The 72089-nt window shown below is 33.0% G+C and overlaps 3 protein-coding genes across 3 annotated transcripts; 1 reads left to right on the forward strand and 2 right to left on the reverse strand.

Annotated features, from left to right (window-relative positions):
- Positions 1 to 6813: 6813 nt before the first annotated feature.
- On the forward strand, positions 6814 to 32756 carry LOC132742945 (uncharacterized). The gene is made up of 13 exons (XM_060731439.1): positions 6814 to 6975; positions 10410 to 11028; positions 11510 to 11697; positions 12572 to 12764; positions 13637 to 13715; positions 17816 to 17845; positions 19401 to 19492; positions 20898 to 21021; positions 22546 to 22668; positions 26876 to 27006; positions 27625 to 27701; positions 31770 to 31897; positions 32617 to 32756. Exons 2-13 carry the CDS (start codon positions 10411 to 10413, stop codon positions 32754 to 32756), a joined length of 1923 nt encoding a protein of 640 aa, XP_060587422.1. The 5' UTR covers positions 6814 to 6975; position 10410.
- A 5088-nt stretch (positions 32757 to 37844) lies between these two features.
- LOC132742946 (uncharacterized) lies at positions 37845 to 45214 on the reverse strand. The gene is made up of 4 exons (XM_060731440.1): positions 45043 to 45214; positions 44531 to 44713; positions 38851 to 40448; positions 37845 to 38803 (listed from the first exon to the last, which is right to left on the reverse strand). Exons 3-4 carry the CDS (start codon positions 40445 to 40447, stop codon positions 37845 to 37847), a joined length of 2556 nt encoding a protein of 851 aa, XP_060587423.1. The 5' UTR covers position 40448; positions 44531 to 44713; positions 45043 to 45214.
- A 5300-nt stretch (positions 45215 to 50514) lies between these two features.
- On the reverse strand, positions 50515 to 61753 carry LOC132742947 (A disintegrin and metalloproteinase with thrombospondin motifs 1-like). Its single transcript, XM_060731441.1, has 10 exons — positions 61709 to 61753; positions 59230 to 59292; positions 58544 to 58604; positions 58203 to 58373; positions 57862 to 58057; positions 55790 to 55862; positions 54765 to 55020; positions 54309 to 54421; positions 52358 to 52484; positions 50515 to 52055 (listed from the first exon to the last, which is right to left on the reverse strand). Exons 1-10 carry the CDS (start codon positions 61751 to 61753, stop codon positions 51847 to 51849), a joined length of 1314 nt encoding a protein of 437 aa, XP_060587424.1. The 3' UTR covers positions 50515 to 51846.
- Between the last annotated feature and the right edge of the window lie 10336 nt (positions 61754 to 72089).

The following is a 72089-nucleotide window of genomic DNA, read 5'->3' on the forward strand; positions in this document are numbered from 1 at the left end:
CTATATATGCTACTTGCTTTGAGAATGTTGTTTGCGTTTGAATATCTTTAATTATGTATTGTTCCTTTTTAAATAGATGAAAACGGAACTCCAAACATCAATATCTAAACTGTTGCAGGCTCGGTTTGGCTGTGCTTGTTCCTGATCGATATTGGTAAATACAAGACAACGCCCATGATCCCCAATCGCCCAAGAAGCGAATTAAGCATAATTCAACATTCAAACACGAATTGGAAAAATTCGAATTCATAAATATCTGCATATGTTTTCATACGTGCCATTCCATAAAAAGTGGCGTAAGGTTGGGTCCCTTTATAAAAGAATGCCTGTGTCCTTAACGAGAAAATATTCAGCAAGACTATATAAAATGGAATTATATATTTTTTTGCTGTTTTTGTTGTTGTCGTTTCATAAGATCCTTTATACTGTAATTAAGGATGTAAAATGCCGTTAAGAACATGTTATATATGTACAGCCAATGTTTATTTACATTATGATTAAACGTTTAAATTAAATATTAATGCATTCATTTTTTATTGAATAAAAAACTGGTTTAGACTTTATCGAAAATAAATTTCTAATTACCTCCCTTTATGTACAAGTAATGTTAAAATCGGTGATATGTTTAGAAATAATGATTTTTGAAACTTACAACATTGATAAATCTTCATTTGAGCATCAGATTTATGATATAACACCATAAAAATATTTGCGTTACAGGATATTTTAAATGTGTTGTATTTTTTTTTAGATTTATTCGTGGCAGTTAAATTGTTTCTATTAATGTGTACTCTTTAAATTTAATTCCTAATATACCGACATTATCAGTGCTTTGATCTATTTATTCGTATAGCAAGTGGCTCCACGTACCGTTACATGGTATATCTTAAATCCTTACCGACAGTATGATGTAAAGATAATTTATATATTTGTCTTAAATTTAAGTGCTTATTTGTAGCTAATTATTTTTACGACATATTTTAAATTACAATGTATTTCTTTAAATATGCTCAATGTGTGATTTAATGTGCTCTGTAAATTAAATGCGACATAGAACATTACTCTTTACAATTTATTTCCATTGTATTTTTTCTGTGACCTAATTAATCTTCTAATCACTCTTTTATCACATACAAACTACCTTTTTCGATTTAAAAGTACTTGTTTTGAGATAGGTTAATTGTGCAAACTTCATAAGACAAATGTCGTATATTCTTTCAATGCCGTTTTGCATATTTAAAATATACTTACATTTCGCCTTAGTCCATTGATTAAACCGAAGATAAAGGCAAACATGTCAAATCGCGAAAAAATCACGGACATTGCACCACTAAATCGGCTTATTGAAGTCCTATGCAATTGTCCCCCTTTTGTACACAGACAACAAATCATACTCCTCACAGTGATTTGATTGGTATGCATAAATAGCAAACTACTACATGTAAGTAGCGACCCCAATTTGCTCAGGTAATCAAATCACTGTATGGAGTTTGTCACTATAATTGTTAAACAGTATGATAGTTACTGTTCTGTTTTAGAAAAGCAATCCGAACATATGACGATTTTTCATAATCACCTCTGACTTAATACGAATGAAAAAAAGCTATTTCATAAACAAAAACTGACGGTTCAATATTTTTAAAATGATAACCGAAAGTATATTCTACATCCATAGATAATAAAATCTGGTTGAAAAATATGTGTGACAATCAGAATCAATTTAAAAATGCCCAATGACGTTTATTTATAACAAAATAATAGGTATACACTTTTACTTTCGGTTTCTACAAGCATAAACATATATATAGATAATGTTACTCACACTGTATGCTTTTAATAAGATTTATATAATTTAGGTGGAATTTTACACTATATAATGAAATAGACTTGACTAGTCATTAAACAACTCCCTGTATTCACTTTTTATTTAACTACATGTTTAACTTTTTAAGCGAAGGTTAGATCCAATCTGGTTTTTCATTCTACATATGTTGTGTTCGAGGTCCTTATTCGAAGTTAAAGACCGAGGTAACACGATTGCTGTCTTAGTGTGATATTTTCGTTTCAAACATTAACTGGGATATAAACAGAGAGATTTTGGTTTTGTAAGTGCATGTATATATGACACAGGGTAAACACCTAGCTTAGGCGTGGCCACGAGTATAACAATAAGAGTTGGTGTCCAAGAGTGCTATAAGTTTGATCTTATATACAAAAGTTGTTGAAAAGTAACTCGGGTAATGTTGAGCACATAGTATGTGCATATATAGAAACAAGCATATTTTACTTACTACTGCATGCATTTCTAACAATATTTCCACTTATTTGGATAGAAATTCTTTTCATTCTCGTCCAAATATAGGACGGCTACACTGGAAATTATATTTTGATGATTTATCTGTAACAGTTAAATTATCACGATACAATTTCACTGTCTATTGAAAAGCAAGTAATAGATAGCGGATATCGTCACTTGAGAGCAGTAACAATAGGAGTTAACCAATTTTTGCACTATATAGTGACGATAAGTGCTTGTTTTGAGTGAATATACTACTAATATACTTGATTATTAATTAATTTATGATTTTTTTTTCACGAGCGCGTACTGCTGGTATATTCTGACTTTGATAATCTGTAATTATGACGGTTTATAATCACTTGATAATAAAAAGCATATATTCTTATAATTTCAATGAGAAATAAAATATCATTTTATGGCAGCCAAACTGTGTTTGAATGCGGATGAAAAATATATCTAGATGAATTACACACCCGCGAAACTAAAATGTACTTAATAATGGGAAACGTGTAAATTTATACAATAATTTACACACAGTATTTAGATTTTGCCGAAACTTTTTCATCCAATAGATGGTTTAGATGCGCTAAAAAACATGTATTTCACGTAAAATCTCCTCAAGCTATTAAAGCATAAAAACAATGAAGGCTTTTTCGTTAACAGCATAAACAGTTAGGGAACTCACAAATCCAAGTGAAGCATGACTTTAGGATTAAATCAAAGGGCTGCAAGCTCTGTGGTATTTTCTGATCTGCACTCTATATCTGCTGTATTATTTCTTGTATAAGTTTATTTATGTACTATAATTCTTCTTGCAGGGCAGCAGAGCATATCTCAAAAAGTATTTGAGGGATTAACTTGAAACTTCATACGTGGATAAACCTCATTGAGGAGGGGTGCAATGCACAAGAATGATAACTCTACCCTGCATAATTTTTTAGTTATTGCCCTTTGTTATTTTTCAAAATTAATTTTTGTCCAGAGCATAACTCAAAAAGCCTTTGAGATATCAACATGAAACTTCATAGGTGCATAGATCTCACTCAGGAGGTGTGCAGTGCACAATAATGATAACTCTACCTTTCATAATTTTTGAGTTATTGCCCTTTGTTATTTTTCATACTTAATTTTTCACCTAAGTGGAGCATAACTCAAAAAGTGTTTGAGATGTCAGCATGAAATGTCATAGGTGGAAAGATCTTATTGAAGAGGAATGCTTTGGGCAAGAATGGTAACTCTTCGCAATATAAGTTTTGAGTTATTGTCCTTTGTTCTTTTTCATACTATTTTGTCCGGAGCTTATCTCAAAAAGTATTTGAGGTATCAACTTGAAACTTCATGGGTGGATGGATCTCATTGAGGAGGAGTGCAGTGCACAAGAATGATAACTCTACCCTGCATAATTTTTGAGTTATTGTCCTTTGTTAATTTTCATACTTAATTTTTCACCTGAGTGGAGCATAACTCAAAAGTGTTTTGAGATGTCAACATTAAATGTCATAGATCTTATTAAGGAGGAATGCTGTGCACAAGAATAATAACTCTTTCCTGTAAAATATTTGAGTTATTGCCCTTTTTTTCTTTTTCATACTATTTTGTCCAGAGCTTATCTCAAAAAGTATTTGAGGTATCAACTTGAAACTTCATAGGTTGATAGATTTTACTGAGGAGAGGTGCAGCACACAAGAATGATAACCTTCCCTGCATTGTTTTTCAGTTATTGCCCTTTGTTATTTTCAGCCATCAGTATTCATATAGGTTTCAAATCTGTAATCACTTCAGCCATCAGTTTTCAAAAGGCCTCTTAAAATTGATTTATCTGCTCTACTACATATACATTCTTCCAATGAGCAAACCCATTCGGCGGGGGATGTCCATGTTGACATGGCTCTTGTTCAGGGTTGTAGCAGGGGTCTAGAGGCAGGGTGGGGTTAGTGTCCAAACACTGATACTGTCACCTGTGTTAATTTCGAGGTATTTTGTTCACGATTAACCTGTTGTTTAACATTGATGTAAATAATTTAGCAAAAGTCTTCTCGCCAAGACAGTCCGACATGTATATATTCCACTACTCGACAGTCAGATTTATTTGTGAAATACGCTCTGATCGACATCGCTAAAAATAGCATTTTCATTGATTAAAATCATATTCATCCGCGTAATTTGTGAGTGTGCATTTATTGACAATTATATAACCCAAAGCTACTTTTAAACCTTGAATGCGTTGTAATTTGTTGGATACTTTTAACAAAATTAAAAATATTTCTTTCTTTTAAATCGCTAGTTTTAAGCTGTTTTAAGAACTACTTGTTGTTAGGTTTGTCGTGAAACCGCTGTGTCAGAGATTGAATGTTAGCTTTGTATTTCCTAATCCTCAATCAGAAAATACAAAATCTATACTGCACATTTATAAAAACCTGTAAATTAATCTATGAACTTTTGCATAAAGTTCTATAATTTACCGTTAAACTTATGCAACCGAATGATGAATAGTCACCGTCACTTACATTTTTGTATTGTAAATTTTTGATTGAATATGAATGTTTAATTATAATTTTCCCATATATATATGATAAAGAGTCTGTAATGTATTGTAATATGACATCAAAAAATGTCACACGACACATGTCTGTATGTTATATTATACAATATGGACTAATAAGTATATCGACCAAATTTCGCAAGAAATATATCTCTCAAGTCTATCCTGGGACATACGATAATTAACGTCGTTATCTTCTAATTCAAATCTTGTTGAACGCGAATGGGTTACATTCCTTAAAATACATATCCCGGAACAACCAATATTCAATCAGTTAAGTTGTTTTTAGCCAATAATAAATGGAAGGTGAAATTATGCCTTAAATTCATATTAGATATTAATGCATCTATCAACATTTATTCATTTTATGGTTGGTACATTTTCAATATGTCTTAATCTTTCTTAGAAAAACAATAAAAACGATATGACCCACTCAGGTCACTCCCAGTGATATTTTAACCTAAATTCAAACAGCAGGGTAATCACCACTAAAGAATTTGTTCAAGATAAATCAGGGCTACTAAAAATTGTAGAAAATTTCACAACAGTCTATTCAATGATTTTTAACAGTTTTTACAGGATTTTAAAAAACTTACACTAAATGTTATAACATATGTACAGTATGACTACTGTTAATGTGTATAAAAAGGGCAGTTTAAGGTAGTTTAAGGTGTCACTTCTATGTGCCAGCCCGCATAGCTCAATCGGTTAGAGCGCGAGACTTGTAATCTCGACATTGTGGGTTCGATTCCCGGGCTGGCCAACTAAAATTACTAATCAGTCTTTCGGATGAGACTTTAAATCGAGGTCCCGTGTATGGGTGCTTAAACACTTGGCACGCTAAAGAACCAGGAGAAGCTTCTGGAATTGGGGCATCTTTCTGTATCTATAATTGCACTATCTTCCAAACAATAAAATGACTAATACTCTTCTGGAAGACTCGCCCATATGGGCAACCGGTGGCGAGTATAAATAAACGCAAATACACACACACAGTCACTTCTCAGTACGCTATTTGGTGTGCAAAATGATAAATGCATCCAATTATTACAGCCATTGTACCTTCCCCACTTTTTAATATTACCAAATATGGAAACTTGTCTAGATCTGCCAAATGGTGTCGCTTACAAAGATTAATTTTACAATCATCACCTGAAAAAAACTTTATTACAATTTAAAATTTTATCAATAAGGACCCCTACGTAAAGTCTGATTAATATTTAGAGGTACATCATATAAATAAATGTTTCAAATACACCAAAGGCTGAGGTAAATGGTAAAACTCTGTAGCCAATACTTCATAAAAAAAATAAACTTGATTGGAACAATTTTTACCACTATTTTAAACAAGTGGCTATTTTGATAAAGTTAAAGTTGGGCAATTTACATTGTTTCACTTAAAATAAACAATTTCTTATTGTTTTACTGATAACATCTGACAATTAATCAAGTATGGCATTCCTGCAAGTGTTTAAGTTAATACAACAAGTGACTTTATTTACTTTAGTCAGACATGACATCAGCGCCACAGAATTAAGAATGTGTTTGAATTTAGGTTGTGATTGAAAATTGGTTGTTTCGGGATAGAATGAATTGTGTCCTTTGCTGGGTCAACATCTAGATTCTATGTCGGTTTGAACTTTCATATTTTTTTAAAGCAAAAAAATATGTATACAGTACTGTACTGGTACTGTAAGTAAGACGTTGCTTTGGCTGTTTGGTAATTGTCATAATAATTTGGGCTAACGTGTATACAGTACTGTACAGTATATACAGTACATCCCTGGTTACAATATGCTAAGCGTTGTATCATCTCCGCGAAAAAGCAGTTTATTTTATACTGTTCGTTTAAATATGTCATTTCAGTTTACAGTATGTTCACTAGAAACAAAGAAGATAATTCTCGTATACGTAGAAAAAAAACAATCAAGCTTATCCATTTTTGTTACGTAGAAAAAAAACAATCAAGCTTATCCATTTTTGTTTACATCGGTCACCGGTTCATTTTGTTTAAATATTGAAAGCTTTTTGTTTAGCTATTTGATTGTTTATAAGAGTCCAGTCTATAGTATACTTCAGGGTAGCATTTGAATTACAGTTGAAATTGCTACTTCATCTGTTTATGATAGGAAAGGTATATTTGTTAAATCAATAATTTTTACAAGTTCAGCTTATTAAAATTCATTCTCAAATTTTGTAAATTAAGAAAATTTTGTGTATGTTCAACTGTTCAAAACGTGTCCGCTTTATGCTTATTTGTGATTATGTTGACACCATCTATAATCATAAATTTGCAGAAGTGTCATTAGTTTTGACGCCCATAAGCTGTTTAACTAGTGCATTTTTTATATTTAACTTGATCATTAAATAAAATACAATCAGGGCCAAAACACCATTTTTGGGGAAGGGGCCTCAGCCTTTTTCTTGGGGAAAATATGCATGATTTTTGCATACTTTGGGAAAAGGGGTCTCAAATTTAACACAAAATTTTAACATGTTATTCAAAATAGGAAAGCAAAAAGCACTGGGAAATACTAATAAGGCAGTAATTCAACACCATCATTTAATTTTGTCCAAAATTCTATGGGAAATTTCAAAAGACTGGGGAATTTTAAGGACCAAAGTGGGGAAAAAAGAGGCTATTTTGGTTGGGGAAGCAGCCTATATTCGGCCTCTACAAAGAAGGGTTTTTTGGCCCTGACAATATAAAGTTACTATGACATGTTGTTTATCACTGCAAACCTTTTTTATGTTTGTTAAAAGTTCAAAATCACTTAAGTTTTGTACTTAAGTAAACAGACCGTGGAGGCATCGATTGTTGTTTACAGTCATATGAAATGACGCCTTTTCATTGGGTTGTTATTTTTAAAGGATATTTCACTGTAATGCAATATGTACAGCATAAGAAGTTTTTAAATGAGCAAACCTGTAATGTAACAACATTGTTCAAACTTAAAATCATATTTTATTTCATATAAAACTATCCATTATTTAGGAATGCCATACACCCTGGCAGTGGTCTTAATAGGTGCACCTGGAATGTATTTACCAATAATCTTGATGAATAGCATCTGTTTTTGGCTTTAACAGAGCTGAAAAATATATCTAAAATGAAAGATGTTGTAAAGATATGTGTATGTTGATTTAAAAAATGTTTTTTTTCTTTCTTTTATAAACTTTATATACAATAATTAACCCATTATGAATTTTACTCAGTATCAATTAAAAACCAATTAATGTTTTCAAACAATATAAGCTGTACACCTTATGCTACAGTGAATATTAAGGACACCTGCAAAGTTTTGGTCACATGACACTCATTAAGACATTTTAAAATGGAGGATAGAACAGAAAAGGGCAGGTCAAGATTTTTCAAAGGCTGTATTTGCAAAATTATGGCTTGCATAAGCATCGATTGATTTTGCATTAGTAAAAAGATGAAAAAATGAAGTAAATATAATAAAGGTGAAGTATTTTCAGTGAAATGTCTCTGTCTTTCCACATGTTTTAGTTATACGTTGCAGTGCAGTCAGCAAATTATGACGTCATACGAGGTTGTTTTCACCAATTGTTAGGTCAAAACAAAAATGGCATCAAAATAGATGAGCGTCAAAACACATGACCGGACAATATATCATGTCAAAAATCAAAAATTGAAACACCCAAGCTTTTATCTGTATTAAATCACGCCATGTCATATCTGTCCGGACACATGGTACTGTAGTGTAGATAATTTAGGTAATTATGATACCCTCCTTGACGAGCCCCAGATATAAGTGTCAATATAATCAGAAATAAACAAACTAGCTTGTTAGTTTGGAGAAGAACCTAGCTGTACTGTCTCAAATTTTCAGGTCTCTAGGTTTGAAATTATGAAATCTGTATTAAAAAAATGGTCAAAAAGTGTCCGCTTCATGGTCCCCGACCAGTATCAGTCACCCTTCAATGAGCAATAAATGCATATTTCTTCTATAATTAAGTAATAAAATTTATCTCTACAGTACTTATATAAACAGCAATATATTAATATCTATTTCAAAAACATTAATTGGACGTCAAGAGTGCTATGAGTTTTTTTGTTGATAAAAAGTGACTGAATGATCGACAATTACTGAACAAAGAAAAAAAACCAAATCAGACATTTTTAGGGTCTGTCAGTGTTTGATGGTTTTCAGGCAATTGGAACTTCCTGGGCTATTATCTATGATAACTTTGGAGTTGATATGGGTTGAAAGTAGTTCTACCACAATGTTCCAGATGTAAATAGAAACAGAGAGTGGAATATTAGATAATGTCAAAGGAATTAATATATTTGACCAATCAGATCCAAATGAAGATAAAGTCTATTTCTGTATAATTTCAATTGAAAATATGTCTGACAACCATTTTTGAAATAAATATGCCCACTGATGTACAATAATAAACAAATCTGACCTAATGTGTCAACAGATTGGCATTTTGTACTTTAAGTTTCTACAACCATAATAATAAATATATAAATAATGAACTGTTTGCTTCTGTACCTATGAATTCACCTTTTTTAGGTGGACTTTTACTTGATTACTTGTCAACAACCAGCATGCCCATTCACACAACACAGTGCGTAAATCACCCACAAAATTCTATATGCACGCATAAAAATTGTAAGCAGGGGGTACATGCACGCAAAGTAAAATTGTCAGAAAGAATGTTTGGGATAGCCTAACATGCAGATCAATTAAATGTTGTTGCCATCTACCAATTGTTAGGAGCAGCCTTAACTCGGTCTCAATTGCGTGTCTGCTTTCAAAAAGTCATTTCAGTCTGATTTGTAAATATTTTAGCCACGTCTTGATGACACAGTCATGTACTGTCTTAAGAAAAAATGTTTTAGATATTTACAACTGCCAAAAAGTATTTTTAGTTCACAAATGATCAATAGAAAGTTAGTCACTTAAACTTTTGAACAATTAACTTCAATTGTGAACTTTACAAATGTTATATGAAATAAAAATATAAACAATTGACCTTTTGAAATAAATGTACATAATTTAGGATACACAAAATTTTGGTTATTGATAATAACCGCATGGACTTAACAAAAGATCAGTGATTGTAATGGCTGTTTCATTGCTACCTTAAGGAGTTTGTGTCTGTGTTAGTGGGTAGTAATACTAAGTGAAACAACTCTTCATTAATATCATGTTGACTCAAATGTTCTTGCAAACAAAAACATGTTTAATCTTCTGTATACCCCCAGATTTTGATATGTATCCCCCAATTTAAAATGACAGGGGTACAATGTCATGTACCTTTACATTTGAAATTGAGTGGGCATACTTAACAACTCCCAGCATTAAATTACTATTTGTTTACATGTTTACTTTTTTCGCATAGGTTAGACAGAAATACCGTATCCACTCTGTGTATTCATACTATTGTGTTTGGGATCCTTATTCCGAGAATGACAGAAAGGGCCGAAAAGTTGTGATTGGGTTGTCTGGTTTTGTTGGTCCCCAGTCAGTATTATATGTGTGAATATGTGACTTAAAAGTTGACTTAAAGTTAACAATTTCATTTTCTGTACAGCATGGATGGTACAGTAGAGTTAAGTACAGAGTTTGACAATCTAGATGACACTGGAACAGCCGACCATGATGATATAGATTTTGATCTAAGCACACCTAGAGACCAACCGGCATTTAGTGATATTGAACTTCCCAAAGACATTCAGCCATCCGGTAACCAGAGAGGCAGAATACCAAGTATTGTCATTACCGAACCAAGCTGTGCAAATTTAGTGAGCCTTGGGGAATCTAATAAAGATGTTAATGATGATGAAATTAAATCTAAGGCAAATGTTGACGAATCTGAAGCAAAATCTGGAGAGGAATCTTCAGACATAGTTAAAGAGCAGCCTGATAATCTTTTTGATGATTCTAATGGTAAAAATGAAAACGAACCTGAAAAGTCAGCTTCAGATATCAACAAAAGTCAGGATGAGGAAAGAAATGAGCATCATGAAGATGTTAAACAAGTTGAGGTAACAGATAAATATGAGATAGATGTTACTGGTGACAAAACAGAAGATCTAAACATGTTAAGTGGTGACACAGATGGTTTTAAGCAAGAGAAAAATGTTTCTCAAATGATAGATCAACTGCACAGAACAGGAGCTGATAAGCAAGAAGATGAGGTGGAAAAGGAGGTAAAAAATCTATTTTCATGTAATAGGATCTTATCAGTGAGATATATTCAATATCAAAAAATTATCACACTTGATCTATTGGAATAGAGGTACAGACTATATGATTTAATGATTACCACTTACATTTTTGTACATTATGCCTTTTATGTTTATTCCTTAATTGACAAAAAAAATTAATAAATCATTATTTATGTATATTGCTTTTGTATTAACTCTGTGTTGAAAAAATACAGAAATATAGTAAATTGCAATAACTAATATTTTCATTTAGCACTTTTCTTATAGTAGCATATGAATTTACAACTTGATTCATAACAGGGCAATAATGTCAACCTTCAAACGCAATTCATTCATAAAAGGTATGCCAGAATCAGATGCCATTTAAAACACATGACTTGTATTACAAAGGGGGTGTAAGACATGTTTTATGGCACAAATGTAAACAGTGTATAAGTTACATAGATATAAGTTTTTTTCACAGGTTGATGTGACAGTTAGTCTTGATAATATAATGATGAATGATAAGACTGAAGATGATTCTGACTCTGAGTTTGATTTTGATCTCCCAACTCCAGCCATTAATTCATCTACAGTAAAACCTGTGCAACAGGAATCTACTGTCAAACCTGTACAAACTGGACCACAGGTCAACAAAGGCCAGCCTGAAATGTGAGTGATGAAAATATATTAATGTTTTCCATTTATGTACTTAAATACTACTTATAAGATAACTTTTCTATTTTAGCTGAGCTATTCAAAGAATACAGAGAGCTATTGTACTCACCCAGGTGTCAGTGTCTTTGAGTGCAATGCTCTCTCCAAAACTACTTAAAGGAATGGATTGAAACTTTACACACTTATTTAAGAGCATAAGAGGAGGTCACTGTTCAAGATCCATAACTAAAACATGGATTTTAACAGAATTATGGCCCAATTTGAATTTAGAATATTCTACATTAGCTAACGCTCTTGTTTTACTATCAAGCACTGAGAAAAGTCAGTCAAGTAGTCCTACTGACAGTTCATATTGGTAATATAGTAATAGTCTCAGTATTTTATTTCATGCTCATTTGCTAGGACCATAAGTAGGTATTTGAGATGACAATTTCCAACTAAACTTCATAGATGGATACAATTTAATAGGAGTTGTTCATAAGGAAAGAACAGTATCTCTTCTTCTCACAATTTTTTTAATTAATGCCCTTTATCATTTTTTCATGCTCACTTTCCCTCAAGGTTATAACTCAAAATGTTTTATTGTTTAAGAGCTATCAGTTTGAAACTTCAGAATAGCCCTCATAAACTCGGTTTTGTACTACATGTATTAAGGTTATTGCCCTTTGATATGTATTTTAATGATAAATTATGCAGTAACTTTTCCCCTGCAGGGATTTGACTGTAATTGACTGCTTCTTGTTTTCAGTGTAGTTACAAAAGATAGAGGTTTTTTTACATGGTTACTTAAAGTTTACTGCTGTTCTTACATATAAATATAGCATCGTAAATGAATCCATTATGCATTTATTTGCTGTTTTCATTTCAGGACCATAACTACAGCAACATCACATGATCTCATTACTGGTTCCCCATTACCACAACAAAGTAACATAAGCTCACAGAAGCCGGACCATAACACTGGTTCCCATTCCCCACAGGCTAGCAGTAGTGGAATACAGAAACCAGTAGCCGTTATCAAACCTACATCACAACCAGCACAGGCTCCCTATGTTGTACCGGTATATTTACATTATTTCTTTATTCTTAATATGCTGTAAAAGTGTAATAACATTGGTAGAACGTCATAATACTGATAATAATCATAATAATATATATGCAAAAACTAAAATTGATGGATTAACATAAGGGAATGTTTCCTATATATAAGGACACACACAACTCTTTGTGTTGTGCTAGCTTTTTTACCGACAAGGTTTGTGTGCCTTAAAACGTTACAAAAGTTTACAATGTAGTTGGATTTGTTAAATTTTGATTTGTTTCTCATTCAAACCACAAGGCACATAATTTTCTCCGCTTGAGATGTTTATTTCTTGTAAATTAGAGTCTGCTCACTTAGGTCAATGGGGAGAGCACCTGGTTTGTAATCCAGGGATTGCTGGTTTGATCCTAGGGCGTGTCATAATTTCTCGTGACAATTGATCTCGGACACGAGTTTAATGGTCATTTGTCTCTCACCACTGATTTAGAAATAACATGGTATATATATATATATTAGTAGATGGTTACTTTCCTATAATTACTGGTTAGTTATCAGGAGAACTTAGTCACCATCAAGACATGGCCAAAAAAATCAGCATAAAATCAGAAAAGATAAACAAACATTTTGTATGTAAGCCATTTAGTTAGGTTACCAAGCTAGTTGATGAGCTTCTTAGTCTAAATCAGTAACCAGTTTGTGCCCTATAATTATAATACATGGAGAGGCACTTCAGTCATTTCTGTACAAGTATGGCAGACTGATGATGATGATGATGTAATTAGTTTTATACTTTAATTGAAATGGTAACATATACAAGGGTTTTTCCTATACATTGTACATGTATTATCTTTTTATTGAAATAAGATATATTTTGGTTTGTTTTATTGTCAGCCTCCCCCAGATGAGGGCACACAGCACATGTTAGAGTCAGCACAAGCAGAATGGGACAACGTTACCACTGTACAAGCAGGTATACCTTACTTAAGTTGATTATCAACAGCTTCCACTTGTGTTATATTTTAGTCTAGAGAATGGTAGAGCAGCGGGTGTCCACAAAGCAATGCACCTGTCTATGGTTTTCATTATTGAAATTAGATTTACATGTAAGTTTCTGAGGTGGAGGCAGGAAATAATTTGTACTGTACTTAGGCAGATTAAATTTAAGCTCACAGCATCAAATTTATGTTGTTGGTATTGTTTTTGTTTGAAATTCATTGTGTTGACACATTTATAATGTGGTTAAATTTTTTCATCACATGTGCAATGGAAATTTAGAATTTTATGTTAATCTTTGACCTGCAAGAAAGATCAATTGTTGATTAATTAATAGCTGGTAAATATTACAATTTTCAAATAATGATTAATTAAAGAAGGTAGCATTTTTTTTTAATTGGGAAATCAATAATACAAAGATTAAGAAAATAATAACATTATTGTATTCATATTTTTAACTATGGTATATTTAATCACATATTTATCAATTATACTAAACGAATAGAGGATATTCAAGTTTCTTCTATGAATACAGGATCTATTTTCATTGAGAAAATAAATATTTCACGAGTGGCATATGATAATTTTCATAACACAAGATGAAAATAAATCCTGTATTAATAGAAAAAACTTGAATTTTCTGTTTATAATATACTTTTTAGCTCACCTGACCACGAAGTGGTCAAGGTGAGGGTATTGTGATGGGGCTATGTCCGGCGTGCCTCGTCGTGCGTCGTCAACAATTGGGTTGTTAACAGTCTAGCAGTCACAGTTTTGATTGGATCATCATCAAACTTTGTCAGAATGTTTGTCTCAATGAAATACAGATCGAGTTCGAAGATGGGTTATCTCGGGTCAAAAACTAGGTCACAGGAGCTAAAAATAGAAAAAGCTTGTTAACACTCTAGAGGCTGCAGTTTTCATCCAAATATTCTGGAAATTTGTCAGGAAGGTTGTTTTAATGATATCTAGGTCAAGTTCGAAGATGGGTCATCTCCGATCAAAAACTAGGTCACAGGAGCTAAAAATAGAAAAAGCTTGTTAACACTCTAACAATTGGGTTGTTAACAGTCTAGCAGTCACAGTTTTGATTGGATCATCATCAAACTTTGTCAGAATGTTTGTCTCAATGGAATACAGATCGAGTTCGAAGATGGGTTATCTCAGGTCAAAAACTAGGTCACAGGAGCTAAAAATAGAAAAAGCTTGTGAACACTCTAGAGGCTGCAGTTTTCATCCAAATATTCTGGAAATTTGTCAGGAAGGTTGTTTTAATGATATGTAGGTCAAGTTCGAAGATGGGTCATCTCCGGTCAAAAACTAGGTCACAGGAGCTAAATATAGAAAAAGCTTGTTAACACTCTAGTGGCTGCAGTTTTCATCCAAATATTCTGGAAATTTGTCAGGAAGGTTGTTTCAATGATATCTAGGTCAAGTTCGAAGATGGGTCATCTCCGATCAAAAACGAGGTCACAGGAGGTAAAAATAGAAAAAGGTTGTTAACACATAAGGGGCTGCAGTTTTCATCCAAATATTCTAGAAATTTGTCAGGAAGGTTGTTTAGATGATATCTAAGTTAAGTTCGAAGATGGGTCATCTCCGGTCAAAAACTAGGTCACAGGAGCTAAAAATAGAAAAAGCTTGTTAACACTCTAGAGGCTGCAGTTTTCATCTAAATATTCTGGAAATTTGTCAAGAAGGTTGTTTTGATGATATCTAAGTCAAGTTTGAAGATGGGTCATCTCAGGTCAGAAACTAGGTCACAGGAGCTAAAAATAGAAAAAGCTTGTAAACACTCTAGTGGCTGCAGTATTGATTCAAATATTCTGGAAATTTGTCAGGAAGGTTGTTTTGATGATTTCTGGGTCAAGTTCGAAGATGGGTCATCTCAGGTCAAAAACTAGGTCACAGGAGCTAAAAAAAGAAAAAGCTTGTTTACACTCTAGTGGCTGCAGTTTTGATTCAAATATTCTGGAAATTTGTCAGGAAGGTTGTTTTGATGATTTCTGGGTCAAGTGCTAAGATTGGTCATGTCCGGTCAAAAACTAGGTCACAGGAGCTAAAAATAGAAAAATGTTTTTAACACTCTAGTGGCTGCAGTTTTGATCCAAATTTCCTGGAAATTGGTCAGAAAGGTTGTTTTGATGATTTCTAGGTCAAGTTTGAATATGGGTCGTGTCCGGTCAAAAATTAGGTCACATTGCCCAAATATGGAAAAATCTTCATAACACACTAGAGGTCACATGTTTGACTGAGTTGTCATCAAACTTGGCCATGATGCTTGTTTAAGAAATTGATTGGAGTTTGGCAAGACACCAGTGAAAATACAGAAAATAAGTTTCACTGCAGTGAAAAATAAATTTTTACAGTGAAAGTACAGAAAATAAAAATTCGTATTTATTTCATCAATATTTCTGAATATTTTATTTATAACTTTATTATAACTTTATATGTAATATATGATAATGTATGTATGAAACTGATCTCTTTTGAATCTCTATGGTGATGGTATCTAATCCACTTACAATACTCCTCATTTTAAAACTAGTTTGTGACTTATAGCTGAGTGTTTGTATCTTATATACTTTCTTCAACATCTTAGACCCTCAACTTAGCTCAGTAGGGAGAGCATCAAATTTGTAATTCAGGGCATGCTAAATTTTTAATCCTAGGGGGAGGTGTAATTTCTCTGTGACAATTTATCTCAGACATCGTGTCTAATGGTCATTTGTCTCTCATCACTGATTCAGAAATCATGTGGAATAAGTAACAGGTTACATGTGGAATAAGTAACAGGTTACATGTGGAATAAGTAACATGTTACATGTGGAATAAGTAACAGGTTACATGTGGAATAAGTAACAGGTTACATGTGGAATAAGTAACAGGTTACATGTGGAATAAGTAACAGGTCACATGTGGAATAAGTAACAGGTCACATGTGGAATAAGTAACAGGTCACATGTGGAATAAGTAACAGGTCACATGTGGAATAAGTAACAGGTTACATGTGGAATAAGGAACAGGTTACATGTGGAATAAGGAACAGGTCACATGTGGAATAAGTAACAGGTCACATGTGGAATAAATAACAAGTCACTTGTGGTTACTACAGTTAGTTATCTAGGCAAGTAATTTAGTTGGATTGATGTCAAAGATATGATCAAAAGTATGTGTTAATATTAACGTAAAACTAGAAAAAACCCAACAAGCTAAAACATGGTACTGAAGCTGTTAGGGTAGAGAAATGGTTATTGATGTACAGTCAGTCCCAATGACCATACAGGGATTTATTTAAAGTGGCCTTCAGCTTTTATTTTCTGTTGGAAAAACAATTCTGTGTTGTTTCAAAATAAGTATTTTAGTAATTTTATCTTGGAAAAGTGCAACATATTACTGTTAAGCCTTTTTAAAACAGCCTTCCGAAATGTAGTTATAACACGTCAGTAATGTTTGTTTCTAAAAATAGAAGATAGGGAAAAGAATGTCGACTTTACTAATTTAAATATAGAGAGCAGATCATTAGATTAGATTGCATGGTTATATATTTTTGTTGGCAAATTTCATTTTCTGTCTTAATTCTTTTGATTTAAAAATTATTTTAAACAATTTCTCTAAAAAAAACATATTTAACCTTTAAAAAAACTGAAGGTGGCTTTAAACTTGTTGTACAGAATGTGAATCTGTGTAGGGAGAACATTAATTGCATTTACAACCAACTAATGTATGCAATTTAAGTACAAATTTATACCGATTAAACAAATAATTGTGTGTTTGCAGAAACAATCCAAAAGGCGACCAATCAAACAATTGTTAAATGAAACCAAAAATTAATAATAGTAATAATCGTCAATTACAAATAGAGGAAATATAAAAAACTTTTCAAAAAAATGTTGCTTTTTTTAAACAACACAATAGCTAAATCAATGTTTTGTTTTAGTCACTATTGAATGCACACTCTGGTAGTTAGGTTTGACAATGGTATTGTTTTACATTTATTTGATCATCTTGGAGTAATACATGTATCAGTATGTGGTTAAATGCTGCACAGTGTTTTATTTTTGTATATTTTCACAGGGTATAAGGAAACAGATGTCACTGTTAAAGGTACTTTCACATTTTGTTTTTGTAACATTTTTTATGTGTGTTTTTTTTATGTGTGTGTTTTTTTTTGTTTTTTTTTTAGTGAATTGACTTTCATAGGACAAAATCAACTGTTGTAATGATGTTATGGATGGTTATGTACATGCTGTGCTATGCATGGTTAATACATACATCACCTAGGAACCCACATCTCACATCTTTGTTTTACTAATGATTGTTTTTCTTGATAATCTTTGTGCCAGATTTTCAAATATTAACAAATGGTGAACCTTTAATCCTAAGTTATATTGTTAATTATCATTGAATCATTGAAAAATTATATAATTACAGGCCTTATCTCCTTTTTGTCTCTAAATACTTACCTTATTTTATACTAAAAAAATGTTTTATATTTTCTACCTAAAACTATTTAATCTTGTTAATATAACACTATGTTTAACTTTGCTATACAAAGTATGGAATGGCTACCTTACTCATTTGGTACCTAGTTGGCCCTATGACAGGCACTCAACTGAGGTTTTTGAAATGATGGGACTGGAAATAATTTTCCAAGATTAATCATGTTCCATTTGATGTATAAATAAACTGCATGCAAAATTTCAAATCATGCACTGACTCGGTTTTTCCAGAATGATTATTCTGATTGTGAAAAATTACCCCTAATTTGCTAGAGTGTTGCAATGATTATCTCTCAAATAGGGCTAAGAGAAGCACAAAAAATATGATTTTCAAAATATTTTTGAGAAAAATTGCTAACTTTCATGAAAATTTTGAACATGTAAATATATATTGTGAAATGAACAGAACAAGTAATTTACACATTGCAAACTGAGCACTTACAATCCAAGCAAAACATCGTAATATACCAAAATGAGGTCAAAGTATGCAGAAATTAGCCCTTACTGTGTTACTTGATCATGCAGTAGAAATATGGCGATACATACGGCAAAATGGTAATTAATGGCTCATATGGTAAATTATTACTTCAATTTCAAATATTATTACTTTCCTTAAAATATGAGTACATTTTTCAAGTTTAATATTCTTGAAATAATTTGGCTCATCTGGAGGCATGCAGCTTTAATTATCTTTTACATATCTTTCTGTTTCAAGTGCCCCATGCAGCTATATACAAATTTCAAATTTTATGTCTTTACGATTTTGGACCTTGGTGGAGTTTCTTTATAAAAAACTTGTTTGTTTTACTTATAATCTTAAAGAACAATCAAGTGTGGTGTTCAGCTAGCAGATCTGATATCATTATTGATTTATGATTTACCTAAAATAAGAATAATAATTTTATTATTTATTAACTCTTTTTCTCTCATGACTGTAGAATAGTCAATTAATTATTATTCTTGTAACATCAGTCTATACACAATTACATGTATATATAATTAACATTACTTCGTTACAATTTACCCCATTTATACTGTGTCTTTTCTAAATGATCTTGTAACTATAATACTTAATCTCTAACTTATATAATGCTTTATAAGGTAATAAATGTAATCACTATGTCTTTTTTGTTGATATCTTAATTGATGACATATTATAGGGGTTGAGCCTACAGTGGTCCAAACTGTAAAACCTATGACAAGCCAGGAGCTGCTGCAAATAATCAAGCGGGAGGATTTCTCTCAAGTCAGGGTATGTTTGATTTATTAAAAAGTTAAATGTAAATCAAAGGTTAAACCTTACTCTGCCTTAACTCAAATGGATTTAGCCCTTAGCCTCTGGGGCAACACGTTCTAAATATATACATGTGACCAGTGCATACTTAAAGATTGTTTAGCCCTCATAGATCATAGTCTGCTCTTTTAATGCTAATCAGCCAGTACATAATTTGACCTTGTGAATAACTTTTGAAAATTTTAAGGAAAAAGATTCTATAGCTGGACACTAGGGTTACAATCTTGCTGCCATTCCCAAACTCATTCACATTCATAAATTTGGGGAAATCAAACTGATCAAGTTAATAGTTTTTTTGTTTTTGTTTTTTTTAATGCGTTTATTTAAGGTCGCCGCCGGAAAGCCCATATGGGCGACCGTACACTCAAGTCGGGTCATCCTAGAGCGTCCCGCTGAGATTTTTCGTCGATTTTTTTCCAGCTTTATTGGTGGAGGAAGACCCCAGGTGCCCCTCCGGGCATAATTTCAGGCACGAGCGGGCACCTGGGTAGAACCACCGACCTTCCGTAAGCCAGCTGGATGGCTTCCTCACATGAAAGATTTCGACCCGAGTGAGGATCGAACCTACAGTGGTGAGGGACCTGTGATCTCAAGTCAGCGACTTTAACCACTCGGCCACGGAGGCCCCCTAATAGTTTTGTAGCCTTTGATGTCAGTTTTATCCCACTGTTACTGTTTATTTGCTCCCTCGTATAAATCAGATAGCCCAGTGTTCCGATGCTCTTTCCCTTTTGCATCATAGGAAGAAATAAAAACACACATTCCCTGTTGTCACAATATTAAACCCTAGAAAAAAATAACCAAGGAATGAGCATTTTGTTTGTTTGTTTGATTTGGTTTTACGTCACACTGACACAGTATAGATGAACGAGCATCTTAATGTGATATTTCTATCGCTATCCCTTTCTCTGTAGTCACAATATTAAGTCAACCCCAGAAAAAATGTCTTACACTTGAAATTTATGGGAGTTTATTGTAATTTTGTAAAAGTGATCATAATGATTCTATATTTGGCAATGATTTTCTATGAATAATTAGTTTCTTTAAAGATATCTTCACAAAGCAATTTATTTTTAATTCGTATTTTATCTAAGGTTTTGTCTTAGCCCAGTTTCGAAACTGGTAACCGGGTTTTTTCACAAAGAATATTTTTTTGTGGGTTCTAAAATTTGTAGACTTATTATTTTTCCAAAGGTAAAATGTAAAAATATTGATGCAAAATAATTTTGCAGCAGATGAAGTGAAATTTTGTTGAATCTTAAATCAGTGAACTGACATATCCACAAGAACCACGAAAATTAGTACCCCACAAATAATAATGATTTTGCAGTAATTGTAATTATTTTATGTGTATATCATACAGGCTAGTATAAAACCAGTAGTAGAGAGACATGGATTATCTGCCTTTGTAAATTATCTGTTTGGACCTCCAAAGTTACATCCAAATCTTCTCGATGAGAGAGACAGAGTCTTTTGTCTTGCAGCTTGTAAGTTGATAGAAATATATTCTTGAAAATTAGCAAAAGTTTTATTTAAAGGGGAAGATAGAGGTGTTAATATGCTGTTAGATGTTTTCACCTTGGTGCAGTACATGTATTGGGTTAACTCTAACTTATTGTTTCAAAATAGGAGTTAACCCATTCCTGCATATAGGTGACTTGTCTATAGTATGAAGTTAATATTCAGTTATTTCGTCATTCATTAACCTCAGAAACTCGTTTGATATAACCATGTCTGCCCACTTAGTATAGGTTAAAGTTTATTAGTACTGATTAACAAAATTAAATTGGTCACGCTAAATTGGTCCGTGCGCCCTATTTAATTTTGTTAATATATACTAATGAATTTTAACCAGCTTAGTGTTTAAAACTATTTTTATAAACAGTTTATTTACTAGACTGATTAACAGTTTGCTGAATTACCAAAGTAAATGTGTTACGATTCATTTGAAATACTGCAGTCATATGTCAATGGACAAAAAATAATTTCAAACTCTAAGCTTAATAGAGGGAGAGAATTGGATATTGTTTAAATCAGGGTATAAACCAGAAAAACAAACAAGTTACATCACCATCCTAATATAAGGTCATTTTATGACTTTATATAGAAAATTTAATACTGTATTAATCAGTCAGGCATTTCAAATTTACTTTGGATAACAAATCTGTCAATATGATCAGTGGCACACATTTTTAAAAAGTAGGAAAATGAGACTAACTTGTGATGAAATTTAAACATCTTGTGTTACATTCGAAACATGCAGTTAAGACTAATAAAAATGTTAGAGCACCACAATATACAGGACAATTTGATTGAATGATTAAATGCTTAAAATCTAGCCTTTTTGTCCTCCAAAATGCACTTTTTAAAGCTGTCTACCAACTTATATACAAAAATATTATTTCCCTGCCTACCCGCCTACCGCATCACATTCACCATACTACAGTCTTCGAAATTAACATTTTGAAGTTACTGGCCATTCGGGCCAGTAACATTTGAGAAGTTACTGGCCCAAAACCAACCAAGCGTCTAGAGGTACTGCTCCAACACTGTAATGAGTTTAATCCAAAATTAACAAATTTTCTATTTGTTTTAAGATTTTTCATGAATTATGATGATTTTTGCATGCCTTCTTCATCATGGTGTCATTGAATTATGTCATCACAATATTTCAATTGAAAAAAAGTTCTATAGAATTTCTCATATTATGTAACAATGGGCAAATATTGATTGGTTTCCAGTATTTTATTTACAATTGATCAATTTTGGAGGAAGCTATCATACATTTAATAAGATATGTTATATGCTATCAATCGTTATTCCAATTCCGTTTGGCTACAGTGAAATTATCAAAATTAAATTTCTTGGTGAAATTATCAAATATAAAAATTCACTGTCTACTATAGAGGATGTAATAAAGTGTGATTATTAACAATATAATGTTTAAGTCTTCATACTTATATATTATATTACCACAGTAATGTATAAATGACAATTATTTTTGTTTACAGCACAGTTGAACAATGAAAACAGTGCTCATATGAGGACATTACAAACTATATACAGGTGTTTAACAGGGTCTAAGTTTGATTGTCCAAGGATTGGTGGTCACTGGGAGGAAATTGGTTTCCAAGGTAAATTGCTGGAGTTGTTGACTGTATTGTGAAATAAACCCTTACCATGTAAGTATTGAAATCAATTACCCTTTGCCACCGGTACAGAGCCGGGCCAGCCTGCACATCCGTGTAGTCTGACCTCTATCTACAATACTGGATGATTTTTTATCTAGATATGTCCAATAAATGATAATAGACAGTTCCATTAAAGTGATATTATGCCCTTCAAAGTGAAAAATGGTCAGTGAACAGGTAAAAATAACTCGAGATTTTGCGAGATTTTGCCATAGTTGTGTTCATTGTTTAGGAAATAGATATCAATTCTGAGTGCATTGTTGTAGAATAATGCACGGTTTGAGTTCAAATGCGTAGTAATATAATCACGAAGGCCGATAGGCCTGAGTGATTAATTACAAAGCATTTGAACGAAAAACGTGCATTATTATACAATAATGCACGAAGAATTAATATCTATTTCCATTCTAACACGTCAAGAAAAAATATAATTATTATTATAAAGTTGGACTTTATGCTTGGTGGTTAAATTTGTTTTCGCCTCAGAGTTTCCAATAGAAATGTTCTTTAAAGGCCGTTCCAGTGGGTTGAAAAAAACTGTCGTTAAATCTACCGTGTGTAGAAACATTTTGACAATAACGAATTTTGAAAACGTTGATAAAACTTTGTTTATTTATTTTATTTCAGTCTATAATTTTCCAAGCGAAATACAAATTATTAAAAGTGAAATAAATGTAAAACTTTACTCGTCTGCGACATTAAAATAGCGTACTTGATTTTGATTGTTTTGCACGTGCTGTTTGGCGCTACATTGTGACGTCACGTAAACAACACTTTAAACGTCTGTACAGCGTTAACGACTGAATTAAAGATATTGGTGTTCGGATTTATTTTCTTAGTTAGACCATTTTTAGCTCACCTGTCACAAAGTGACAGGGTGAGCTTTTGTGATCGCTTTTCGTCCCGCGTCCGTCCGTCCGTCGTCCGTCCGTAACCTTTTGCTTTAAATGACATCTCCTCATAAACCACTGAGCCAATTTCATCCAAACTTCACAGGAATGTTCCTTTGGTGGTCACCTTTAAAAATTGTTCAAAGAATTTAATTCCATTCAGAACTCTGGTTGCCATGGCAACCAAAAGAAAAATCTTTAAATATCTTCTTTTAAACAACCCTAAGAGCTAGAGCTTAGATATTTGGCATGAAACATCTTCTAATGAGTGTCTACCAAGTTTGTTCAAATAAAAGCCCTGGGGTCAAAATTGGCCCCGCCCCAGGGGGTCATTGATTTTCCCTATATGCATATAGTAAAAACTTAAAAAATCTTCTTTTAAAGAACCCAAAGAGCTAGAGCTAAGATATTTAGCATGAAACATCTTCTAATGAGTGTCTACCAAGTTTGTTCAAATAAAAACCCTGGGGTCAAAATTGGCCCCGCCCCAGGGGGTCATTGATTTTCCCTATATGCATATAGTAAAAACTTAAAAAATCTTCTTTTAAAGAACCCAAAGAGCTAGAGCTAAGATATTTAGCATGAAACATCTTCTAATGAGTGTCTACCAAGTTTGTTCAAATAAAAACCCTGGGGTCAAAATTGGCCCCGCCCCAGGGGGTCATTGATTTTCCCTATATGCATATAGTAAAAACTTAAAAAATCTTCTTTTAAAGAACCCAAAGAGCTAGAGCTAAGATATTTAGCATGAAACATGTTCTAATGGGTGTCTACCAAGTTTGTTCAAATAAAAGCCCTGGGGTCAAAATTGGCCCTGCCCCGGGGGGTCATTGATTTTCCCTATATGCATATAGTAAAAACTTAAAAAATCTTCTTTTAAAGAACCCAAAGAGCTAGAGCTAAGATATTTAGCATGAAACATCTTCTAGTGAGTGTCTACCAAGTTTGTTCAAATAAAAGCCCTGGGGTCAAAATTGGCCCTGCCCCGGGGGGTCATTGATTTTCCCTATATGCATATAGTAAAAACTTAAAAAATCTTCTTTTAAAGAACTGTAAGAGCTAGAGCTTAGATATTTGGCATGAAACATCTTCTAGTGAATGTCTACCAAGTTTGTTGAAATAAAAACCCTTGGGTCAAAATTGGCCCTGTACCAGGGGGTCATTGATTTTCCCTATATGCATATAGTAAAAACTTAAAAAAATCTTCTTTTAAAGAACCTTAGGAGCTAGAGCTAAGATATTTGGCATGAAACATCTTCTAGTGAATGTCTATCAAGTTTGTTGAAATAAAAGCCCTTGGGTCAAAATTGGCCCCGCCCCAGGGGGTCATTGATTTTCCCTATATGCATATAGTAAAAACTTAAAAAATCTTCTTTTAAAGAACCCAAAGAGCTAGAGCTAAGATATTTAGCATGAAACATGTTCTAATGGGTGTCTACCAAGTATGTTCAAATAAAAGCCCTGGGGTCAAAACTGGCCCGCCCCGGGGGTCATTGATTTTCCTTATATGTGTATAGCAAAAACCTAAAAATCTTCTTTGAAAAAACCCAAATAGCTAGAGTTTAGATATTAAGCATAAAACATCTTTAAGTAAATATCTACAAAGTTTGTTCAAATAAAAGCCCGGGGGTCAAAACTGGCACTGCCCCAGGGGTGTCATTGTTTTTAACTATATGTGTATAGTAAAAACTTAAAAAATCTTCTTTTAAAAAACCCAATGAGCTAGAACTTAGATGTTTAGCATGAAACATCTTCTTATGGGTATCTACCAAGTTTGTTCAAATAAACAAATAAAAGCCCTTGGGTAAAAATTGGCCTGGGGGGGGGGGGCTATATACAGGTGAGCGACCTAAGGGCCATCATGGCCCTCTTGTCTTTCATTCTAGATAGTTTTCACAACAAAATTCGACAAAAAATTGTTTTTATTTATCAGATTTTTCAAACAAAATGGCGCCCTCAATGTGAAAATACACAGGGAGATAATAAGAACGGCGAGTGCATTGTTGTAGAATAATGCACGCTTCGGGCCTTCTTTGTTTATATAGAAAAAATTCCGATAGTGTTAGAATTTATATTTAACAACAAAAAAATAATCAATAATCCATGTGACCTACTGATTTTTCTACAAATATTGTTCAGAATGTGTAATTTAAGCTCATTTCTTAAAATGAATGGGACAGACATTTTATAATTCAGGTAGTTCTTATGAAAATTATAAACATTTTTCTTTATCAATTATTGGTCAGTCAGCATTATTATTGTTAATTTTTTGAAATATATTACTACTTCAACTCAATTTGTCAGTGAAAAAATGAGCATGATATCACTTTAAAGATATACTATGCTCATCCTTGAGTAAAATATTTTTTATCACAGAAGTCTATTGAAATCTATGAAATTCTTACTGAATATGTCTAATTTGAATAAAAGAAAAAATAAACTCTGTATGGGAAGCTCAGCTTTCCCTATAACAGGTCAAGTAAAGTTGGTCTTTTCTTAATGACACTATATATTCATATTATATATATATACTGTGACCACCTATAGTGTGTATTCAAACCACTTGCCCCTCACCGCTGTGGGTTCAAATCCCGGCAGGGACTTGAGATTCATTCATGTGAGAAAGCTATCCAGCTTGCTTACAGAACGTTGTTGGTTCTTCTGAGGCACCCACTTGTACCTGAAATAATGCATGGAGGGGCACCTGAGGTCTTCCTCCACCAGTAAAGCTGGAATGTCGCAATATGACCTATACTGTGTCGATGTGATGTAAAATCCAATCAAACAAACAAACAAACCTATAGTGTGTAGAAAATTAAACATAACATATGTACTTTGTGTGAAGAAACCTGCTTATTTTATATTTACAAAGAGACTAAATTGTAGCAATTATCAATATTTTCTAATATCAAATTTGAGCAAAGTATACATGTATCTTTAATGGAAGCTGGACAAGTCAATTAAATGAATTCAGCAGACTTAACTTCTTAACATCTCAGTCACAGATTTTATGTATAAATGCTATTGGTTGGATTTACAAAGAAATAAAAAAATCTTTATATTTTTACTCATATTTTCTATAACAGTTCATACAGAATTTTTCATTCTTCAAAATTAAATATATACAAGTAGGTGCGTGCTTTATTTTTTTAAAGAAGTGAGGATACATGCTACTTTATTATTTCTATGTATGCTATTAAGCTATTTTTATCATACAATATGCCTCTATTTTGATGGTTTATTTTTCATTTAATTACTAGGTACTGATCCAGCAACAGATTTACGAGGCGCTGGAATTCTTGGTGTTGTAAATTTATTACACATATTAAAAGATGGTAAAGTACATCAACTTGCAAGTGATATTTACAGGCTGTCATTACATCCTACACAGGTAATTATAATCTCATAATTATTATTATGTAGTTATATTGAGAATGAAATAGGTTGTTTGTGACAAAACCTTGTACAACTCGTAACTATAGAGAATGACGTTACCTTAGGTTTTCAATTTGTGGGTCAACGGCCCCTTTGTTAAGGTTCTTTTTGTAACAAACATACCTTTCTTATAGCAAAAATAACTTTTATCTTATGAATCTTTGATTACAGCCTGTGTTATTTAATATCAAATGAAAAAATAAAAATACAGTGCTATATATTTACAATTTATTTCATTGTCACTTAGCATGTATATATATATATATACATGTATTTGCAATGTATTTATTCATGGAAGCATTCTATACATTAGACCGCCTCTGTGGTCGAGGGGTTAGAGTCGATGACTTCTAATCCACTTACCTCTCTGGCGTGGGTTCGATCCCCGGGAGATGCTTTGGAAGTTTAGCGCGAAGGAAGGTAGTCTAGTACTGGTGTAACTCACCAGGAACCATGGTTAGGAAACTACCCGCCTTTATGACTGAAATACTGTTGGTAAAAGGCTAAAAAAATGAAACAAACAAAATTCTATACATTAACATAACTACCAGAAAATCCCCGTTTCTTGTTTCAGAATTTTCCATTTTGTGTAATGGGTATAAATTTATCAAGGATAACACTTCAAGTTCTCAGAGAGGGTTTACTCAACAAGTAAGTGAATCTGAAAAGTCAATATTTGTATTTTTTAGGATGTATGCAATGCAAAAGGTTTGTAATGAAAAATTAAATCTGTGATGTTTTAAATCTTGCATTGGTTATTCTTAACATACCTTTTCTAATAAACACGCCTCCCCTTTTAATTATACTCCAGTGAATTATTAAACAAAAACAATAAAACTTTCTTTTTATTTTCATGATATAATGCCTGAAATAATGCACGGAAGGGCACCTGAGGTCTTCCTCCACCAGTAAGCTGGAACGTCGCGATATGACCTTATACTGTGTTGATGTGACATAAAACCCAAAACAAACAAACAAAAAACAACAATGTTTTTGACCTTTAATAAATGCCCCTTTTTGGAAAATGTTATGCCACTGGGGGCATTTATTAGAGAAAATATGGTATATTATACTTACCTCAATCAAGTAATAAAATTTTAATAGATTTCATATTTGTTGTTTTTTTTGTTTTGTTTTTTTGTGATGTAAATATCATGTGTATTTTATTTTACTTTCTGATCATCCTGACATTTGCAGATCTAGCCTGTCTTTTCTATAGAAGGAGTGTCAGAACTGTCATACACTCTTAAATAATTTGCTATTTCTAGCTCCTATTTAAAGGAAGATTAATTGAAATGTCATGTGCACAAAGACTTATTTAAATGAATTTCCTCTTGGTTTTTTGTTGTTTTTTTTTTCTTCACATCTTACTTAAAAAAAGACCTTGTTGAAATTTTAATGGTAAATGCTAGCCATATTGTCATATTTTCACCAAGTTTATGTTCACTCAGACATTAAACTGAATTTTTTTCCTGATGATATTTTACACTGTTAAAGTTTTGTTTTAGAGGTTGTTTATTTATTGATTTTATAAGCTCTGAAGACCAGTAACAGATTTTTCCTTTAAAGTATACATGTATTAATGTTTTATTGTTGTTATTTTTTTATTTGCTTTTTTAAAGATAAACTGCTTTTGGGAAGAGTTTTTACAATTTTTTTTTCAATTTTCTCAATATCAATTTACTCTAGGCATATTTGGTAGGCATTTTAAGATTTTAAATATGAAGGTATATTGATTGGTTACTATAGAAATGTCCTTAATGTAATATTTTCCAGTTTTCTTACCTTTACCCATAGTTATGGGTACTTTGGGAGACATATTGTGTTTGCCTTTGGCGTCTGTCCGTCCGCAGTACGCTTGTCCGGCCTTTACAGGTCAAACTACTGGTGGGATTTCAACCAAATTTTACAGGAGTGATCAGTACCATCCCTAGTTTTGCACATCACCGGCATGTTACGCTTCGCATCACAAAATGGCTGCATAGCTAAAAATAGAACAATCTTGTCCTGCCTTCACAGGTCAAATTTCTGATAGGATTTCAACTAAACTTTACAGGAGTGGTTAGTACCATCCCTAGTTGTGCACAATACTGGCACTTTCCACTTCGCTGCACAAAATGGCCACCAGAGCTAAAAATAGAAAAATCTTGTCCAGCCTTCACAGGTCAAATTACTAGTGGGATATAAACCAAACTTTACAGAAGTGATCAGTACCATCCCTAGTTGTGCACATTACCGGCATGTGCTGGACAAAATAGCCACCAGAGCTAAAAATAGAAAAATCTTTTCCAGCCTTCACAGGTCAAACTACTGGTGGGATTTCAACCAATATTTAATGAGTGATTATCAAGTACCAACCCTAGTTGTGCACATCACGGGCACATTCTGCTTTGCTGCACAAAATGGCCGCCAGAGCTAAAATGGGAAAATCTTGTCTGGCTTTCACAGGTCATGCATATAATGGAAGCCAGAGCTATAAATAGAAAAAACATTTTTATGCTTTCACAGGTCAAGCTACTGGTGGGATTTCAATGAAACTTCACATGAGTGACCATACATAGTTTTGGGAGACATATGTTTTTGTGACAAAAACGTTACCCTTCTAGTTTTAGCATTAATTTTTACTACATCATTTATCTTTGTGACATTATTTGCGTGTTTAATGAACAGCTGAGCATGGGAGCGGTGGCTTAGAAGTTAAGGTGTCTGTCTCTCAACCCAGGGATCATGGGTTTGAGGTCTAATCAGGTCATGGCCATGTTTCTTCATATGACACCAATTAGTACTGGTTGTTTCCAGGAAGTGGACTTGAAAGTTATTATATAAGTCGCAAGAACTTTTTACACAACCAAGCTTAGATAAATATGTTCAGACCAAACCAAGCTGAGTATGTTATGGTGGGGACATAACTTGTTTACTGAGTTATCATCCTTAGAATGTTACTGAAGTACCATTTAAAAATAGTTTATCAAACTATGGAAAATATCACTTTTCTCCATTAAAGGGACTTTAACTGAGGTTTTTAGACATGATGAGTCTGAAAATAAATTTTTAAGTTAATGTTCCATTTGATGTAAATTTAGACCAATAACTTGTGTGCAAAATTAAAGTTATTAGCTTACTCCATATTTCTGACATAATTTATTTTAATTGTGAAAAATGACCCAAAGTTATTTCTAAGTATATTTCTTAATGTTTTTTTTGCACAACTTTCAGTTTTAAAGCCCCAGCTGATTTTTGTAAAAAGTTAATGATTTTAGGCTTTTGGACCTTTAAGTGGAGTTCCTTTAAGAATTTTAAGCATTTGTGTTTATTATCCCCCGCCGAAAAATTTCGGCGGAGGATATAGAAATAGTCTCCTTCCGTTCGTCCGACCTTCCGTCCGTCCGTCCTTCCGTCCGACATTTTTGTCCGGAGCATATCTCTAAAAGTATTTGAGTTATCAACTTGAAACTTCATAGGTGGATAGACCTCATTGAGGAGGAGTGCAGTGCACAAGAATGATAACTCTACCTTGCATGATTTTTGAGTTATTGCCCTTTGTTATTTTTCAAAAATTGATTTTTGTCCAGAGCATAACTCCAAAAGCCTATGAGATATTAACATGAAACTTCATAGGTGCATAGATCTCACTCAGGAGGTGTGCAGTGCACAAGAATGATAACTCTACCTTTCATAATTTTTGAGTTATTGCCCTTTGTTCTTTTTCATACCTAATTTTTCACCTGAGTGGAGCATAACTCAAAAAGTGTTTGAGATATCAACATGAAATGTCATAGGTGGATAGATCTTATTGAGGAGGAATGTTGTGCCAAGAATGATAACTCTTCCCTATACAATTTTTGAGTTATTGCCCTTTTTTTTCATGCTGTTTTGTCCAGAGCTTATCTCAAAAAGTATTTGAGGTATGAACTTGAAACTTCAGATGTGGATGGATCTCATTGAGGAGGAGTGCAGTGCTTAAGAATGATAACTCTACCCTGCATTATTTTTGAGTTATTGCCCTTTGTTATTTTTCAAAATTAATTTTTGTCCAGAGCATAACTCAAAAAGCCTTTGAGATATCAAAATGAAACTTCATAGGTGCATAGATGTCACTCAGGAGGTGTGCACTGCACAAGAATGATAACTCTACCTTTTATAATTTTTGAGTTATTGCCCTTTGTTCTTTTTCATACTTAATTTTTCAATTCAATTTTTTTCTCAAAAAGTATTTTAGGTATCAACTTGAAACTTCATAGGTGGATAGATTTTACTGAGGAGGGATGCAGCACACAAGAATGATAACCTACCCTGCATTATTTTTCAGTAATTGCCCTTTGTTATTTTCAGCCATCAGTATTCACATAAGTTTCAAATCTGTAATCACTATAGCCATCAGTTTTCATTACCAAAAGACCTCTTAAAATGGAATTATTCCGCTCTACTACATATACATTCTTCCAATGAGCAAACACATTCGGCGGGGGATGGCCATGTTGACATGGCTCTTGCTCTTTTTGGATAAATAGCATAGTTGTCTGTACAAAGTTTGCCAAAGGGGACTTTGTGCTGTTCCCTCTTAAAGGAAAAATACCAACATAATTCTTTCATACAGGAATTTTAGAGTCATGAATTTTCAAGTAGCTGTATTAAGTTTTTAAGACTATTTTCTTTTTCTTTATTTTTGATTCAAGACAATGAACCTATTTTTCTTAAATGCTTTTTTTTGTTTTCAAGGGAATGCAATAGACGTCATGAAGTTGTTTGTGTTGTCAATGATTTCTATGCAGGCCTTTATCTACATTTATACCAGATTTGGAAAGGACAGGGTAAAACTATATCAGACTCAGGCTTTGTTATCAAAGGTAAGACTATAAAAAAATAGTTTTAAGTTTTCATTGTGAGCCGTTAACCTTCCGGTCCTTCCTGATAAATTGTAATGGACTAGTCATGTTGTTAATTTAGGACTGTCCATTTTTATATGAGGGGTTTGGGACACCAAACTATGTTCTCAAAATGCAGACATTTTCAAATGGATCAAATTTGTATTGTTGTGGGCAAGGGGCTGTACTCTTAGTGTCTGAAAGGATGGATGGACCCTTATTACGCATAGAGTACTCTTGTTGTGGGCACGACATTATCATGCTTGCATTTTAATGGTTGTTTATGGAGTTAGTTTTTCCAAAAAAATGTTAGAAGAGGCTTAACATACACTTCAATTTTAACATATAAGGTTTAAAAATTAAGTATAATACTACTCATTTCATAATAAACTTTGCGGTAAAGTTTGAATTATAAGAACAACTATACTTACCATACAAATGTTTTAATTGTATCAATCTATACAGGGTTGAATTATAGACTATATCTCTAAAAATTGAAAAAAAAAACTTAGAGAAAGAAATTCAAATCTATTTAAAAGTTTGTAAAGAACAGGGTTTTCATTATATAACTTACCTTTATGATTTATATTTTTTAAATTACATCATTCTTTTTTCATTGAATTTTCATTTTCGTTTTTTGAATTATGTATGTTTTTATATTTTTTAATATTTTTATTTCATATCAATATATGAAACGAAAGCTAAGAAATCCCCTAAGAGATTGTTCAGGAAAAATGCGATAAATTTGAACAAGAAGACAGTTGTGATAGCTACAAGTCCCATTGACATAGGGGGAGACAACTTTGTCAATGTCTTGATGAGGAAAATGCCCATCCATTAATTTACGTTGAAAAGTTTGAATTTTTTCATATTCACTATACAAGTTCGAAAAGGGAAGCTTCACCTTTTAAAACTTCTGAATATTTTTGGGTCCAGGGAATTCTCTTTACAATGCTTTGTCCCAAATGATGACCAGACATTCAAATGATAAAATATCTAATATTTTTAAGGTATATTTTTCCCAAAATATCTTTTGAAAAAAATTTTTTTGCAGGAAAAATTCATTTTCTTTCCGGGCCCAAAGGGCATGTTTTTATGCATTTTTTCTTTTTGATATTTTGTTGCAGGTATTTCTTCTCTTTTAAATTTCTCTAAGAAGTTTTTTTTCTTGATTTTAATTACTGTAATTAGAGGGGAGATTTTATTTGTATCAAGGAACCCGGTAAATTCTAAAATTTGTGTTAATTATAGAAAACAAAATCAAAACTTATAAAAATTCTTTTATGTCACCTTTATTTTTTAAGGGGTTAAAAGAACTGATTTTTTTTAAAATAGTTTATGTAAAGTGAATATTGATCAAACCAAATACATGTAAAGCTTGACACTTAGTATGTTAGCATTCATCTGTAGCTGTTGTATAGAAATTAGAAACATTCTCCAGTCCCTGTCGGCTCCCCTGAAGTTTCTTATTTCTGTAGAACAGCACAGGTGAACACTAACATATACTTAGATAAGTCTATATGATGATGTTTATAACAGGCAGAAGAAAACAAAATGGATATGGAAGGATATTTATTTACTTCATTAAAAAGAGGATTTGCTTGATATTAAAAATAACATTTATTGGATATTCTTGCTAATATATATTTGTATATATTTAGTTTATTTATTTATATTTTGTTATGAGTCAATAAAGATACATGTACTAATAAAATGATTTATTATCTAAATGTTAGCACATAGGGTAGATTACTATCTATTTTTGTTTCTCTGTGATTAACTGTTACAAACAATTGTTGACTGTAAGAAACAACTGTTGGGATAGGAATTATGTAAATGTCAACATTTTTTTATTAAAAATATCTGTAGCCACCCTTTTGTAAATAAAAATCAAAGATTAATTTTAAAAAACCCCAAAGCAAATTTTGTTGAATAAAAACAATTTGAAAAGGCATTATACCCAATAATGCCCGAAGGTTTGACTTTTTGATTCACAGCTTTAATTAAAGCCATGGTTAATTGAAGAATAAACCTGCAAACTATTGTACCCCGTTTGAACAATATCCAGGCTCTTGTTTTGCTATCAAGCGCTGGGAATAGTCAAGCTCACTGTACCAATGACAGCTCTTGAGGTTTTTTTTAGGTCTGTCTCGAATCCCAGGATTTTCATTGGTCAGTGTACATTCTGTGCCAATTTCTGACCAATGAAAATAACCAAGATCTGACTTAGAGATTAGAGGACTTCTTAATAATTTGCAGCCATGGTGTCTTATAACAACATGGTTGTGAACAATATAGGGCTTGGACTTACAACCCTTGGTTTAGATGCAGACTTCTTTACCACTTGGCCACTACTTGAATTATAAATGTCAGCTGTACTTTCCAAGCTCTAAAAACATATGTAGTCAAATGTGTTTTAGAATGTAGATACATGTCTGTTTGATACTGTTCAATTCTTTTTCAATTTCATTAGTTGTAAAAAGTGCCTTTAAAGATACATTTAAAGTTAATTATAAACATTTTGATACAGCCAATTGTGTCTGATAAATTCAGTTTAAAAACAAAATTCATCATTTACTTAGACAAACTTAGACAGTTTATTTCAGATGAAAAATGCAGTTATAGTTAAGATTAACTACCACTTATATTGTTTGTGATAGATGTGTGATTTGGTATTGTATGTGTAACAGTTATTTGTTGTGTGGCATCACATAAGTTATTATGTCACATGTGTGTTTGTACTTGATTTTCTTATGATAATAATGCAACATATCTTTTATATTTATAGCATCATGTACATTTTTATCAACAACAAAGAATAAATTAATAAAAAGATAATGCAATATACTGTATATAATGATGTATGCAAATTTTATGTGGATACAATGTGCACATACATGACATATATAATTAAATTAAAACATTTAAAATGTATAAAACTACATATTAACTGTCTGTAGTGTACAAAATAATTGTTTTTATTTTGAAAAGTAATACATCCAAAATACCTGTATGAAGGAAATAATGTTTGACTGGTGCATGTACAAACTAATTGAAACTAAGTGCTCAACGGTCGAAATACGTTTTGAAATAGCACCGTGATATTTTGGTCTGGAACTCTTTATTCTGTTTACGTACAATATTCATGTGTGTTAAATAACGCATGTATTCTATGTAACAAGCTGTTCGAGAATCGGCCAAAACATTATGGAAACAATATTATTTTACCTTTAATAAGTTTTAGAAAAATATTTCATTAGATATAGCTTTATACCCTTCAAAATGTCTACCCTATACAAATGAAAATACTTGTCAGGCAATATTCATTTTCAGTATTTATTTTTCAATAGATTCATAAAAGATAAGTCATTCGATTGTAAAATGTATAAAATTTATGTATAACACACAAATAAGTGACCAAAAATTCTTATATTCAACATTAAGTTTGTATTGCTTTTGCATAATCACTGTGCATGAAGAAATTTTCTAATAATTAGATAATGTGTGATAATATCTTCTGAAATAATTTGTATTAATGTGTGTTTTACTAATGTATCATATAGTGTACTAATGTTAACTTGTTTTGTCCCTTGTCACTTTTAGATCAGAATTGCAGTATTTCAAGGGACTTCGTTGAGGTTTTCTTCTTTTTTTTTCTAAAAGATAAGACTTGGAATATTTTTGTTGTTGAGATTTTGAAAAACCATTTTATTTAGGTTTGGACCAATAAATTGTGTGCAAAATTCAAGATTATTTGTGGTGCAAAATGACCCCAAAAAATAAAAAAACGTTTAAATGCTTTACTCAAATCTGGCTGAGAATTGCACAAAAAATATTTTCAATTTAATTCTGTGTTTATTTCTTTGATATTTGTTGCATATTTTTCCATTTTAAGAGTACCAGTTAATATATCTAAGAATTTCAAATTTCACGTTGTTATGCTTTTGGACCTTAGTGGAGTTCTGGACCTCAGTGGAGTTCCTGTAACATTTGAATAATAATCTGACTTGATTTCTTTTTATAATGAAGATATTCCCTTATTATTTTTTTATATTTTGAACAATCCGTCCTTGTTACTTTAATTTGATATTTTTATTTTCTCAATTGCTAATGTTTTTAGTTTTGTACATTTTGTAAAATTGATTTTGTGAAGATATCTAAAAACTAGTATTTGCTTGTTGTTGTTCTTAATTGTGAAGACATGTATATTTGTATGCCCAAACCGGTAAAAGCTGCGTTACGCCGTAAACAGTTACCCTCGAGCCACAGCCACAGCCCGTGTTTGATTCTTTTCTTTCATGTAGCATATTAGCCATATTTCGGGAAAAAATCACGAAAACTAATAATTTCTATCTTAAAGTAGCGTTTGAAATTAACAACTTCATTCATAACGGTAAAATGACGCAATAACGCAATTCATTCATAAAAGGCGAGCGGGAATGACTCTTTGAAGGCACTAGGCTTGTCTTACATGCGGAGTGTAGTGTAAGGCACGTTTCTCAAGCATTGGTGTAAACGGTAGATAATCCTGTCTGATATGCAAGAATATTGTCTGTCCGGTGTAAGGCTCAAGTCTTTTTTACTTATTATGTGTTGTGGTCTAAGAACATTCCTTCACTAAGGCTTCATAACAAACATCAAGTGACATTTTAGTGAACTGTTTTGGAAAGGTTCCTTGCCCCATTTTATGAGCAAATTCGTTAAACATCATTTCTTCCTAAACTACGGGGTGGATTCATCTGAGCTTCACAGAAAGGACCCTTTAGTGCCTTCTACAAGTTGCTTGCTCAAATAGGCCACAACAGCTGAAAAAATCATAAACTGAATCTTAAAAAATTCTCCGAAACAAAAAGATGCTCTAATTTGAGATATTTGACATATAGTATTGCGCCTAGTGGAATCTGTAAAATTTATATAAATCATGCCCTTTGGGGATGCCCTGGAGGTCACTTTGGTAATAAAGACTTTTAAAGGAAAATATTCAAATATTTTTTTGGAAAACAAAAAAAGCCCAGAGTTTAGATATTTGGTATATAGCATTGCCTTGAGGACATCTTTAAAATTTATATAAATAATGTCCCTAGGTTTAAAAATGACCACATTCAAGAGGTTAATTAGTTAACTGAAACTACATAGTAAACATGCCACCAGATGAGTCAACATTTTTCAAGAAAATCTCGGTTCAGAACAATGCACTTGGATTTTAAGAAAATCTAAGGATTCAAGTTTCAAGTAATAATCTAGATGTTAGTTGCGATTAATGACTGTTTGCAGTACTTATCACCATATTCTCTACGGCGTGACTAACGCAGTAAGGGCTGTGTTTTTGCATATTTAAGCCTCTAAAGTATTACTCACCTAAATAAAGATGCTACTCAATAATATCAGCCGCAGGCAAACTGTAAAAGTCGCACACTTCGGATGATTGCAAGGATATCTTTCTTCTCAGTGAATACCAACAGGTTCAATTTCAGCAGGAAGAACGGATAAGGAAGTGACGTCACTGGGGAGGGACTGGTTCCCTGCATTAATGCAGGTGGACGGGTATTCGGATAAGAAAACCTACGAATACTACACTCCTCCCCACTTTATAAGAAGGTTTCATTAAGGGTTTAGGTTATATGAAATCCCTGGCCATTAGCATGGGTGTTGTCCAAGTTTGGACATTTTTAGGGATCTAGGGAATAACATTATAGCCTTGAAACACTATTATTATTTCCAGGTTTGGAAGCATATTTTAACAAAAGACTGAACCTAGCTTGGATTATCAGTAAATCCGATTAACTGATATTTTGACAAATTTTAATTAAAGGGACTGAACCCAACTGGATTATTATTAAATCCACTCGGGATACCCCTTTGACCATTAACTGACAAACAACCCCAACTAGATTACTATTAAATCTATTCGGGGAATCTTATGATCTCTTTAAAGGTTATACAATCTTCTCCCATTCTCCAAACTCTGGGAACATATCTCTTCCACAGAGCACCCTCGGATTTCCGCTACAAGAAGGGCAGTATCTCCGATATATCTGGGGGTGTTGGTAAGAATTCCCCGGAAATATGGCGAGTCAGTCTCCAAAAGAATGGGGTCCCATGGAATCCTTTGGAGTGCTTCCCGCTGCCCAGTATTAAAGTTTCTTACTAATGCAGTTAAGCCAAAGTAACAATTTGGGAACCTTTGGTTCCACATAATTACCGCTTCGGCGCTACCTGCAAAACAGTGGAGATGCACTTTTTGCACTGGGGCGGAATTTCTCGTAAGGATATCATATCCTTTGAGATATGCATTTCCATGCTCCCCATCTCTCAAATGCAGTATGACAGGCATAGAGGACGGGGCCAAAGACAACATTCTAATGAGCACATGCTCTTGAAAAGACCATGTATCCTCGGGGACTGTGAAGTCTAATCCAACCTCCCCCATGGCTACAACCCTGGAATTTCCGAGACGTTGCCTGATGTTATCTAGCAAGCTCTCCGAGAACTGGTGAGATTGCTTGGGATGAATTCCCATAGCTATCCCAAAACCTCTCGGAATGCGGTCCAGAATTAACTCAGAGGGGAAGCTGGCCGGGTCACAATACACCGCAACCCCCCCAGACACATTCAATGGAAACTCCGGAGGACCACCGATATCCACATGAAGAATCTCTTCAAGGTCTTGATTCCGTTGCAGCCAACTAGCAGTCCTATCCAGGTGAAAGTGACTGTCGAAGGCTGCGACTTGATTGCAATTCCTCACCGGCTCTTCTCTTGTAGGAGGGGCTGGTTTCTCAAGAACCGGCTCCTCTCTGGCAGGAAAGGCTGGTTGATTCCTTACCGGCTCCACTCTTGTAGGAGGAGCTGGTTTCTCTAGAACCGGCTCCTCTCTGGCAGGTGAAGCTGGTTGCTCATCTTCATCACTGAAGGCTTCGTCTACCACAATGAACTCTCCTCTTCTAAGGTTTTGACAAGATTGGTCCCTGTCAAGTCATGGAACTCTGTCCTCTGGGCAGAGGACAGAAATTGCAAAAGCCAGGCCAGAACCCGCCAATGCATCAAAACTGCCGGGGAATTTGGCGGATGGAGTGAATACTCCACCTCCGCCCACCCCTGCTGCCTTGAGACAGAAGCCATCCAATACTTGTCATCAACAAGAATATGAGAATTATAAGGCACAATGAAGCCTTGGCTCTGAACAAATTTCAGGAGTAGGTACACATCCCTCTCCCCAGTGAGCATGAAAGCAAGCTCCTGGAGAGAAGTAAGTTGTTCCCTATACCAGGAGCATCCATGAAGGGCCTCTGAGCGAAAACGCACAGGTAAATGTTTAGACATCACATGGGCCTTGAGGTGTCTGGCAAATGTGGAGCATCCGCGTACCGGACACCTCGAATCTTTTCTCCAGCGAACCTTACACTCCTTTTTGCTTTCCTCTTGGGCAGGACTGTGTGAGCTTGGATTGGCCCTATTAGCACCCAGCCTAGCCCAAACTGATCCTCCGGCAGGGGGATTCTGGTTATTAGTGGAATCTGGTCGACCATGCATTCGATCAGACCTGTAAAAAACTCTCGTGGTAACTTTTACCTCGCGGTTCTTGTCTTCTGGTCTGACCGTAGGGCATTCCTGATCTTCCCAGGTTACATCTGCCTGAATGTTTCCTGGTTCCACCAAAATGTGCACCGGAATCGGCTCTTCTGGAAGGGAAATGAGGGCCTCAGGCAGGGCCTGATCCTCCTCTATCGGGAGATCCAATATACTTCTCCCCTGTAATCGCCCAGCGAACCTGGCAGGCATGGGCAGGGCCCGATCCTCCTGTATCGGAAGATCCAAGATACTTCTCCCCTGTAATCGCCCAGCGAACCTGGCAGGCACAGGGATATCTAGATCTAGAAGGCTCCTTATAGGAGGATTTAGCTCATTCTCCTGAGGGAAAAGTGGGAGAATTGCTGGGGATTGGGACTGGGACAACCCCCGTTCATCCTCGTGAGAGGGGAATGGGGAACACTCTTGTGGCCGCTGTAGAGGGAGACTTTGTACCTGTGGCAAAGACAACCCCCGTTCATCCTCGTGAGAGGAGAGTGGGGGAAAATCTTGTGCCAGCTCAAGAGGGGGCATATGGCAATCAGGACTAGGGTTAGTGACAGTACTTGTCACTGCCCTACGTCCTCGCCCACAGGGACTAGAGATATTCTCCACCACTCTTTGTCCCAATGGCCTTGCCTTGCCCCTCCCCGAGAGCTTATTAGCCACAAAGCTCCGCTCTAAGATTAAGTCAGCTCGGTATCGGAGCTGCCTAACAAATCGATGATCCTTTTTGAGCTCAGCAATCTGATATTGCCCAAAGACAATATCCTGCAACTCCTCTTGGGACAAGGACACCACCCCAAGTTGGTTGATAAGGTCCCGAGGATTTCCCCAGAGCCTTCCCTCCTGAGTGGCCTGCCTAATTTCCCTAACCACCCGGGCAAATTTATCAGGGATCTTCCTCCACCCCCTTTTCGGACTTTCATGGGGGGAGCTTGATGAACTCCGACTCCTGGGCATTCTGAAAAATCAACCGTAAAAACATGTATGTTCCCGTCCCTAGTTGTCATCATCGTCTGCCTCACATTTTGGACATTTATATTTTGATATATTTTCACTTTGGCTTTCGGTGATTCCAACACATCTGCCATGAAACCAGTCATCACACCAATCACACCCGATCATAAATGAGCCGTCATCTGGCTTTTTACAAAGGCAATAAAGTTTATCAGTTTGATGGCTTTTTAGATTTTTGAGTTCACTTACCATCCATGAGGGTATTTTTTCCACTTTACACAATTTTATTCTATCATGATTGATAATCTTAATTGATTTTCTTGATCCCTGATAAATTTGCCCGGGTGGTTAGGGAAATTAAGCAGGCCACTCAGGAGGGAAGGCTCTGGGGAAATCCCCGGGACCTTATTAACCAACTTGGGGTGGTGTCCTTGTCCCAAGAGGAGTTGCAGGATATTGTCTTTGGGCAATATCAGATTGCTGAGCTCAAAAAGGATCATCGATTTGTTAGGCAGCTCCGATACCGAGCTGACTTAATCTTAGAGCGGAGCTTTGTGGCTAATAAGCTCTCTGGGAGGGGCAAGGCAAGGCCATTGGGACAAAGAGTGGTGGAGAATATCTCTAGTCCCTGTGGGCGAGGACGTAGGGCAGTGACAAGTACTGTCACTAACCCTAGTCCTGATTGCCATATGCCCCCTCTTGAGCTGGCACAAGATTTTCCCCCACTCTCCTCTCACGAGGATGAACGGGGGTTGTCTTTGCCACAGGTACAAAGTCTCCCTCTACAGCGGCCACAAGAGTGTTCCCCATTCCCCTCTCACGAGGATGAACGGGGGTTGTCCCAGTCCCAATCCCCAGCAATTCTCCCACTGATCTCTCATAAAGGTCAGAAAGATGAACGGGTAATTCAATATTGGGGATACCCTTTGCCTTATTTACCTTGTTTTTATTCAAATATTCAGGGGGAACTGTAGGTGCTATACAGACTTTTTTGGCTTGTCCTAGACAATCGTTTTGCTTTAATTTTACATTATGATTAGACAAATTAATGGCGTTAATTTGCACAAACTCCCCTGATTGTACCAACCTAGGAACAAGTAAATTTTTAAAACCTTCCCCTTCTACATAGTAAGTTCCTAAATCACCTTTTACCCTACATGGGATCATTGCTCCTGATTTTGGCGGAATTTTTATAGTATGCAATACTGTTACTTTTGACACTTCCGGCACCCCTTCCTCAATATTATCTGTCATTTTAATTCTTTGACCTGCAATCTGAATGTATGCATCCGGGATATTGATGTAAGTGCCATGTTTGACCATCAAATCTTTTCCCAGAAGCATATCATTGCTTATTGGTGCTACATAAATAGACTCCTCAAAGGTACACTTTCCTATTTTTATTTTTAACGGCCCAACAATTAAACCTTGCATATGGAGATCTTTACCCGCAGTTTTTAGTGTAACTTTCTTTACGATAGGAATAAATCTTTGTTGTTTTAGATTTTCAAAGAAATTGGACGAGATAATTGTTACCTGTGCTGCAGTATCTATAACAGCTCCTATCTTAATACCTTCAACATACGTTTCTATCTTAAACAAGGCTCCTGTCTTTCCCAGTTGATTTATTACTATTTCTTCAACCTCCCCAAGGCCCTCTTTATCTTGCCGGGTCGAAGTTAGGCCTCCCATTCCTCCGACCCACTGTCGTTTAAATCATGTTGAACGAAAGCTACCTTTTTCTCTGTTCGCTTTTTATCATCTTTCTTCAGTTCAGGGCAATCTTGTTTCCAATGACCGATTTTCTTACAATTGTGACACGGCGATTTCGAAGGAGACTGTGATTCACGGCGTCTTCGTACTGTGGTACGCCCACAATCTCTCTGAAAATGACCCCACTTACCACAATTGTAGCACCTGCTATCGGACGGACTTCGGGAAGGGGATGGCGAATATCGTCTTAATGATCTTCTTACTTCCTTCGCGAGGTTATTTACTGTGTCCTCCATCTTATCAAACCTTGATTCTATACGACTTAATCTTTTTTCTACTTCATCAACTCTCGAAAACCTGATATTGGATTTATCTCGATTCTCAGACAGTGCAGAAACGGCTGCCACTTCCACCTCCTGAACTGACCCCTTAGATGCAGTTTCTCTTTTATTATATACTAATCCTCTAGTATATTTAGCCCATTTTACTTTATCAATAGCGTCATCCATGGTGCTAGGTCTCATGTTTGCTACACTCTCACCTGCAGCCTTGTCATTCAATCTATGACAGAACCGCAGAATTGCTTGATTCTCATGTGTTCATCTGGAAGATTTCGAAACGCTTTTGTCGCTAACGTAAGGATTCTATCAGCCCACTCATCTAAAAGCTCATTTTTATCTTGACATGCATTGGAAAATTTAATCATCGCCGTCTCGGGTAATTCTTGGTACCCAAACCGACGTTCCATCTTCTCAATCAATTGGTCATAATCTAACTCAGGATCCCTATCCATAACCAGAGCATAGTACTCACTTGCTGAATCGGTCAGGCTCATACATAAATAATCCAGTTTTTCATCTTCGGTCCACTCATTAATGCTTGCGTATTTTTTAAATTTGCTTTGGAATGCTTTCCAACTCCCCTTTCCATTAAACGTTAAAGATTTGGGTAACTGACTCAATCTAGGTCTTTCACGGCGAAAATCTCTGCTCCCCCTATCATCAGAATGTGAATCTCTTCTCCCCCCTATCATCGGAGCGAAATTCTCTGCTTCCCCTATCATCAGAGCGAAATTCTCTGCTTCCCCTATCACCACGCCTCGTTGAGCGATCATCCGTATCAAAACTTTACAAATAATCCTCCCTACTTCGTTCACCCCCCTCCATACGCCTTGATGAATAATCGTCTCCAGTATCATATCTATACTCACTTCTTCCCCTCCCCCCAGAAACATTATCACGCCTACCATACCCCCCATCTTGTGGTCTTGGATAAGGTCTAAATTGAAATTGTTCTGGGTTAGCAAATTGGTAGCCATATGCTTGTGGTGGGAATTGTGAATAGATCTGCGGTCTTTGAACCACAGTATCTAAAGTAGTCTTTAACATATTTTGCATTTGGGATAAAGACTGTTTGTACCGAAGTTTCACTTTTCAGGTGAATTAAAAATTAGTATAATCTCCCCTTTTACGCCCTGATTCTGGTAAATTTTGGGTTGTTTTTGAACGGGTCCCCCTGTGGGTGTGTTTAGCATTTCTATCATCAATAGCAACCACTGTATTTTGAAACCAATCTGGCTTTTTGTTGCTGAGGACTAGTTTGTCCCTGTTGGGGACTGCCTTGTTTATTTTGAGGACTAGTTCGACCTCTTGGTTCTTCAATTTTTGTATCCGGTATTTGCGGTGCAGATATAGGGTCACCAAAAATACTGTCTTCAGCTTGTTCTGGTTGTTTTTTGCTATCATCATCTGAACCTTCATCGGATAATGTCATCATTTCTTTTAGAAATTTATTCCTTAACAATTGTTGTTCATTCGTTCAGGCCCATTTTGGAAAAAAACAGCTAAAATTCCCAAAAATCTTTTGTAGGCCGAAACCCTTTAATTCCCATTAAATTCATTTAAAGGGACCCTCCCAAAAATCTTCTCGTATTGCTATTTATTTTTAAAACCTCAAATTTTTTTTCCCCTAACCCCGTGGCAGCAGGAACCAACTCATTCCCAATAGTTGTGGTATCTAAATCTACCACCCCCATTTTCAAGATTTTTACTACCTGAAATTTTATTTAACACCTGGGATTTCTGAGGGAATGTTGAGGCAGAACCTATTCAATATTAATATGTAGATTCTATATTAATTATTTATTTCCTGTGACATAAATATCCAGTTTTATTATATCAATAATATGACCGGAAACTATTAATTTGAAAAATAATGTTTATAAATGTAATGTATATGCAATATAAATATGACTATTAATTTCTTTGGAAATATGTAGTTCAACTCTTGTACGGGTTACAACACAGTGATTACACAATTTACTTTGTTATTTAAACATAACAATGATTGAACACAGAAAAATTAAAAGCTTACATTGAAGGGGATTGCTGTATATGGTTCTGTTGCTCTTTCGTCTCTGTCGAAGATTTGACAGGAATGGAAACACTAGAAACAGGACAGGGCTTGCTTGGCAAGTGTGGAGGTACCCAACACTGTCAAAGACAGGTCGGGTATACGTGAAAAGACGAGTTGACGATTCAAACGATGTATTAAATTCTAAAATGATAAAGAATATATATATATATTGATAATGGCCAAAAAGAAATAAATTTCGGCCGAAAATAATGCACGGAGTATTTACAAATTATAATAATTTGAAAATGTCTCAAAAGACCATAAAAAATTAAAATTCGAAATTAAAAATTAATTTCGGGATGAAACTAAAGAAATGAAGTAATATTTTTAATGATACAATCGTCAATAAATCACTTTATTTCACGTGGTAATATGGCGGGCAAAATTTCCCGAACTTTTTACAGGTTGGGATAAATTGCAAAAATCTTGCAATATTTGGCTGCTCGCAGCGCCAATAAAGTATTACTCACCTAAATAAAGATGCTACTCAATAATATCAGCCGCAGGCAAACTGTAAAAGTCGCACACTTCGGATGATTGCAAGGATATCTTTCTTCTCAGTGAATACCAACAGGTTCAATTTCAGCAGGAAGAACGGATAAAGAAGTGACGTCACTGGGGAGGGACTGGTTCCCTGCATTAATGCAGGTGGACGGGTATTCGGATAAGAAAACCTACGAATACTACACCTCTTTATTATTTACGTGGATTGTGCTTCTATACAATTTATTTTAATCGTGCCCCTTGGGTTAACATTTGCCTTGCCCCTGGGTCACTTAGTTAATATTGACTTGTATAGTAAAAATACTTTACATGTCTTGTGGGAAACTGCAAGGCCGAGAACTTCAATATTTTTCCAACCTCTGTGCAAATGTTTTATAAATCAAATAGATGACGTCAAAATGACATACCCAATGTGACCTAAATTACTTAGTATTGCATTGCAGAAATGACCTTTTCTAGCAATGCAACGGATCTTAGGTGAGCGGCCTAAGGTCATCATGGTCCTCTTGGTTTATGTATAGAACTTATTGATCATTAAGACTAAAAATTCCATTGCCTACTGGATACAAGTAAATGTCCATTTATTCTTATTCTAGTTCTTTACAAAATTTGCTTTGAAATCTTTTCTTTAATCAAAAGTATTATATTCATGCTATAACAAATAGCAGAATATTATCAAAGTGAGTACAACGATGAAATGTTTATTTTTCATTTACGTTTTTTTTCTCTATTGAATCTGTCACATTTAGTCACGTGGTTATTTCAATGTGTAGGACGTTTCCCCCTAAATGTCAACATGTCATTTGATTCACTTAGGACGCCTACACATCACCGGGTTGTGATGTTAATAAAAAATACGCTTTAAAAATAAATAATTAAACATACATCTTGCTGCTTTAGAAGGTCTAAGAAAATCTCCGATCAACAGGATACAAGTTTCATGGCAAAGATAATTGGCACAGTGAAGATAGATCTATGTGCAGACTTCATTACAGGAACAGAATCTTTGTCAGTTATTTTTCATCATATGGTGCTTGAAAACAGTAGAATTGTTCACCTTGTGATAAAAAAAGAAACTTTGCCCATTGGTAAGTCAAAGCACTTAAGGTAAACTAGGCTTTTATCGATGAAAAAACTATTTTTCACTTTAAACAGTCTCTATTTTTGGCATGTGATAAACAGAATATGATATTCTTGTAGGTTCATTACTTAATTTATTTAACCTGTTGAATAAAATAATATTTTGCTCGTTACTATAATTTTATTCAACTCGTTTAATAAATTTGGTAATGAATTTTTACTCATTCAATATCCTCTAATTATGACAATCATGTGCACGATTTTACTCCCGAAGTTGTAAAGACTAAAATGAATGTTTAACACAATTTAATTTACAACCATTCAGAAATTCCAGTTTACTATTTAGATAGACCATCTAAATTGCTTCTGAAATTATATTTCGAGAATATGAATAGAAAATTCTCCCACGAAATTAAAAAAAAAGTGATTGAAACGACAAATTGCATGACATTAAAAAGGCGGCATGAATACCATTTTAACCGAAAGTATGGGCGGTCACGTGCGCGTGCACGTGATAATCTGAAAATGTTTTGAGCGTAGGAGAGAGACTCTTGCGGTTCTAATTAAAGTTATTTATTTTAAAATAGCCACATAACACCAGAACGATCATGATCAAGGATATAAGGTTCCACTGATTTAACAAATATGACCTGTAATTGGCAATTTAATATAAATGTTTAACCTTTATTTACAATTTACATGCATCATGATGATTAATTGTGTAAAAAAAGATTGCACTAGAAACAACATGTATTGTTTTCGTATATATTTGTGATAATATTTTTTCAACAATCAGATGAAATGAAACATTCATTGGAAAAGATATTAATGGAAAATAGCTAATTTTCTGCACAGTTAAAAGGAAACCTGCATTTTGAAGAGTCTTAAAAACTATATAAATACAATTTCGACGACTATAAATTTATCAACACAAAAAAATATGCAAAAGCTGTGTACATCAAAATTATTTAAACATATCGTCACCACCATCATTGTCATCGTCGCCCTTGTCTTCTACTTTTTTTATTCTTCATCTGCATTTTCTGCATCATCATCATCATCATCATCATCATCAAAATCATTATTATTTTTATCACAATTACTTTTTTTTATTGAAAGCGTAAGATATTTATTACAACTGAACAATCTATTTTTCATTTTATCACATGCTTGCACATGACATATTCAGAGTATATAAACCAGTCTACTTCCTGTACTCACAAGAAAGATACAAGTTAAAATGTATTGGCTCCCAAGAAGGGTACAGTGATCGGAAGTAACAAGTGCTTGTACTCGCAAGATCGGGTACATATTTATTTGAATAGGCTCGCAAGACTGGGTACAGTGACTTCGTTTAAATACTGTGCTATTATTTTAATGAAATCATGTGATGTACTTGTATCGGGTGCACGTTTTATACATTAACTCTCATTGCTATTTTTATTTTCCAATACTTTTAAAATCAGACGTTCATAAAATAATTATTATATAATAATTTATTATCATTTTTATAATTATTTTGCTTCAGAAATCTTAGAAACACCTAACGCTTCCCAATTTTCAAAATCATATTGATGTTAATGTAAATTACGTATAAAATATACAGAATTGACAGAAAATACATTAGGAAGCTCAAAAATTGCTTATAAGACACAAAGCTTATATGTATGGCTGATTCTCCCACGAAACAACAAAAAAATCTTAATAAAACAAAATTGCAAGGCGGAAAAAAGAATTATGCGGAAAAAAGAATTATAAGCAAATGTTAAAACAAAGGCGTGGGCGTTCACGTGTGCATACACGAGATAATTTTGTAGCGTAGGAGATTATGCCATTTATAGGAAAACATCTTGCGGTTCTAATATTATGGTGATTTAATATTGCTGAGAATATAACCTATGTTATATTTATGTCTGGAAGGCTATATTCTCCTGTATATCCCGTCAGTACTTGTATAACGTATTTATTATGAATCAAATTGTTAAGTTCATAGGAAAAACTGTTTTCAAATAAATGCAGGTAAAGGACACAAGTTAACAACGGCTATTCTAACGCTGGGCAATAAATATGTAATATGTCAAGTATAAAGTCATCATAGCGATGTAACTTTTTAATTATTTATTTCAGAGTTATGTTGTTATATTTTTCGGGTCGTTCGGGATCATTGATTTCAGCACTATTAATTAAGTGTTGAGAATTGAGTATCGCTCAAGCCGGTGCTAGGGGACATGAGGGATGTTGCACTTATTCATTATCCCTCATGTACAGACTCAATCAATCCGAGTCTGCAATTTTCATGTAATTTTTGTTGTGATTAATGCTTTCGAGGGATCACTTCGTTTCCTGATTTTTATGACATTTGATTCGAGAAAAGCGCCATAAAGAACAAAACTTGTATGCACACACATCGGTGACCATCTGTAGAAATACGTTGCTAAATATGCGCGCCTCAGTTCTTTACAGCAAATACGGCATAGTATACAATGCGTCTTTTAAATTTATATGCATTATTATACATGTATATAGACTACATTCTTTCATTTTTACATGCACATGTACTTATTCGATAAGCATTTTGACCATTGTCATAATTTGAAATGTTTTAAAATCTTTATTGAATTTGGTTGATGTGGATTCTAAATAAACATATGAAAAATAAGGAGTGTATAGATATATAGGGGTATATAAAGGGAGAAGAAGATAACAGAAAAAAAGTAAAAATTATATGAAAAAAGAAGTAATAGATAAATAAATAAACATATAAAGAAAATAATATATAATTTGCTCTTTTCTATCTGTTACAAACTACACAAATGTGCTCCCTTTTCACTAGCGATTTACTTATTTCTTTCTGATTGATCAGAGCAAACAAACACATAAATATGAAGAACCTTAAACCAAATTTCTCCTACCCCGGCAATAATGAAGTACAGATTGATGCATACGTTAAACTAAAGTTCTGTTTTAAAGAGTGCCGTGCTCTTTTCTTAACGCCTTATTGTTTGTTTTCTAAAAAAGGATTGTTTGAATTTTTAAAAAGAATACTTCCAAAATGCTTGTATGAAATAAATGTGGTCATTTATTGCCTTAAAAGCGAATGGCTCATGCACAAAAATCATTGCTAAACGGATAAAACCCTACTTAAAATTTGCTTCTGTTTACGTTCAATATTGATGTGTTTTAAATAACAGAGGCATTCTATGTTACAACTTTTTCGAGAATCAACCATATAATGATGGAACCATTGTTATTTTACAGTTGATAAATTTTTAAAAAAATTTCATTTGATATAGATTTATACTCTTTAAAGAATGTTCGGTGACAGCCAAAAATTTAGAAAATTAAATCAACGAAATGATAATGAGTGTAAAATGTATATTATTGTCAGTTCAAACACAATTATTTATAAATGATAACCTTTGAAACTGTTCTGAAAATGATTTGTTATAAACGCTACAATAACTTTCCCCCTTATAAAATACAAAACTGGTGAGCCCCATTTCAACAAAGATCATAAAAAGCCTATTAGCTAGTCATATAGATTAGACAAAACGGAAAGGTCAACTTTGTTTTCCAAGAAAATGTATTTTCTATATTTTGCATCTCTTGTATGTACCTGGCATTCTTTGATTATTATGTGAGATACTTTTACATGATTGTTCTTAAATGCCAAACAATTTATTGCTTGTGGCTGTCAAAAAAGAAGTAGAAATCCGTATGAGTCATAAAGTTTTGTTACATTAAAACAACATTTTTCGTTTTGATAAGACTAACTAACCTAAAATAATTAAACAATCTTGAAATGTTTTGTTAGCAGTGTGGCTTTAAACAAATTTTAAACCCATGTGGCATGGTTGACATGTAATAGAAAGAACATCGTAACACACGTGTTGCCGAGTGTTTTGATGTTCATAGGCAAAAATAAAAACACGTTCACTGTCGTTACAATATTTAACTCTAGAAAAAAGTAACCAATGTTCGAGCATCTGAATATGACTTCTCAATCGTTATCTCTTTCCCTGTCGTCGCAATTAGTAAACGCCCTAAAAGAAAAATAAGCCAATCAACGAGGCATGCGCTAGTAACTAATACCTGCACTCCAGTTACCTCACTATGCATGTTTTGCATTTTTGTATACGATTTAGCTCTGGTAAAGTTTTCAAAACTATCATACATATATTTAAATTGCACTTACAGTAATAATGAGTCGTTATGTCGGCACTGTATGAGGAGGTCTTTATGCCATGACTATTGCAACAAAATGTACTATTTTGCATTTATACGTAGTACATGGTACCAAAAATTTACTTTTGATATCGAAGGATCATAAAACAACAACAGATTAGGCTGACAATTAATGTTTTTTAGCTTTTTAATAGACATAGACATTGAACAATTTATCTTAACATAAAATGTTTTAAATATATTATTTGCTTTTTCATTTTTTATGATATTTGAATAATTGTGATAAAATTATGCAATGAGCGATTTCCATGTACTAAACATTCTCTAGTGAACAAGTTTTACAAAATTAAAGAAAATGAAATAAAAAGTAGTAAAAGTTTCAGCTGCATCCGAACCCACTACCTTCAAACTGAAAGTTTGCACCTTATCAATGATGATAGTTAACAATTCTGCTAAGAAATAAATAACCGTTATGCCTAACTTAAAATCAATATCTACTAAAACAGAATATTCAAACATCTTAGGACAGTTTTACCAAATATATATTTTGAAAAAAGTATTGCAAAAATATCCTTTGAAATAATATTATTAAAACACAATCGTAAAAATCCTGACTTTGCTTCGCACTGTTATTTCATTAATGAAAAAAACTCGAACGACGACTATATTCGCATGTTTACAATTGAAAAGAATGAATTTAAATTACACTTCTGAAATGTTCAATCAAGCGTTTTACAAAATATGCAAGATTTATTAAAGTAGTTCCGGACGTACATGATAGAAGAGCTTAACTTTTATTGGACAATATTAAGCCTTTGATAAAATCTTTTTTGGGATAAGACTTGACCTTTTTCCGTTGAGAAAGGACTTTCTAGTAAATAATGCATCTCGTCGCCAAGACTATTTAGAATAGATGAATTAACATCACACCCTGACGGAGTATCGGGTGCTGTTTTGATTTTATTAACCCGTTGTATATCTGTATTATTAACAAATGCTTCTTTATTATTTTCATTCCATTTTGAACGTAAAGAAGGAAACTGACATTGTATAGAATGTTTTTCTTGTGACATTTGTTTGGAACAATCGGGAATGGAGACTGTTTTTGAGATAAGTGAATTGGCTGTTGAAAGTCTTGAGTTTTTGAACGAATTTTTATTTGAAAAAAAAATAACACATAAAAGAAATATTTGTAGCAGACACGTTAACATATTTTAATAGATAAAACAATTATAGTACAAAGTAATCTATTATTTATAATGTATGTTCAAACTGGAAAGAACGTAGACATACGCTCATTGGTTGAAAATAGAGTTCAATCATATAAGAACATATGTAGAAGAATGCAATTAATAAATTTACAACACCAATTAAAAATTATATTCAGAGAGTTATTATTGAAAAAGCATAATCTTATTAAAGTGTTATATGGCATAATTGTTTTCCGACTTTATAGCAATGACTACCTACTGATAAAAGTAGATACACAAAAGTATACTTTCATTTCAGATTTTTGTGTCACTGTACACTTCAAGCTCTGTGATTTGCAGATACTCGCCGTTTGTTTCTAGCATTATCTTTAAGTAACGACCTCTAACTGGGTTCTCAAATCGGAATGTGCAGTCTACACCTATGACCGTCTTATGAGTAGCAACTGTTATAAACGTGGAGAGCTTGTCCTCGACTTGGACGATGACGTTCTTAAGTCTGTATGCTGGAACAATAAGTCAGTTTCGTTAATTACAATCTACGTTATAGTTAGAAAGGCACTTAGAAAGCGCTTATGAATTTTAAAACATGTAAATGTGTCCAGTTTTAAATTAGCAAACTGTTTATAGTTCCAGTAATTTCACACAATATCATTACAAACAAGTTCACGTAAAATGATTGTAAGTGTAGGTTTCACGTGTATTTAATAATCTCATAAAGCTTTTCACACGAGAATAAATTATTTAAAACTAAATGCAAAACTGTAAGTTATAATTACTTAATAATACAAAGTACATGTATACCTACCGTAGTCTTTACGGTTGTATATATAGATAGAGTGTATTGTATATGAATGTTCTAGATCAACTACTGCAAATGGATCTTTCTGATGTTGTGTTATTGCGATATTATTTCTGTCAAAGTTACCATCTACCTAGAACATATAATAATTACATCTTGTAAAGAAATTTGTCACTTATTTTTGTATTACTAGGGATAATAAAAAAATTATTTCTATTAAAAACTATTATAATACATTAGAAATATAAATACATAGTGTTCATTGTATGTCTTAGAAAGCTATTTTGTATACTTGATGCATTATATACTTTATATACTCGTAAGTATGAAATGTTAATTCTATACATTATACGATTTTATTTTTGTAATTTGTTGTCGTACAATTAAGATCTACCAAATCCTATTATCATCACGATAAATTTATGTTATGCATTATGTACTATATATCTGACATTCCGCTATGGGTTCGAATACCGACATAGACTTTGAACACTTTCAATTATGGATGCTATCTAGCTTGCATAGGGAATATCGTTGGTTCTACACAGGTGACTTGTCATGCCTAAAATAATAATGTATGCAGGGGGTGTGGGCCTATGGGGTCGTCCTTTACCAACATTTTTTGAATGTCTCAATACGGAATCGAAACTATAAGCGTGACTTAAATTCCCAAAAATATATCATATATGTAACAACCAGAAACTAAAACAAAACCCAAGGAAACGCCGGATGAAAAAAATAAGTTAGGCTTCATCCACAAATTACCATTTTTGGGGCGTTGTATGTAGAAGAGTACGTTGATGAACTGGGTTCTCAAATCGGAATGTGCAGTCTACACCTATGACCGTCTTATGAGTAGCAACTGTTATAAACGTGGAGGGCTTGTCCTCGACTTGGACGATGACGTTCTTAAGTCGGTATGCTGGAACAATAAGTCAGTTTCGTTAATAACAATCTGCGTTAGAGTAAGAAAGGCACTTAGAAAGCGCTTATGAATTTTATAAATTGTAAATGTGTCCAGTAAAAACATGTATAGCAAACTGTTTAGAGTTCCATTGATTTTCACACAATGTCATTACAAACAAGTTCACGTAAAATGATTGTAAGTGTAGGTTTCAAGAATATTTAATAATCTCATAAAGCTTTTCACACGGGAATAAATTATTAAAAACTAAATCTAAAACTGTAGGTTATAAAATAAAATAAAAGTAAACCTACCGTAGTCTTTACGGTTGTATATATAGATAGAGTGTATTGTATATGAATGTTCTAGATCAACCACTGCAAATGGATCTTTCTGATACTGTGTTATTGCGATATTATTTCTGTCAAAGTTACCATCTACCTAGAACATATAATAATTGCATCTTGTAAAAAAATCTCACTTATTTTTGTTTCACTAGGGATAATAGAAACATTGTTTCTATTAAAACCTGTTTTGATATATAAGAAATATACATGTAAATACTTAGTATTTATTGTATGTCTTAGAAAGCTATTTTGTATACTAGATGTATTATATAACTTATATAAGTATGAAATGCTAATTCTAATACGATTTTATTTTTGTAATTTGTTGTCGTACAATTAAAATCTACCAAATCCTATTATAATCCCGATAAATGTATGTTAACTTTATGTACTATATATCGGACATTCCGCTATGGGTTCGAATACCGACATAGACCTTGAACACTTTCAATTATGAATGCTATCCAGCTTGCATAGGGAATATCGTTGATTCTACACAGGTGACTTGTCATGCCTCAAATAATAATGCATGCAGGAGGTGGGGTCGTCCTCTACCAACATTTCTTGAATGTCTACATATGGAATCGAAAATATAAGCGTGACTTAAATTTCCACCAATATATCATATATGTTACAACCAGAAACTAAAGCAAAACACAAGAAAATGCCGGATGAAAAAAATAGCTAGGCTTCAACCACAAATTACCATTTTTGGGGCGTTGTATGTAGAAGAGTACGTTGATGATAGTGTGACCTTTTTGCCGAACGCAACGTTTTTGAAGGTTTCATTGTAGGTCGGTTTCTTCGTACACGTTGATACTACAAAACAACACAAGACATTTTTATGATAATGTTTCTAGTAGATTTCCATTTGCTCTTAGTATTAATGCCCTCACAAATAATAAGCATGAAATAACCTACCTTAATTTTTTAATATATGAATATTTTAAATGTCTCTACAAGCTGTCACGGAAAAATGAATTTACTTTTTGCAGATTACAAATTTCACCGATTTGAGATTATTTGATTATTTACTTAAAACTACAGAACAAAAGGGGAAGTTTTTTTACTTTTTGGGTTTTCAAGAAAGTATTTATACAATATTTGGGGAATTAACTTAAACAAAAGATCAAAACAAATAATGAATAAACATTTTACCAACCAGGTGCTATACATTTCAAGGAGCTTGACCATGTTCCATCATCTAAACATGTTGAGACATAATTTCCAGAGGTTCTGCATGTATCACAACACTCAAAGATTGCGAATGCTTGGAAGGTGACCCCACTAATGAAAGCAAGTTTTCCGTTTGACGGTGCAACCGGATTTCCACAAGAAACTTTGTTGCATGATGGAATTTCAGTCCAACCCGAATTTTTGTTGCATGTTACAAGTTTTAGACCTGAGGACTCATAGCCCTTGTTTCATTTAACGTTGTAAGTAATGTTTAAGGACACCGTTTTGTAGGGTAGGAAGAGATCTACAAACTAAAAATGAAAACCTCTTTACGGAAACGAATAGCCTATAAATTATCAAACAAAATGAAAATTGTTTTCATTATCATTCATACACTTGCTAAAATATGTATGTTTGTTCATTGATATTGAATCATATTACTGAACTATATATATTAATATAAACCAATTTTTTTATATTCATTTATAAATTTATTATTTATTTGATGCTATGTTTTGATACGATAATTTTGGATTTAGAACAGTATGTTGCATATATCTCACAGGTCACGTGACATTTATCGATGATTTGATTAGTCCGGTAAGTTAGAACAGTCTAATTATCAATACATACTAAATTTGTGGAGATAGAACAGGATGGTTTCGTTGTAATTTATTTATGAAGCTCTAAAGCACTAATATAACATGCCAAGGAGATAGAACAGTCCATTACGGACAAAATTGTGTATTTAACTTGTTTTTTGAAAATTTGGAGATAGAACATTACAATTTTCAAGCGACGAAATGTGTCCCTAGCCCCATGCCCACAAAGAAAAGATCCGAATCAGGATCAAATGATCCTGAAATGATCCTGATTTTATTAAAACTAAAAAATAAAACTGATAGTATTATGCTAAAATTTAATGATACATATTCGAAATGTAAACTATTGCTTATTTGCCAAGAAACCAACCTATTTTAGGGTAAAATCAACAAAGAACAAAACAAATACAGAAATAATCGGATCAACATGAGGATCAATTTTAGGATCAAGATCAAAATTTGGATCTGTAGAATGCCTATATCTTGTACAATAACAATAAATGTATTCTAAAATTTCATAAACATGCTATTTCAAGTCCAGTTTTATCAAGTTAATATTGAATATCTAATCTATGAGAATAAATAATGGAGAATATTTAAGTTTTTAAATTTGATCCTTATCTTGATCCTGACCCTTAAATCTTTTTGATAATTATTTAAATTTAAAGGACACTTTGTGCACTGTTACAGTTCCCAAAACATTACTCATTGACCATATACGTGAGCAATCATTTACTGTCTTTGCGTTGTGTCAGTAAGTGCAGTTAATCAGTGAATTTGTATTCTATACGAAAGTTTAGATGCCACTTTCCAAACTCCTCGCAGCGGTTACTTCCCCTGATCTGTACAGTAACCACTGCCACCACAAGTAAATTCGGTCGAATATAGCCGGATATATTTTTTTCACTTTTAATTTTAAAATAGAATACTTAATATCATTTTAGTTTTCTTTCGTTAAATAGTTATGCTTAATGTACAAGAAAGTAAAAAATTATACGTTTAAAAATTATTTTGTAAACATAACGAAAGATATTTTCACTGTGACACCGTATGCATAGTAACAACCAGTAAACAATGGCAGAATATAAACAGTTATTGAACGATTGCACAAAAAGATTTGATCCGGCACTTGTTTTAAAGTGATAACAAATTGTGTGTCTTGAACTTATTTTGTCTGGTAAGGATGTAATTATAAATCTGCCAGTTTGATATGGGATCCTTGGCGTTCTGAAACTGGCCGCCATGTTTTTGTCACATGATACAACTATCATCACGTGATTTCAGTGGTGGCAGTGGTTAAAGTAGCAAAGCGTGACGTAACCGCTGTGAGGAGTTTGGCCACTTTCATGACTTTTCTTACATTTTGCTATCTTTATCCAATCACAAATTTCAAATTCAGCGCTATTTTCTAAAGGTTATAAATATTTCACATGTTCTACATCCATATTTAAACATTGTAAAACACATGTTTGCCATTTCTAAAGTACAAAAATAATAGTGTCTCATGATAATCAGTTAGTGGCATATCTAATGTCCAAAAAAATCAGTAAAAATTCCCACAACTGCCAACATGTTAAATTTATCAGATAAATCAAAGACAATCATTACTATCAGTTAATCTACATGTCTTATTTGTGTGTTATATAGTAAGAAAGATGTTTAAGATACGTAGTTATGTGTAAAACTTAATATATTTTCAGTAACTAGATAACTTCGAACTTATCCCCAATATGCTATATGAAAGTCTTGATAATAAAAAGTAAACCACCAGTCATTCAATCATAAGAACATCCAGTATGCCGTTGACCCGTATTTTCTGGGGTTTAATGTTTTAAATTAAAGCCACCGTTTTTAAATTAATAGTAAATGGAAGACAAAAAACATCAACAGTGAGTAAAAACTATGACAAACAAAAAAGGAACCGTTTAAAATACGAAAATAAACTATTTCAGTAAGAAATACTAATCTTTCCTATTTCACTATCGGTAGTCTGTGTCGCTCGGAAGCTGTCTCATATTTTCGGGGATTTTGATTGGATGGCCTCGTTTCGGTAATTACGTTGCGCGCGCACAAATTCTATACTGCACTCAATATATTTCGGGACATTGGTTTAAGTTAGGTATAAGTTCGGGTGATGAATTTTAAGGCGAAGATACGTGTTTTGTTCTTTTTTGTTGCTGTGTAGTTGAAAATAATGTATAGAAATGAGAAAAGAAAAATTATAATTGTAATAACATTGACAGATTTATATCTATGTGTTTAATATGTTTAGTACGAATTCTTATGGTAGTAATTTATAGAAATAAGTGTCGGCGAAAACTTGATGCTTTTTTGGAGAGTCCAATCAATCGCACAAGCTGTCATTCACAACTGGACATGACGCCACGAAAATATGAGAACCCCCAAAAATATGAGAACAAGGCATACATACAATTTATTTTAAGATAAATATATAAAAAAACTACATGTATAAGCACAAACAGTATTTCTGCTTGATTAAACATACCTTCACAAAATTGTTGGAAACAAATTCTATATTCGTCAGCGTCTCCAAAACAATGATTTCCATTCCGTAAAGGGTATGGATCTGAACAGTTCCTGTAACGCTTCTGCATGCCTAACCCACAAGTAACCGGACATGCATTCCACTTAGACCAAACTGTCCATCCACCATGAACTAAAAATGAAATGTCATACAGCTTATTTTTAATATCTATGTACATATATTCGAAAACAAATAATACTCAATTTTATTGTCATGCGTAACGGGAAAGTTATAAAAAGTGACATTCTTTTAGATTTGATCGGAATATAATTCTAACCTGGACAAGATTGTCGTTGACAGGTTTTTGCGTCGGTCTTTTCTCCTTCACATTCCAAACCTTGGTAGGCCGGTGCTGGATTTGTGCATGTCCTGAATCTAGTATGCTTACCATTACCACACGTGACATCACACTCTGACCACCCCGACCAATTCGCCCAGTTACCATCAACTATTTTTGGTAAAAGATCATTTCATCATTTTAAGAAAGTTACAATAAATATCAAAAATGTTCCATCAATTGTTCCAGACAGATGTTTACTTTTTATTTAAGATTTTTATTTATAGATAAACCCAATTTATAAGAATGTCTATAAAAAAAAACAATATCAGCACATTTACCTAGTAGGCATAAATTACAGAATTTAGGACATATAAGTTTGGCATCGTGTACGTTAAAACGCTCATTAAATTCATAAATTAAACGAGATTTACCAGGGAGTTAAAGTTTAAAGTGACATTATGTCCATTAATGTGTGAACAGGTAAAAATTAAAATAACTTCAAATTTTGCCATAATTGTGTTAAATTTTATATTTTACTATAAAAAATTCAATAATCCATGTGACCAACGGAATGTCTATAAATATCAATCAGAATGTATCGGTAACTTCCAATTCTTAAAAAGGCAACCTTTTTTTATAAATTAGGTGTCCTATACATTTTTCATTATCAATTCTTATTCAATAACCATTAAAAAGACCAATCTTTTAAGATATATGACCAGTTCATATATGAGAGTTGAACATATATGATCATATCAGATTACCAAGAAGACTTTCATTAGTACATGTATTCATATGCAAAATGCGACAATGGCTTATTAATAAGAGAGTGATAATCAGGTGGGCACTTGGGCATTTAATCTAGTAGCAGTAGAATAATGATTGAACTTCAACTTCCAGGTAAGTCTCTCGTTTAAATAATTAATTCTACTGCCCTTGACCACTTAGTGTAAATGAGAGTTAAGAGACCACATCCATTGTCATTGTCGTCATTGTCTTCTACTTCTTCTTATTTTTCATCTACATTTAATTCTTCTCCAACATCATCAGCATCATAATCATCATCATTTTTATCACAATCACTTTTCTGTATTGCAAGCGTAAGGTATTTAATAGAATCTCACAAACTATTTTTCATTTAATCGCGTGTTTACATATAACTTGTTTATTTTAATGACTTAAGCGGTTTTACATTTTATTCATTAATTCCATAGCTTTTTCCTTAATTCCAGTACTTTTAAAATTCAGACATTCATAATTAATCACTTTGCTTTACACCTATCGCTTTCTAATTTTGTAAATCATATTGATGTTATTATAATAAAGTAAATTACATTTTAAATGTACACAATTGACAGAAGTCAGATGATATATTGTAACAAGGTAACTTGAGAACACTATATTAAGAAACTCAAAAATTGCTTACAAGACATAAAGATAATATATATTGATAATTCTCCCACGAAACAACATAAATTTAATATTACAAAATTGCAAGGCGGATAAAAGAAATATCAAAACAAACGCATGGGCGGTCACGTGTGCATACATGAGATAATTTTGTAGCGTAGGAGACTATGACAATTTTAGAAAAAAATCTTGCAAATATTTTTGTGATTTAATATAGCTGCGGTATACTGCAGTTGATCTTGTCACAATTTACGATAGCATATATTATTAGTAATACAAGTTGTTGACGGGATATACAGGAGTATATAGCCTGAATAAAAAAATATAAAACCAGACGCAAGCCTTTATGACATGAAGGCTATATTTTCCCGTATATCCCGTGTGCACTTGTATTATTTATTCAAAATAATGAAAATTGTTAATGACGACAAGTTCAGAAGAACAAAAAACAATTTCTATGAAAAATATGAAGTATAAAAATAAATAAAGATATGAAAAGTTATAAGTGGATTCTATTTCAAAGACATTGACGCGTCGGACTAGTTATCTAAGGATTGCTATCTGCGTGGGTTCGAACCCTGTAATGGCCGAACTGTTGTTTCATTGAGACTGGTTGATTCCAGGAACAGATTCGAAAGTGTGTCTTCAAGCTATAAGCTTCCAACACAATCGAACTAAAAAATCTGTATAAACCAATAAGCCAAGTCCAAACACGCTAACACTCAAGTAGAATCAGAGGAATCGTGTCATGTTTAAATTAATTTAGAAGTGTTATTTATAGAAAACTCTTCCTTGCTCGTTAGTAATTGTGATTACCTTCATAGGGTTTTAATATGTCAATTAGTCTGTAGAGTAAAATACAAAGGAGTAATCAATAACATCACTACGCTTGGTGTTTTTAAAAACAATTTGGCAATAGAATTAATCCTTTGAAACAAGTTTAAAACTGTACACAAATGAGATAGCCTGTTTCATTTATTCAAATTAACAAACTACTGTATTATTTTCATTGACAATTAATAGTTTTATCAGTAGGTGATTTAATTGATATGTGCTCGAGGGGTTTAGGTCGTTGACATCAAAGCACTTGCCCCTATGCGCTGAAGGTTCGACTCCCTCCAGGGACTTTGAATTCTTACATGTGAAGAAGCTATCAAGCTAGATTACGGAACGGGGATGGTTTAACTCTGGTGCCGCTCGTGGCCGAAATAATGACCTAATCCTTGGGTCACCTGAGGTCTTCAGCAAGTATAGCTGGAAAGTCGCCATATGACCTCTACTGCATTTGTCCTACATAAAACCCAACGGAAAATATTATAGACTGTGTTCCATTATCCCCTATGGAGGCAAAAACTAAAGTACACAAATACTATATACTACAATGTTTCTCCACTTTAATGAAAATTAAACCGAGAAGATTTATTTATATGACTAACATTTTCATTTATTTGCAATTAAATATGAGAATAAAATATCATTTCTTATTTCAGAAGACTGTTTAATATTGCGGAGCGGAATAGATTCCCACGCAACAGCAACATGTTGTTGAAATAGACAATGGTGGATTTGAAAATTTAATATAAATTCTAACTAAAGAAAAACAACATGAGGTCACATGCGCAAACTCGAGCTTGTTTTAATATATGACTTCTGTGGGAAGAATATGCAATTACAAAGCTTATATTACGGTTAAAACTTAAGGGTCCTTTATGCCCTAGAAGTACTTTATTTTTTCATCTCTGACAGGCTTTTTTTTTATGTTGTTCATTAAGCATTATCAATTAAGTTTATTTTATGATTTTGTGTTGATTACTTATATTTAAATAAAAGTTATATTTGACGATTTCAAGGAAAAAAATATCAAAATTTAATTGCTAAATTCCCAATGTGGTTATCTTACAAATAATCTATCATAGGCATTATTTAGGCCTTTTAGAAGCAAAACAAAACTAAAGTTTTTATAATAATGGAACTCACTACAATTTGTTTAATTCAATTTATCATCAATGTTTTGGTTAGATTCACGAAAGTCTGATTTTTTTTCAAATTTCTAGTAAAAATACTACATTAATACTTTGTTTACACTTCTTTACCTGTGCAGGAATTAGTTCACATTTAGCACTACCAGCATCTAACATGATCTAAGACCATTATTTAAACGTCGTAAAATTCAATTTGCCCTTTCGAAAGAAGTAGAAATTTACTCGTATATGGTGCCTTTAAAGCAATCAATGATTCGTGACTTTTGTTCACAGAAAATATATTTCTTGCCATCTACTGCTTATTTCTATAACTTATTGTTAAGCTCTATTTTTTATGAGGCAGACGTCTGATATTGGGGCTACCGTTAGAGAAATTCAAAATAAAATTGATTTTTTATTAAAACCCGTAACTAAGCGTAATATAAAAAAAAAACTTGTTTGTTAATGTGTATGTGATGTGATTATTTTTTAAAATTTTACACTAAAACAAATACATGTATCCTCTCTACTATTATGTTACAGTTACAAAACTGTTTCTTCTGTAACAATGACAGGAAATGAAAGTGAATAGTATACATCTTTTTCGTCTTGTGAATATATTTATAGACAGTGAGACAGACGCTTTTATAAGTAGTTTTCGTAAATACCAACATAGTCTGAATGAACATCATTTAAAAACATAATTTACCTGCAGGTGTTTTGTTCATAGGAAAATCCGCATATAAATCTAGCTGTTTTATTGAGAAAAAACTTACGGCAAAAAATAATATTTATAGAACAGTATATTAAACAAAAACGCGGAAACTTTCTTAAATAAGAGCAAAAAAAACTTTTCCTAAATTTAAAAAATATCAAAGTACTGAAACGTCTTGAAACAAACTCATTGAAAAGTGTATACGCCATTTACACCTTTCGTTGGTATACAAGGCATTTATAAAAGCCTTCCTACTTCCGATATCATTCTAATTAATGTCTCGTTTTGATTTTCAAGTATTTGCTTTTGTTTTAAACTGTCTAACTGTCTGTTTATATAACTGATCTAGTTTGATTTCCGAATTATTTTACACAGTCGTTTTTGATTTTCCTTATTTGAGAATCTTAATAATAACAAATTACTACCTCATTTTTCCAATACATGAAAAGCCAAGCTAACTTAAAATAGCATAGTTAAACAGTTCTGTTTTGTCCTGTGCAACATGAAAATATGCATGTGGTCCGTATGATGATTTGTATGTATTTAAAGTAAAATTGATCTATTATAAAGTTATGTACAATTTAGGCGGATTTTTTTGTATAATACCAAGAAAGTAATCAAATATGTCTTTCAATCATAAATCATAGCCCATCGTAAATTTGCATTGTTTTTCATTCCTTTATCCCAATTCCTATTTTCGTTTTTTATAATTTGTATAAGCTATAAGTAATGATGTAATGGTGAAATTCTGTAATCAGGACAAGAAACACACACGTATTTTCATTTTTAGTTTCAGCAAAACAAAGTTTCTGAAGACCTTGTTTAAAATAACTGTAAAGATGTTATTTTTAGAAACTTACTGAACAAAAAAGCTCCTCTCTAAAAAGCTCCTCTCTCGGTTCAGCAAATATTTATACAAACTCAACAATTTCACTTGATTTTCCGGAAGATATATAAATAAACATTCACGTGTACATAAACGAGGGATGTATGAATACGTTTCAGGTGTAGGAGAATTATGCCCTTTTTAAGGAACATCTTGTGGCTACAATAGAAAGCATCATATTTCTACTTAGCGAGCTATAAGCATTGTGGTTACTACAAATGATATTGGCATTTACTATCAGTATATTTTATCAATATGATTTTTTCCATTATTACTATAACTTATTTCAAGCGAATGAACGAAGAACTAAACGAAAGGTTGCCATCTTTTGTTGCAGCCTTTTACGATAAAGTGAAAGAGACATAAATGACATTTGTTTTAGATATTTTAGATTTTTTCCCATATTGATTGGATAAAAAAGAGTGTGTGAAAAGTAATATGATACTTTCAAAAAATATGCAAAAAGAGATGAAAAATAGAGAACAAGGTACCATTTCAATACGTTTTCAGTCCATTGCTTCCAAGTGAAGCTAGAAAGTCGCCAGTATTTACAGTATTGGTGCGCCCCACCCCCAGAACCACCCACCCATCCACCCACGTAACATATAGGAATTCTCTTTTAAAGATCTTATAACTCCAATTTTTTTGTACAATTTTTCTTTTTACACTGAAATGTTTGATTATATTGTGGATATTGTTTTAAAGAGTTCATTGATCGACACTGCCTATCCTCACCATTGTGTGGCACAATATTCCTAAAACAAGCTTACATTTACTACTCCCTGTAGAACACCGCAAATATAGTTTCTCAAATTATTGCTTTTTGATTCATAATAATATTTCAAAAGTAGCTTATTAGAGGATTGTATGCATTTGTAGAATATTTCCGGCTCATTATCGCAAGATAACTGACGTATTTTCTCTGCAAACTGTGTAAGATCCTAAATGGAACGCTGCCCACACGAAATAAATCAGAAACGATTTCACCGTTGCTTGCTAAAATTGCATTTGTGTGTCTTCTCTTTAAAATTTAAAATTCTTTAAGATTGCAAAGAAACATATGTATCAAAGGTATTTCACCAATCTAAACAGACAAACTCACGAAACTAATAAAACAATGTTTGAGCGAATGGAAGCATCATTTAGAATTTTATGTACTATTCTGTTAAATTTGATGGTTTCATTTGTGAATACATTGAGCTAACTTAATCACTCACAAAGGTGCATGATTTCAGATGAGTAAAACAAAACAATATCATGAAGTCTTAGTTGTTATATTTTTCTTTTTTTCAAGGTCATTGATTCTAGCACTTTTAAGCGTTGAAAACGGTGTACCGCTGAAAGCCGATGTTAGGGGGTGTGAGAGATGTTGCACATTTTCATTATCCCTCATACACAGACTAAAAGTCAAACCGAGTTTGCAATTTTCATGTAATTTTGTTGTGATCAATGCTTCATCGTTATTCCAGATTTTATATGAGCATGTATCAGCGGTCGTAAACTAAATAACCTTTTAGAAATAATTCTTCTGTCTAAAAGTTCCGGAACAATCTTTTTTTTTCAATCACAATCTAAATCCGAAAACATTAAAAAGACGAATAACATGTCAGGCTGAATTGTATAAAACCACTCGTTATTCTGACTGTCAACTTCAGCAGAAACGCCATACTCGATTCATTTTTAGATATTATAAGAAAAGAATGGTTAATAATGTAAAATATCCAAATTAAAATACAAATAAAAATAATCACTTGTTTAAAATGGTGATTAAATTTTTACTTATCATCTACTATTTGCTTAAACGCCATAACTGTTTAAATACTGGTTGTGCAGGGATACATGTACTATTATATTGCTAAATTGTGTTATTAGTAAATGTAATATTCTTTAAATTGTCAATATTTAATTTGAAAATATCACCATATTACTGTCAGCATGATTAGTTTTATATTTTAGCTTAATCATTGTATTCGTGACTCTTTTATTTATCGATACAACCACGCGAACAACATTGTCATTCTAATTCATAAGAACGTTTAATGGCTAAAACGAGCATTGTAAATAATCAATGTGCCTTTTAGAGAGCAATGATACTTTTGTGATCGAACAATGTATATGAAATAAAATATCGAATAGAGAGCATCAATTATAGCGGAATAGAATAAGAAATGATACACCACACATGTGTGTTGGTGTTCCATTTTAGTATAATTTTTTTCATAATTTCCGAACAATCATTCAAAATGACGTCAAAGCAAAAGATTATCAAAATATAAATTTGGTTTTTATGGTTAAATGATATTTTGTTTATATACACAAATGTATTTAAAGAAAGAAGAAAATGAAAGCTTGTTTATAAACATGTATAACAACTGGAAAGACTATATTCTAATATTCTATATTATTCCATATCCTGCAAAAAAAAGAAAAAAAAGAAATGAAACAACAAACAATATGTATATTTGTTTAAGTTAAAAATAAAATGGCAATAATCTAAGATAGTTTTCATGATTGGTAAAGCATTTCACCCCTCTGAATAAATACAATCATTCTACATTTTCATATTGTAAATATAAACTACTGAGCAGAATTTTCTAAAATTATCGGAAGTGATCTAGGGATTGCCATCGGTTTATTCACGTGAAGGTTTTGTTTTTCACATAAACAAACAACGACCAACGTCATCATTTATTAAGATGGACATTTATTATCATTTTAAGGATTGGATGTGCGTAGTAAAACTTACAACATTATAAAAAACAGGACACGGTTGTTAGAGGAGCTTCGTGTTTTATTAACGTCTTCAAATTCATACTTCCGATGATAAAACGTTTTACGTCCTTTGGACACATTGCTAATTACCAAAATAACGTCAATCAGTTATTTGCTCATTATGAAAGTCTGTTGTTTTTTACGCCGATTCTAAAACATTTTTGGTCATATCTCGTCGGTCGTTCCATTGAAACGACTTTTCTAGAAAGCTAGTGATAAAATTACAAATTTCTCTGTAAGTTCTGCGGACGTGACAAATATCATGAAGCCCACTGATCACACATGATTTCTGAATAGAAAATGAGAGACAAATAAGCAACGTCACGACAAAAGCAACATAGTGGGTTTGCGACCAGAATGGATCTAGACCAGCCTGCGCATCCGCGCAGTATGATCAGGATCCATGCTGTTCGCTATCAGTTTCTCTACTTGTAATAGAGTTTGTAAGCGAACAGCATTGATCCTGATCAGACTGCGCGGATGCGCAGGCTGGTCTTGATCCATGCTGGTCGCAAACGCATTATGTTGTTTTTTCATGGCGCGGCTTAAATGGCTATTAAACACTATAATGTCCAGAATCAAATGTCACAGAGAAATTTTGCCTAGCATGTTGATCGGAGCAGCAATCCCTGGGATACAAATCCGATGCTAAGTAAGCTAATTATATGCGGTTATTAAAATTGCTAAAAAACATGAAAGTAGATTAATTGAATTAATTGTTAAAAGTTTTACGACCAATAGTGAAACATTGTGCACAAGAGTTCAGGTAAAGTCAAAATAGATCTACATTTAGCCGTTTTTGTGTTAAATTGTATAATAAACCTCTCACCTGAGTTATCAATAACCCTCAAGACTAACATAAATATATGTATCTATAAATATCCTTCAGAAAATATCTGTAATGTTCAATTCATAAAATGAGATGGACAGTTTGTCTATACGTTAAGCATTTAGGTTATTCTATCAGTTATCATTTGTGGTCATCAATTATTGTTCAATCGGTACTAAATTAGTCTATGTTTTGAAACATACAATTATTTCATCTCAGCTTGACAGTTTTAAAAAGCATAATGTCACTTTAATGAATATAAGTATGTAAGCAATGAAGTTTCTTCTTAATAAAGGAGTCTTAAACCTGTGTTAATGCTCTCCTTGATGCTAGGAAATGTTGTAGCTCCGCTCGTGAGTTAAAGTGACATTATGCTCATCCATGTGTAAATGGTGAGAAAACAGGTAGATAAAAAAATAACTCGACATTTTGCCATATTTGCGTTCAGTTTTATAATTTATATGGACAAAAAAAAATGGAAATTTCTAACAATTTTGTTCAGAATATATCGGTAATGTTTAATTTTAAAAAAAGAGTGGGACAGTCCTTTAATAATTTTGGTCGTTTTCACATTGTATCATAAACATTTTACATTATCAATCGTTGGTCAACAAGCATTCATTATAACAGTTAATCGTTAAATAAATATTTCTTATTCAACTCGACGTTGAATAAATGAGCATAATATCACTTTAAATAAATCCAAAATTTGAAGAAACATTGATTAACATTGAGCAAAGAAGAATTGGCTTCATTGAGCAAAACATCATTGGTTAAGTCAAAATACGATAAATCGTAAATCACTTTCTCCTGCTTAACAGACATTTACTATTACATAGTACTTACTTGGGAAAACAAATTCCAAATATCGTCACCTTAGTGCAGTAACGGCTAGACTTCTATTTTATATAATAGGAATTAACCCGTTACTGAACCAAGGTGACCATATATGTATATTTATAACTGATATCATGTTTTGTTGAAGTTAGTTTCTGTCATCATAAGAAGTTGTTGTTTTCTTGTTTTATCAACGATTGCAAAGGACTCTTTTAATATGCAAAACATGTTTTGGAAAATGGGACCATTGTATATTTAGCCAAATGTGTAATACTACATGAAGGTAGCATGCCTTGTTTAAACGACAAAATTTAATATTCGCTTTGCACGGAAAACCTAAAATTTCTTGGTGTAATATCCGCAAAAATTGACAAACTGAAATTAAAAGTAATATTTTAGGGTTTGCACTTCGATAATTATGATAATTTAATTATTATGTTTTTAATTATTATGGAACTGTTAGAAATATCTTTCTCTTTTACGCTTTATTAAAATAATGCATGAAACGTTATATTAATCATCTTTATGTACAGCACTGAATAAAAGAAAGAAAAAAAAGATCCACAAAGAAAGCCCAAAACGGCAGAGTCAATAATGTTGTAACACTCGGTTTGATGGACAGCACTGGTAAGTGAAAGCTATTGTCCTCGCCCCTAGCCCACATTTTTTATAAACGGTGAAGTTTTGAAGTTAGAAAACCCTCTGCCCGATTTGGGTGATTTAAAAAGGTGAAAAAAAGGGTTTTTCCCTTTTGAAAGCATTCCTTTTCCCTTTTTTTAAAAAAAGTGGCGTATGGTCCCAATTGAAAGAATGTGTGACTTAAACGAGAAAAAAAATGGCAAAACTAAATACAATTTGATTACGAAAGGGGGTCCCCAAGAAAACCTACGCATCAAAGAAACCGGCCCCGGGGGCAAAAGGTTTTTAACCTGTAATAACAAAACAAACCGGCAGGGGGGAAAAAATTATAGCATTTCATTTTCACAGAAAGCCGGCAAAGGACAGTTTAAAAAAGCAGGAAACCCTTTTCCCAAAAGGAAAAAAACATAAAAAGTATTTTAATTTTTAATTAAATGAAAACCAAACCCAAAAAATACAAAAAATTAAAAATTTAATTAAAAAGGGGAATTAAAAAAATATAAAAAAAACAATGTTGTTCTTTAAAAAAACCCTTAAAAGACCGGGTGTACATTTGTATATAATATTCTGATTAAATGGGGAAATTTTTTCGGCCCCCACACGGTTTCCCAAAAAACAACCCAAAGGTTTTTTAAAAATCAGACCAAATTTATCTTTAAAAATGTTTTATTTTTAAACTAATTTTAAGGGGGAAACGAATTCCCTAAATGTGAACTTATTTCTCTGTTGTACAAAATGTCTCTGGGATGAACTAGTTATTTTCATGGTCATTGATTTATCATGATTGCAATAATGTTTCTTTTCAGCTCCTTGTAATCAAAATGTAACTAGATTGACGGAAAAAGCTATTCCAGGAGACAGAGCACAGTAAGAAATATTCTTTTTAGAAAATAAAGATTCTATAATTAACTTTATAGGGGAGAATGTTCCCATTATTGGACTATTGATAGAACACAAATAGACTGTCTACTGATATCTAGGACATATTTAAGATATTAATGCCAAATTGAATCATGTCTTAATTCTAACTAATTTACAGTAATAATTGTCTGTTAAGATATAGTTTAAAGAATAGGTCCAGCTCTATTTACAGATCTAACAGGAAATGTATTCACTTGAAGGGGTGATTTTGCGAACGTGACAACTTTATATGAAGCAAAAAATGGATTGAAATATATTAAATCATTTTATATTGGACTACTCTTTAATCGCCTCAAACCCTTTAACACGTCTTTCCTTAGTGACAAAAAGGCTTAGTTTCGATAATTATCACTTTACAACGTTTCCAAGCTTTGTCCTCAACTGATTTTCACGAAACACTATCCATCTAAAAAAATTGAAACGCATTGGAGATTTTAACCTTACCGTTAGGGTAAGGCGACACGACATATGGTTTAATTGACGTTCGATCTTCAAAGCAATGCCGTAGATAACAGAAAAAAAATCGCCAAGCACATCATCAGTTCCTCGTATTAAGAATTTTACGTTGTTTTACGTTGCGCAAGAAGTGATGATGTTTTGTGAATCGATAAATTTATAGATTTAGAGAAAATGAGATTGAAACATAACTCAGCCAGTTTCATCGACTTTCGATCTTCATTGAAACTCCGTAGACGACAAAAAATAAAAAAATGAAAATTCACAAGGAAGTTCTTCAGTTCTCACGTATCCAGCTATATACGATGAGCAAATAATGGATGATGTTTTGCTTTTCAACAATATTTTTTTCTTTACCTATCCTCTGTAGAGGATACCATTTTTGTTTGGAATGGAAGTAGAATGCTATATCAGACTTTATTCTATAAAAATTTGCCATGCCTGATTCATTCTTTGAGGTCTTTACTTCATAGCATTCGGATGATTTAACATTTCCACTTTGGAACCTTAATGCTCAAAGATATCATCATGCCAGCATATCCAGAAGAATGCTCGAACTAACTCAGCGATGTATTTACAAAATATTTCTAGCCAAAACTGGATGAATGTATTTCAATGATCTGTTATTCCGTCGGTTTTTACTATTTAATATCGACTATTTAAACATTACATCTGTGGGACGCCCGCCCTTAGCCGTAAAGTCTGACAATATTTTAACTTAAATAACTTGCGTGGGCTTAAAAGTGTTTTAACGACTTTTTTGCATTTTGCAAATGAAACATACACAAGATATTGTTATTGACAAAGTTGTATTTCAATGCTGTTTTTTAAGTTAATATTTCTTTGCATGTTTGAATAATTTACAATTGTTGCTGAAAAATTCAATGATTTGTAAATATTATATATTATATAATCGTTCATCTTTATATTCTGGCATATATCAATGCAAAATAAATCATAAAAAATGTTTCATAATGAGTGGCAAAATAAATTGCCCGTATTGTCAAATAGCACGTACGGACAAGTGGATATTTTTAAGAACTAACTTTATAAATATTCATAAGGACTAGTTAAAAAATTCTTCGGATGAAAACGGATAAGTTAGTAAAAATCAGATTTTACCGGCCCTGCAACACAGACAGAAATTGACATTATTTGAATCAACAAAAAGGATGTATACACAGAAGAATATTTATAAAAATTATCTTCATAAAACATATGAATGCTGCACGTAGTGATGAATTCGCGATCTCATTGAGATAAATTTTAATTTCATTTATGTTTCGTAAAATTCATCATATAAATAATTTAGTAATGAAATTTGAAGCACTGATGTTGTCAATTCCAATTTAATCATGAAATTGTAGGTTTATATGGCAGACAATTCAACTTTATTTAAAGGTGTGCGAAGGAAGCTGATTTCTTAGCAAAAGGGTGACCGTGGTAGATTAGCATACATATTGTTGGTGTATATCTAGCATGAATAAATGTGAAAAACATAGTATAAAGAGTATTTAATAATGTACTGCCATAATAAAGTTCTTCTGAACGTTCAGACCGTTACCGAACGGGCAACATTGTAATAAGGTTCCTGATTTATGTGAAACTTACGTTACTAATTTTATTAATTTCCTCTCTTTGTCATATTCATTTCGGTATTTATTTTTTAATAATACTGTATTTATTCCTGTATCATTCATCTGGCCCACGAATTCGATTAACCAGATACTTGACGTACTTAACAAAGAGTAAACAAGATAAACTAATGGACGATATTAAAGTGTTTGTAAGTGACACAAAAACATACTTTCACTGTCTTGCGAAAAAGGAATGGAAATGCCGTTCACATTACAAATAGAAAAGAAATAAAGCCCTAAACGTTCAAAACGACAATAATTTAAAAAAGAAAGTTTTTCACCATCTATTTTGGGACTGTAGTATCTCACATAACTGATGTCCAATCTTGCTACAATTTATTTGTGTCAATAAATATTATTTTTCATGCAAAAAAGCAAAAGCGATTTAAGAGCCTCAACAACACCAACAGAAAACAACCAAAAACAACATTCAAAATATGTTAATAAAAAATTTAAACCTAAAATATTTAAACTAGGTCCCTTCTCTATTTCTTTATTATTTTTTTTGCATGGCGTGTATGTGCACGCTTGCATGTTTCTTTGTTGTGTTCGTAATTGTTTTGTTTTGGTATTGGTTTTGTTGTCTTGTCAACCTGTTTTTTTTATCGTTAAAAAGTAAACAAATGGATTTGAATTAACAATCTTTCTGTTGTCTTGTAATAACATCAAGGCAATTTCTTCGTATTACAACTATGAAAAGGGCATTTTTGCAGCATTGCAAAATGGAAAAGACAAATGTCTGATATTGTTGTATATTGGAAACAGATTAGGCTTTCTATATTCATAAGAATATCTCAGACTTTTAATGCCGCCTACATTTG

The sequence above is a fragment of the Ruditapes philippinarum genome, unplaced genomic scaffold (assembly GCF_026571515.1).
Source record: "Ruditapes philippinarum isolate M1 unplaced genomic scaffold, ASM2657151v2 ctg1724_1_1_1_1, whole genome shotgun sequence".
NCBI lineage: Eukaryota > Metazoa > Mollusca > Bivalvia > Venerida > Veneridae > Ruditapes > Ruditapes philippinarum.

What these genes read in the sequence shown, in the direction of transcription:
- LOC132742945 (XM_060731439.1), top strand. Translation starts at nt 10,411, where the DNA reads ATGGATGGTACAGTAGAGTTAAGTACAGAGTTTGACAATCTAGATGAC. An exon ending in AACAAAGGCCAGCCTGAAAT is followed by an intron (nt 11,698 to 12,571) that starts GTGAGTGATGAA and finishes TTTTCATTTCAG; the next exon opens with GACCATAACTACAGCAACAT. An exon ending in AGGCTCCCTATGTTGTACCG is followed by an intron (nt 12,765 to 13,636) that starts GTATATTTACAT and finishes TTTTATTGTCAG; the next exon opens with CCTCCCCCAGATGAGGGCAC.
- LOC132742946 (XM_060731440.1), bottom strand. Translation starts at nt 40,447, where the DNA reads ATGCCCAGGAGTCGGAGTTCATCAAGCTCCCCCCATGAAAGTCCGAAA. An exon ending in CAAAACCTTAGAAGAGGAGA is followed by an intron (nt 38,804 to 38,850) that starts GTTCATTGTGGT and finishes ATGAGCAACCAG; the next exon opens with CTTCACCTGCCAGAGAGGAG.
- LOC132742947 (XM_060731441.1), bottom strand. Translation starts at nt 61,753, where the DNA reads ATGTTAGATGCTGGTAGTGCTAAATGTGAACTAATTCCTGCACAG. An exon ending in ATGTTGGAGAAGAATTAAAT is followed by an intron (nt 58,605 to 59,229) that starts GTAGATGAAAAA and finishes GAATTTAATGAG; the next exon opens with CGTTTTAACGTACACGATGC. An exon ending in CTGTAATTTATGCCTACTAG is followed by an intron (nt 58,374 to 58,543) that starts GTAAATGTGCTG and finishes TACCAAAAATAG; the next exon opens with TTGATGGTAACTGGGCGAAT.